At 45.8% G+C, this 72,089-nt stretch overlaps 1 protein-coding gene and 1 long non-coding RNA gene across 3 annotated transcripts; one reads left to right on the top strand and one right to left on the bottom strand.

Moving 5' to 3' along the window:
• The first annotated feature begins 20,141 nt into the window (after positions 1 to 20,141).
• On the top strand, positions 20,142 to 22,267 carry LOC140396649 (probable G-protein coupled receptor 139). The gene is made up of 2 exons (XM_072485444.1): positions 20,142 to 20,211; positions 21,396 to 22,267. The coding sequence occupies exons 1-2, from the start codon at positions 20,142 to 20,144 to the stop codon at positions 22,265 to 22,267; spliced, it is 942 nt and encodes a 313-aa protein (XP_072341545.1).
• Positions 22,268 to 48,721: 26,454 nt separating this feature from the next.
• On the bottom strand, positions 48,722 to 56,412 carry LOC140395890 (uncharacterized). 2 transcript variants are annotated; one of them, XR_011936362.1, is made up of 3 exons: positions 56,264 to 56,412; positions 53,904 to 54,020; positions 48,722 to 48,839 (listed from the first exon to the last, which is right to left on the bottom strand). It is a non-coding gene; the product is annotated as an uncharacterized lncRNA (long non-coding RNA). The 2 variants fall into 2 exon arrangements; XR_011936363.1 differs by lacking the exon at positions 56,264 to 56,412 and adding an exon at positions 55,285 to 55,328.
• Positions 56,413 to 72,089: the final 15,677 nt, after the last annotated feature.

The raw sequence follows: 72,089 nt of genomic DNA, 5'->3' as shown, positions 1-72,089 counted from the left end.
GACTGCATACATATATATTGGATATTGTTTCAAGGAATGCAATGTGAACTCATTGGAATGGATAGAGTTTCTGTGGGTCGCGGCACGACACATGCTATGGGAATGTTTTGACTGAATTGGATGAAGGTCTCTTCACTATAATAATGGTTCATAGTTGCAATCATATTCCCGAAAGTGCATAAAATGCTTGATACACATTGAATGTGTACCAAAAGCAATCTCGGAAGAGATTAAAACTTCACGCGAATGAAAGGATAAGCAGATAGTTCCGGAAAGACGAGTTGACGTGAATCATCAGCCAGAATTCTGCCGAAGGGCTAACCTAGATCAGGAGGCCGAATGACCTTCTACAGTTCCTATTTATTATGCTGTTGTGGCAATGCAGGATCGATGGCGGTTAATACAAAATGAAGACTGACGCAGACCTTTCATTTTTATGATGTAATTATTGTTTTCGCCAAATGTACTCATTTACATAATATCTTCCTAATTCTATATTATTCTATGAATGATTGTCAACAGATATATTGAGAATGCATATTACCTAAGATATTGAAGACCACTATTGAGCTGAGTATTCGGATTGTGAGCGAAATAAGTTACATGGAGCCAACACATTACTCGCCCTCCCAGTGTGACCTAACCAATGGAAGCTGAAATCAAAACTGTGCAGCAACATCGTGTTTTATGAAGCGCCAGTAACCAATCAAAGCGACCCGGTGATCCTCAACGTAATAATAGAGAGCACAAATTCAAACTAATGTTGCACAATAAAAATTATACACAAGGTGAAAAAAACTGCTGAAATTCTCAATTATTTACCTGTAAGCAGTGACCGTCAGCAATTGGTTTTGGCCACATTTGGTTACATGTGTACTGGATGTGCCTTTGTTTCATTGCCCCATCTGGACAGAATTGTTCCAAAGGTAGAAAACATCAACATTCGCTTTGCACGGTTCAATACTTTGCTTGTTGAGGCCATATTTCTGAAATTATATTGCATAATTCCTGGGAATATTGGTTTCTGGAATGACAGGCATTGCACACAAAAAAAAATTGAAAACTGTGGAGATTTATTAATGAAACGATTGAACAAAGAACAACGAGCAGTGCAGCACTGGAACAGGCCATTCGGCCCTGCAAGCCTATGTAGATCATGCTGTTTGTCTAAGCTAAAACCATGTACACTTCCACGGTCTCTCCCAATTCATTCCCATTCTATTCATGTATTCTTCAGGATGTCTCTTAAACTGAACTAATGTATCTGCTCCAACCACCTCCCACGGCAGCCCGTTACACTCTCTGTGTAAATAATTGCATCGCACATCTCCTCTAAACCTTACCCTTCGCACATTACACCTCTGTCCACAGTAATTATGATTCTGTCCATGCAACTCATTATTTTGTAAACCTCTATCTGGTCGCTCCTCAGACTCCTTCTATCCAGTAAAAACAATCCGAGTTGATCCAACATCTCCTCAAAGCCAGTAAGCTCCAGACCAGACATCATCCTGGGAACGCTCTTCTTTACCCGTTCCAAAGCAGCCATCCCTTTTGGTTGTGTGGCGACCAAAATTAAACACAATATTCCAAATGTGGCCCAGCTAACTACAGCTGCAGCATAACGCACTGATATTTAGACTCGGTACCCCGACTACTGAAGGCAAGCATGCCGGATGCCTTCTTAACTACCTGATCCACCTGCGTTGCCACTTTCAGGGAGATGTGGACCTCTGTGCCCTGATAACGCAGCGTGTCAATACTCTTAAAGATTATGTCATTTAAGGTTTAACTTTCACCTGTTTCGCCCTTCCAAAATGCATTACCTCACAATTGTATTTTGTCCAGATTGCACTCCATCTGCAATTTCTCCGTCCGTGCGCAGCGTGCCTATCTCCATTTTCATGCTCTGACGAATCTACAACTCTACAAATATTTGCGTTGTCCAAAAACTAACTAATCAGACCAGCTACATATTCCTCCAAATCATTTGCAATACACAGCGAACAACAAACGTCCCAGCACTGATCCCGGTGGAACACCATCATTCACAGCTTTCCATTCAGAAAAGCACGTTTCCAACGCTTCCCTCTGTCTTCTATGACCGAGCCAGTGATGTATCCCTCTTGCCAGCTCACCTCTGACCCCTTGTGACTTCACCTTTAATACAAATCTGCCATGAGACACCTTGTTAAAGTCCATGTACACAACATCCACTGCCCTTCTTACATCACTCATCTTCGGCACTTCCTCAAAACAATCGATCAAGGCCAGATGGTAGCGTAGTTGTATTGTCATTGTAGAAGTGATCCAGGTGTCCCAGGATCAAATCCCGCCACTGCAGAAGGTGAAATTAAAATTTAATAAAAATCTGGAATTTAAAAATCAAGCGATAGCCATGAACCCCTGTTGATTGTCTTCAAAACACGTTCTGGTTCACGAATGTCCTTCTGGGAAAGAAATCTGCGGTCCACGCCCGGTCTGTCTTACATCTGAGTTCAGACCCACCGCAATGTGGTTGACCCTTAACTGCCCCCCGCAAGGTCAATAAGGATGGGCAAGAACTTTTGGCACAGCCAGCAATGCCCACGTCCCATGAAATAATTATTTAGAAGTTAGTTGACACGACCTCCCCTTCACAAAACCAGGCTGCCTACTACGAAAGGTGAACTTGTTTCCCAATGTGAATAAACCCTGTCCCTAATTTTTTTTTACAATGATTTCCCTACCACTGACGTAATTACCTGGATTATCCCTGCCGCACATTTTAAACAAAGGAACAATATTGGTTATTGTCCAGTACTCTGGCACGTCGCCTGTAGACAACAAGGATACCAAGATTTCATTTAGGACCCCACCAATTTCCTCCCTTGCCTCCTTCAGTAGTCTGGGGTAGATCCCATCAGGTCCGATGGGCCTTATCTACTATACTGCTTTTTAAGACGCAAAACACCTCCTCCTGTTTGATATCGGCATAATCCAGAATTTCTACACACCTTTCCCTAGAGTCCCCTAGATTCTCTTTGATGAATACTAATGTGAAGTACACAGTTAGTACCACATCCATTTCCTCTCACCCTCGCATAGATTCCCGCCTCTGTTCTTGAGTGGACCAACCCTTCTTCTGGCTACCCTGTTGCTATTCTCATAAGTATAAAATACCTTGGGATTCTCTTCAATACTCGCCATTTAGCCCGCCTAACTGTTTTTTGATGTCCCTTCTTATTTTATTTATATTCTTCAAGTGCTTTGTCTACTCTCAGTTAACTAGACCTCAGGAATGCTTCCTTATTTTTAACTCGGCTCACATTATTCGTTGTTATTCTATGTTTCCGGAACTTGCCATACTTATCATTAATTTTCACTGAAAAATGTTCGTTCTGAATTCTAATCAACTGGCGTTTGAAAGACTCCCACATGTCAGATGCTGATCTACCCTCCTCATCGACATTCCTCAAATCTACCGTAGGATTGGTGCACATGATCTTCCCCCAATTTAGCGCCTTCACACAGGGACTACTCGTATCCTTCTCTACGTGTACCTTGAAAGTTTCGGAATTATTGTCGCTGCTCCCGAAATGTTCATCTTCTGAACTTCGGTCACCAAGCCGGACTCATTCCCCAATAATAGTTCCAGTACAGCCCCTTCCCCAGTTATACTAATTGCATACGGTTTCAAGAAACTGACCTGCATGATACTTTTAACTTCCGCCCATCCAAAGCTCCAGAATTAAGTGAATCCCAGGCACTATAGGGGAAGTTGAAATCACCGACCACAACAAAGCTGTTGTTTTTACATCTTTCCAAAATCTGTCCAGATATCTGTTCCTCTATCTCTTGCATACTGTTGGGAGGCCTACATAGAACATAGAACATTACAGCGCAGTACAGGCCCTTCGGCCCTCGATGTTGCACCGACATGTGAAACCACTCTAAAGCCCATCTACACTATTCCCTTCTTGTCCATATGTCTATCCAATGACCATTTGAATGTTCTTAGTGTTGGCGAGTCCACTACTGTTGCAGGGAGGGCATTCCACGCCCTTACTACTCTCTGAGTAAATAACCTACCTCTGACATCTGTCTTATATCTATCTCCCCTCAATTTAAAGGTATGTCCCCTCGTGCTAGACATCACTATCCGAGGAAAATGGCTCTCACTGTCCACCCTATCCAATCCTCTGATCATCTTGTATGCCTTAATTAAGCCACCTCTTAACCTTCTTCTCTCTAACGAAAACAGCCGCAAGTCCTGGAGATTCTGGTAAATCTCCTCTGCACCATTTCCAATGCTTCCACATCCTTCCTACAATGCGGCGACCAGAATTGCAAGCAATACTCCAAATGCGGCCGCACCAGGGTGTTGTATAGCAGCAACATGACCTCATGGCTCCTAAACTCAACCCCTCTACCAATAAAAGCTAACACACCGTACGCCTTATTAACAACCCTCTCAACCTGGGTGGCAACTTTCAGGGATCTATGTACATGGACACCGAGATCTCTTTGCTCATCCACACTGCCAAGAATCTTACCATTAGCCCAGTATTCAGTCTTCCTGTTATTCCTTCCAAAATGAATCACCTCGCACTTTTCTGCATTAAACTCCATTTCCCACCTCTCAGTCCAGCGCTGCAGCTTATCTATGTCCCTCTGTAACTTGTGACATCCTTCCACACTGTCCACAACTCCACCGACCTTAGTGTCATCTGCAAATTTACTCACCCATCCTTCTACGCCCTCCTCCAGGTCATTTATAAAAATGACAAGCAGCAGTGGCCCCAAAACAGATTCTTGTGGTACACCACTAGTAACTGGACTCCAGTCTAAACATTTCCCATTAACCACGACCCTTTGTCTTCTTCCAGCTAGCCAGTTTCTGATCCAAACTGCTAATTCACCCTGAACCCCATGCCTCCGTATTTTCTGCAGTAGCCTACCATGGGGAACCTTATCAAACGCTTTACTGAAATCCATATACACCACATCAACTGCTTTACCCTCATCCAACTGTTTGGTCACCTTCTCAAAGAACTCTATAAGGTTTGTGAGGCACGACCTACCCTTCACAAAAACGTGTTGACTATCTCTAATCAAATTATTCCTTTCCAGATGATTATACATCCTATCTCTTACAACCTTTTCCAAGATTTTGCCCACAACAGAAGTATGGCTCACTGATCTATAGTTACCGGGCTTATCTCTACTCCCCTTCTTGAACAAGGGGACAGCATTTGCTATCCTCCAGTCATCTGGCACTATTCCTGTAGACAAAGATGACTTAAAGATCAAGGCCAAAGGCTCAGCAATCTCCTCCCTAGCTTCCCAGAAAATCCTAGGATAAATCCCATCCGGCCCAGGTGACTTATTTATTTTCACACTTTCCTGAATTGCTAACACCTCCTCCTTCTGAACCTCAAGCACTTCTAGTCTAGTAGCCTGAATCTCAGTATTCTCCTCGACAACATTGTCTTTTTCCTGTGTGAATACTGACGAAAAATATTCATTTAGCACCTCTCCTATCTCCTCGGACTCCAAGCACAACTTCCCATACTGTCCTTGACTGGCCCTACTCTTACCCTAGAGATTATTTTATTCCTGACATATGTATAGAATGCTTGAGGGTTATCTTTGATCCTACCTGCCAAAGACTTCTCATGTCCCCTCCTGGCTCTTCTTAGCTCTCTCTTTAGGTCCTTCCTAGCTGACTTGCAACTCTCTAGCGCCCTAACTGAACCTTCATGTCTCATCTATTAATCTATGATTAATCTAGGACAAAGGTTCGGCACAACATCGTGGGCCGAAGGGCCTGTTCTGTGCTGTATTTTCTATGTTCTATGTTCATCGTTACATAAGTCTTCTTCTTCCTCTTGACAAGTGTTTCGATTGCTTTAATAAACCATGGTAACCTCACTCGACCACTTCCTCCCTGCCTGACAGGTACATACTTATCAAGGACACGCAGTAGCTGTTTCCATTGTGCCCATCCCTGTAGTTTTCCTCTCAATCCGATGTATCCTAAGTCTTGCCTCATCCCTTTCCATCACTAAAGTAAACGTAATTGAATTGTGGTCACTATCACCAAAGTGCTCACCTACCTCCAAATCTAACACCTGTCCTGGTTCATTACCTAGTACCAAATCCAATATGGCCTCGCCTCTCGTTGGCCTATCTACATACTGTGTCAGGAAGCCCTCCTGCACACATTGGACAAAAACGGACCCATCTAATGTACTCGAACTATAGCGTTTCCAGTCAATATTTTGAATGTTAAAGTCCCCCATAACAACTACCCTGTTGCTTTCGCTCCTATCCAGAATCATCTTTGCAATCCTCTCCTCTACATCTCTGGATCTTTTCGGTGGCCTATAGAAAACCCCTAAAAGGGTGAATTCTCCTTTCCTGTCTCTAACGTCAGCCCATACTACCTCAGTAGACGAGTCCTCATCAAACGTCCTTTCTGCTACATTTCTGCCACGTCCTTGGCTAGCAATGCCACCCCTCCCCCTCTTTTACCACCTTCCCTGAGCTTGCTGAAATATCTAAACCCCGGCACCTGTAACAACCATTCCTGTCCCTGCTCTATCCGTGTCTCCGAAATGGCCACAATATCGAAGCCCCGGGTACCAACCCATGCCGCAAGTTCACCCACCTTATACCGGATGCTCCTGGCATTGAAGAAGACACACTTAAACCACCTTCCTGCCTGCCAGTATACTCCTGAACCTTTGAAACCCTACTCATGACCTCACTACTCTCAAACTCCTGTATACTGGAGCTACAATTCAGGTTCCCAAGCCCCTGCTGAAGTAGTTTAAACCCTCCCGAAGAGCATTAGCAAATCCCCCCCTCCCCAGAATATTGGTACCCCTCTGGTCCAGGTGCAGACCATCCCGTTTGTAGAGGTCCCACCGACCCCAGAATGAGCCCAATTATCCAGAAATCTGAAACCCTCCCTCCTGCACCAACCCTGTAGCCACGTGTTCAACTCCTCTCTCTCCCTATTCCTCGTCTCGCTATCATGTGGCACGGGTAACAACCCAGAGATAATAACGCTGTTTGTCCTAGGTCTAGGTTTCCACGCTAGCTCCCTGAATTCCTGCCTTACATCCCCACCCCTTTTCCTACCTATGTCGTTGGTACCTATGTGGACCACGACTTGGGGCTGCTCCCCCTCCCCTTAAGGATCCCGAAAACACGATCCGAGACATCAGGCACCCTGGCACCTGGGAGGCAACACACCAACCGTAAGTCTCTCTCGTTCCCACATAATCTCCTATCTATCCCCCTAACTATGGAGCCTCCAATGACTAATACTCTACTCCTCTCCCCCTTCCCTTCTGAGCAACAGGGACAGACACTGTGCCAGAGACCTGTACCCTATGGCTTAACCCTGGTAAATCTCCCCCCCCCCCAACAGTATCCAAAGCGGTATACTTGTTACTAAGGGGAACGGCCACAGGGGATCCCTGTACTGACTGCTTCCTCCCAGCCCCTCTCACCGTCACCCATCTATCTATAGTCAACATCAACATTGTGATTACACCCTTCCTGTTCCTGTGCTCGACCCATAATCTCATTGCATGAACCCTCCCAGGTGTCCTCCCTCAGGACAGCTGTGATATTCTCCTTAACCAGAAATGCAAAACTCCGAACTCTTTTACATCCTCATCTGTCCCGCCTGAAGCATCTAAATACTGGAAAGTTAAGATATCAATCCTGTCCCGCCCGCAATCAAGCCTTTGCAATGGCAGCATTATAGTTTTGTGTTCTAATTGAAGTTCTAAATTCATCTGCCTAGCCTTTTATTCTTCTCGCATTGAAACAAATGCACTTCAGGCCACCAGTCCCGCTGTATTCAGCAGCTTCTCCTTGCCTTCCTCTTCGTCTAACTGGCTCGAGTCTCCAGATCTCCCTCAGTTACCTCAAATGCTGACCTTCTGGTCTGTTTCCCACTCCGACACATTTAGTTTAAACCTCCCGAGTGACAGTAGCAACCTCCCCACCAGGATATTTGTGCCCCTCCAGATAACGTGCAACTCTCCTTCTTGTCCAGGTCCCACCTGCCCCGGAAGAGATCCCAATGATCAAGATGTCTGAAACCCTACTACTACATCAACCCTTTAGCAGCCTATTTAACTGCATTGTCTCTCTATTCCTAGCCTCGACGGCTCTGAGGTGATCGTTTGCATTCCATGCCTCCGTTCTACACACGAGTTGGTTCGATACAGCGAATGCCTGAGGTCAGTTTATTTAATTCATTTGACTTGGGCGTCGCTGGCTGGGACGGAATTTATTTCCCATTTCTAATTGCCTTTGAATTGAATGCCATTTAATGCGGCATTGAAAAATGAACCACATTACTGTGAGATGTTCGTTATCAATAGGTCACACCTGGTCGGGACGGCAGGTTTCCTTTCCTGACGGACATGAGTGAAGCAGACGGGTTTTACGACAATCGACGATAGTTTCATGGACATCATTCGACTATTAATTCCAGATTCCATCTTCATTCAATGCAAATTGTTCCATATGCCATGGAGGGATTAGAACCGGGGTCGCCAGAGCATTGGACTGGGTCTTTGGATTTCCAGTTCAGAGACTATTCCACCGCATCATCTCCAGTCGGTGCCACTTTCGTTTTGGGACATGTGGATATTTATACGTGCTCGGCAATCACAGAGCAATCATTTGCTCCTTAACAATAAAAGCCGTTCAGTCCACCCATCATATTGCTGAAAGCAGGCAATTGACGAGTAGAACCTGAAATGCACTGCAATTAATCATTTGAGAGCCGCAAACATAATTCATTTTAAAAATTTTATAAATTTAGAATAGCCAATTCGTTTTTTCAAATAAGGGGCAAATTAGCGTTGTCAATCGACCCTCGCTGCACATATTTGGGTTGAGGGAGTGAGACCCTCACAGAAACGGGGAGAATGTGCAAACTCCCACGGACAGTGACCTGGAGCCGGGATCGAACCCAGACCTCGGCGCCGTGAGGCAGTAGTGCTAACCACTGCGCCACCGTGCCGCCCAATATAACTCATTTTAACAAACTCGTCAGGTGCATCTTCGTAGCCTTTCCCGCCAAAAAGTCAAAGCCCTGCCCAATGCCCGAGTTGGCCCGCAACATGCTAAGCCCTTTGACGAAACGAGTGCCAAATTTCCACTAGCCTTATTCTTTGTAACTACATGCTTATTTTGTTATTTATTTCATTTGATACAGGTGTTTTTGCAAAGGTTACATTTAGTCCCCATCAATATTTTCCTTGGAACTTTGTGCCTTGCCCAAACATTCCAAATTGCTCTTGGTTCTGGAGCGACATTTTGGCCAGACCACGTAAAGGGGGCAGATTTCTACCCATGAAGACTTAACCGTCAATAACCGTCATGATCGCCATTACTGCGACTGGTCTGTAAACTCCAGTGTTATGATTTGAGTTAGAATTTCAGCAGCTGTCGAGCTGGGATTAGGTCCCATTATCCCAGACCTTCTGGGCACCCTGATGTGTGGACGATTACAGTGAAGGTACCGTTTTTCTACCATTTCCTAATACTCCCTGAAAATTGCCCGGAATTCTCCAGCTGTAATCTTAGAACTGGCTAATCCCCATTCGGGGAAATGAATGCAATTATGGAATCGGTAAAATCCTTGCAATGACAATGAGTCTATTCGGCCCATCGAGTCTGCAAAGAGTGTTGTACCTTAATACACCATGCAGCAGCATGAATAGAGGATTGATTAACAGAAAGCAGAGAGTGGGTGGTTTTCTGATTGGAGATCAGTGGCTAGTTGGGTGCTTCAGGGATCAGTGTTGGGACTGCAATTGGTTACAATTTTCATAGATGATTTGGAGTTGGGGACCAAGTGTAATGTGTCAACGTTGGCACATTCCGAGGGTCCGTACTATGGGAGTGGTGCACTGCCACGAGATCAGCACATGGACATACTGTTAAATTAGAGTGTGAATCATTAAGGAGTGATGCACGATGAGTGTGTCTATTGAGGTATTACTGCACTGTCTAACCGTCAGGACTGAGGGTCTCATTGTAGAAATAATGCTTTGATCTCCGAGGCTGGAACTGAGGATACACACCAGGCCTGGCGCGTCGCAAGTGGGGAAGCACTTCACGGTCAAAGGGTTAGCAACGAGGAACTGCTGCCCTGTCGTGCACTCAGCACTGATGGAGTGCTGCCCTGTCAGGGGGTCCGTACTGAGGTAATGCTATATTTTCAGATGGTCAGAAATGAGGGACCGCTATCCGAGAGTACGTCCTGAGCGAGTGTTGCACTGCAAGACGGTCAGTACAGAGTGAGTTCTGCAATGTCAGAGGGTTAACACTGCTGTCAGTTCTTCGAGAGCGCCACAGTGTCGGAGGGTCCATACTGAGGGACCGACATCCGGCAGAGCAAATGTAACCCCTCTTCTAGATTTTCAAGTAATCGAACCTCTCGACCTGCATGGACTGCAGGAGTCATTGCGTATAACCACCGACTTAACTTTACATCCCAAATCTGGCCCACAGATCTGCTCTGAGCTAATATCAGCTTCTGTGTGATTCAGCCCAGAATGTTGCAAGCTCGACCAAACAACACCTTCAATAAGCAAAGAGCAAAACTTCAATAGCGAGGTCCATCAGCACCTCATCGAGTGGAATTAGTGATGTGCCTTAACTGGTGTTTTTTCCGGTAATACCCACACTCCCAGGTGGATTTACTTTCAAAAATCTACACACTGGTCAATCCATATCAATCACACACCATTTGGAGCATTCCAAGGGTTAATTCCGGGAGTAAATATAATTATTTTACTTGCTTCACTGCATTCTGTTGACAAACTTAAATTTCTCCACAGAAAATATGGAACATCGAGTCACTGGAAACTTCCAAAAACGAACGGTCAGATGTCATCGAGTGAAATGTTCCCAAAACCAACAAGGAAAGTCCCTTCCGATTTGTGTTCAATCGGTTTGGAATGGCAAGGTCGGGTGACTGTACATTCGCTGACAGAGTCTCTGTGGGATTGCACCTGGAGTAAACTGCATTTGGACCATTGTGTTTCTATGGGAACACGCCAACTCTCTGAGGGAAATATTGATCATGGGACTGGGGGTAAACAGCTCGGACCTGCCAGGATAATATCTAGGACTGGGCTAGCACGTTATTTCCACGCCAAATTACCTTGAATGGACTGATGTACTAGGCCATCCAGAAGATATTTCCGTGTTAACCACGTTGCGAATGGCTCGAGTATTACATATGGACCAGGTATGGACGGCAGATGTTCTTCCACAATGGCCATTTTACAACAAATAGACCCCAAGTTTAGACTCTTAGTTCCAGATTTTGCATTGAATTAAAGTTTCACAATCTTTCCTGGTGGGATTCCAACCCAGAGCGTTATCCGCGTGACTAATAAATACAGTGACAATGTCACCACGTGATCACGTTTCGTCAATTACATGACGGGTAATTGCTGCAATGACCACGTTAAATCTGGAGTAAAATGATTTGATTGGCGATCACATGGATAGGTCATGTTATATTGTCCCTCAGTGTTTAAAGATGTGCAGGCAAGGTGGATTAGTCATGTTAAAGTTTGCCTTAGTGCTGTAGATGTGCAGGTTAGATGGATTGGCCATGATCAATGCACGGGTCAACTGCTACCCTCCAGTCTTCTGGCACTATTCCTGTAATTCACTATTCCTGAATTCAGGGTAAACCATTTCGGACAGAGATAAGGAGACATTTCTTCAGACAAAAGTGGTAAGCCTGTGGAATTCATTACCACAGGAAGTAGTTGATGCTAAAACTTAGAATATATTCAAGAGGTGGCTGGATATAGCACTTGGGGAGAATGGAATCAAAGGCTATGGAGAAAGCAGGATGCGGCTATTGAGTTAGATGATAAGCCATGATCGTTATGAATGGCGGAGCAGGCTCGAAGGGCCAAAAGGCCTCCTCCTGCTCCTATCCTATCTATGTGTATGTAAGTCATGCTTGATAAATCTGTTGGAATTCTTTGAAGATGTAACCAGTGCAATTGACCGGGGTGGGGGGGGGGGGGGAAGGTGGGGGGGGGGGGCAGTTGACGTGGTATATTTCGACTTTCAGAAAGTTTTGACAAAGTCCCGCAGAAGGTATTATTGCAGAGTATAGCATATGAGATTGGGGGAAGTATATTGATGTCGATAGAAAACTGGTTGGCAGAGAGGGAACAAAGAGTAGGAATCAATGTGTCCTTTTCAAAATGGCAGGCAGTAACTAGTGGGGTACCACAGGGATATGTACCACAGGGATAGGTGCTATTCACAGTCTATATTAATGATTTGGATGAGGGAACAAAACGTAACATCAGATAGTTTGCACATGGTACCAAGTTGGGTGGGAGGGTGAACTGTGACGAGGGTGCAGAGATCCTTCAGCATGATCTGGACAGGTTGGGCGAGTGAACAAATCAAAGGCAGATGTAGAATAATTGGATATGTGTGAGGTTATTCACTTTGGAAGCAAAAACAGGAAGGCAGATTGCTACCTGAACGGTTGTAAATTGGAGAGGGAAGTTTTCAGATGGACTGGGGTACCCTTGTGCACCAGTCGCTGAAGGTAAGCATGCAGATGCAGCAGGTGGTAAAGAAGGTTAATGCTATAGAACATACAGTGCAGTAGGAGGCCATTCTGCAAATCATGTCTGCACCGACCCACTTCCAATTTACCCCCGTAATACAATAACCCCTCCTAAGCTTTATTTTTGGACACTGAGGGCAATTTAGCATGGCCAATCCAGCTCCACATCTTTGGCCTGTGGAGGAAACCGGAGAACCCGCCGGAAAGTCACGCAAACACGGGGAGAACGTGCAGACTCCGTACAGACAGTGACAATGCGGGGAATGGAACCTGGGAACCTGGCGCTATGAGGCCTCAGTGCTAACCACTGTGCTACCGAGCTGCCCATGTTGGCCTTCATTGCGAGAGGTATCGAATAAAGAAGCAGGGATGTGCTGTTACAATACTCTAAAGATGTTGACAATGGGGGCTTCAGTGATACATAGAAACAATAGGGACTTGGTGAGACCACACCTGGAATATTGTGTGCAGTTTTGGTCTCCTTTTCAGAGGAAGGCTGTTGTTGTTCTAGAGGGAGTGCAGAGAAGATTTACAAGACTAATTCCAGGAATGGGTGACTTACTTATGAGGAGAGATTGACAAGGTCCCGATTGTTCTTGCTCGTGTTCAGAAGAATGAGGGTTGATCTAATAGATAAAGTTCTAACTAGACTAGACAAGGTAGTTACAGGTAGGATGTTCCTGATGGTGTGTGTGTCCAGAACCAGGGGTCACAGTCTGAGATTTCAGGGCGAACCATTTCGGACAGTATGAGAAGGAATGTCTTCGCCCAGAGAGTGGTGAGCTTTTGGAATTCATTACCACAAGAAGTAGTTGATGCCAAAAAGTTGAATATATTCAAGAGGCGGCTAGATCTAAAGCACTTGAGGCGAATGGGATCAAAGTCATGGGGAGAAAGCAGAATTGGGCTACTGAGTTAGATGATCAGCCATGATCGTAGTAAAAGGCGGAACAGGCTCGAAAGGCCAAAAGGCCACCTTCTGCTCCGATCTTCTATGTCTCTGTCAACATCCTGGAGTATCATTGAGCACAAACCGAACTCGACTAGCCATATACACGTTGTGGCTACAAGATCTGGTCAGAGGCTAGGATTGCAGTGGGGCATAACTCACCTTGTGAGTCTGTAAAGTAAGTCCGCCACATAGAAGGCACAAATCAGGAATGTGATGGAATACTCGCCACTGGCCTGGACGCATTCAGCTCTGACAACCCTCAAGAAGCTCGGCACTTTCCAAGACAGCTTGATTGGTACCATTTCCACAATCATCCACTGACCCCGCCCCCCACCCCACCCCACAACCAACGCACAATAGCAGCAGTGTGGATCGTCTACCAGTTGCACTGCAGGAACTCATCAATGCTCCATAGACATAGCCTTCCAGAACCCACGACCGCTACCACCCAGAAGGCAGCAGTTACATGGGAACACCACCACGTGCATGTTCTCCCCCAAGTTACTCAATACCTGACTTGGAAATATATCGCCGTACATTCACTGTCAGTGGCTCAAATGCCTGGAAATCCCTCAATAAGGGCACTGTGGGTGTAACCACCTTACATGCAATGTAAAGGATTAATAAGGCAGTTCACCACCACGTTCTGAGGGGTAATTAATGAATCTGAAAAAATATATATTGAGAGTTCAATGAGGTATCCACGTTCTAATTTCCAGATTCAAGAAAACTGATGGCAGGCAACTAAATACAAAGAAGGCATAATAAAAGTGGAAATAATGTGTAATTTTATATCTTATTGCCTCAGAAGCAGGGACGCCAGCTTTTCGTCTCCCAGCCTTAGAAGCAGAAAAGCCAGTTTTACATCCACCAGCTCATAAGCAGAAAGAGCAGTATTAGATTTTCCAGCCTCAGATGCAGAATGACCAGTTTTACATCCGAACGCCTCAGAAGCAGAAAGACCAGTTTTACACCTCCCAGCCTCAGAAGCAGATGCCTATGCTTCACAAATAACAACTTAAAGTTTTACATCCAAAGTGGCACTGGTATCCTTGTAAATGGAGTTTAGATATCTTTGGTAGACGACGACAAGATGTTTCCTGAACTTAATTATCATCCTTGTAATGGGTGGTAACAATAAATTGGTTTTAATTTATAGATTAAATGAATTCTGATGTTGTTTTGAGAAACAGGGGCGTTATAAGGAGTAATGGGGTCGTAAATATATTTTGGAACAAAGGGCACATTCAGTGAGACTGTGTGCATTTAGTAATTCGTATAACTAATTGTCATGGAGTTGAGTATTCCTGTTTGTGAGCATTTGTCTTTTATTTACTTTAATACATCGAATTTCAGAATTGTTACACGACGAGTGTGCTTCTTATTCCCACTGGTATTTCACTTGCCTGGGCAAGACATTCCAAAATCTATATTATACCAGCCACCACCACCATACCCCGCCCCTCAAACCGGTGTTGCAAGTCGGTATATCCCCGCAGATGACATCAGCGTGTTCCGTGACACTTGTGAGACAGACGAATAATAGGGTATCGTATTAAAATAATACTTCTTCCTTTCAAGAAGAAAGAGATGAGGAGAAACTTTCATCTCTTAAAGGGTCTCTGCAATGTGGAAATCCTTCTACATTATGTAGCGTGAGCTGAACATTAGAATTCAAACAAGTCAAATTTAGCCGCATGTTTTACAGTCAGGTAAGTAACACATTATTGAAGACTGATCGGAAAGTAAGGTTTACGGAAGAACAGACCAGCCATGATCCAATTAAGCCGTCCACAGGAGACAAATGCCTTGTCCCTATACAAAGATGTTCTAATATTCCTATGTTTGATTCGTCACGAGAAAATTGTACTTCTGGAACCTTAAATATGGGCATTGGAGGAAGTCGATTCACATTCGCGCCACGCATCTGCCAGGAAATGACCATGAGCAACCGCAGAGGACATTGTTATCGCCTCTAAGCATTAATCATAGATTATCATAGAATTTACAGTGCAGCAGGAGGCCATTCGGCCCATCGAGTCTGCACCAGCTCTTGGAAAGATCACCCTACCCAAGGTCTACACCTCCACCCTATCCCCAGAACCCAGTAACCTCACCCAACACTAAGGGCAATTTTGGACACTAAGGGCAATGTATCGTGGCCAATCCACCTAACCTGCACATCTTTGGACTGTGGGAGGAAACCGGAGCACCCGGAGGAAACCCACGCACACACGGGGAGGATGTGCAGACTCCACACAGACAGTGACCCAAGCCGGAATCGAACCTGGGACCCTGGAGCTGTGAAGCAATTGTGCTATCCACAATGCTACCGTGCTGCCCCATTAAATGGCATTACCATCGTGGAATACCACAATATCGATAAGCTGGTTGCTAACATTGTCCTGAAACGTACTGAACGAGACACGAAATGAAATGTAATGAAAATCGCTTATTGTCACAAGTAGGCTTCAAATGAAGTTACTGTGAAAAGCCCCTAGTTGCCACATTCCGGCGCCTGAAAGATAAATACTGGACACAAAAGTCTGAGAACACGCTCGAACAGATTCAGAAACAGCTTCTTCCCTGATGTTTTCAAACTCGTAAACGACCCTCTTATGGACTGACCTGATTAATACTACACTCCTGGAATGTTTCACGCGATGCCACTGTCGATGAATTTACATTGTGTACCTTGTGCTGCCCTATTATGCATTTTCTTTTCTTTTCATGTACTAAATTATCTGTTTGAGCTGCTCGCAGAAACATATTTTTCACTGTACCTCTGTATACGTGAAAATAAACAAATCCAATCGAAAAGCAGACCAGAGGCTGCAAAATTGGGTAGGGTGGGTAGTAACTGACATCCTGATCACCCAAAGCGTGTCTACCATCTGCAGGTCAACTGTCAGGAGCGTGGTCACATTCTCTCGCTGTTCCTGGATTTGGGCAGAACACAGGTTCAAAACTGAACGCTGGTCCATCACTATATTGTATCCGGAATGCCCGTGCTATGCTGACTGACTCAGCCACTGTGTCTCTGAGACTGAAGAAAACAACGTTCCAGAAAACAAAACAAATTCTTACAATAACATTGCCCGGTGTCACAAATAAAGTTAAATAGTTCATTCTACCAGACATAAACATCACCACTGAGCTGGCTCTGTCCTAGCTGTCAAAAAATACATTTTAGATTGCTAATCGCAATGTATTGCCGAGAGTATGTATGAACATAATTACGATTTGGTTGGACCGGCTTGTTCAGTTCAAAACACTCGGTAGAAACCCCGTTTGCTTGGAATCAGAGAAAAGCACAGAACAAGCGCTGGACAGTCTCTGACCATTTATGCTACATGCGATGCATCTTTCTATTTTATTCATTCTTTAATTTCTTCAAATATATTCCCACTCCGAAACGCCTATTTGTTTTCTAACAGCATTATCTTTGCATTCGATTTACAAAACAATTTTGTCAAAACTACCAAAACATCAGAAATAAAGGCTGAATCAAATCCAGGAGCGGTACCCTCATTCTCCGCGTCTCAGGTTCTCTATCGCTATTCAATTCCACAACAGTTTTGAAAATGATTGATCCGGTGCTTCAGGTTTGAACAATGAAAACGGAGTATTCGACACTCAGCTTAATGCTTCCTGTTCGAAGGTCGGCTGAAGCACAAAATAGGCACAATTCGTAGAGTAGAACAGAGAGTATGATGTAAATATTCTGACTTTTTACTTTAAGGTAGTGTACAGGATTTAGGGAATCAGTCATGAGGTTTTCCGGAATTATGGTGCGATATAATTACAAGGGGCAAAACGTAGAATAACTCTCGTTGTTGTTGGGCATTACCCAACTCTTGAGTGGAGATAATATTACTTACGACTTGTAACCCAGAGCTTCGATATTATTGAGGACTTGCTGAGTTTTGACATGTAATGTTTCAATATCTCATGAGTTGCGAATTATTCTGAACGTTGCGCAATCATCAGCTTACAAGCCTAGATCGGACATTATGGTAGAAGGAAGGCCGTTGAAGAAACAATTGAACACGTTTTGGCTTAAACACTACATTGAGGAACGCTTGCGTTGAGGAACTTATGTGCGGGGAATACGTTTATTGGCATTGAACAGCCACAAATGTTGGTTTGTGCTAGTTATGCCTCCAATCGGCGGAGAATATCCGGCTGATTGTAATTGATGCCAGGTATCACTGGCTCTATGATGCATCCCTCGAGCAAGTGCTTCAGGGGATTAAGGGAATGCATGCCAAACTCATCCCCGCATCTTAGCTCATGGGTTTATGCTTAAAATAACGCTGTAATTAAGTCAGAAGCTGAGTGACCTCGGCGCAAATTAAATAGAGCTTCACTGTGCAGGTTGTAGATAAGGAAGTGCCACTTATCAACATTGTTGACGATCTCTTACAGCACTTTACTGGTGGCGGAGTACAGACGTGTGGGGTGCGTATTGTCCGGGCTTCACTTGTTTTGCATTTTTGTGCTGTGCATTCCTGTGCAAATTTCCACTTTTCCACACGTATGTTGGCGCTGTTGCTGCACTTGAGAAGCTTGGTTCGGGCTACAAAAATTTCTTCAGCAGATTTTTAAACACTGTTGCTGGGTTATTGCAGCGAACAGTGCCTTGCCTTTGCACTATCCAATGCTTTCAGCCGTTTTTTGGGCGCACATGAACTGGGTCGATTTGTTTGAATTCTGGCGTCTGTAATGCTGGCGCTGGGTGGGGAGAGGGGTGGGGTGGGGAAGTGACGGTGAAGCCGAGAGGCATCATTCGCTGGGCACTTCTTGTTGAAGTTTATTGTCAGTCCTTCAGCCATAAATCTTGCACTAATGTGCTGGGTTCCTCCATCACTTAGCATGGGAATATTTCTGGAACCCCTGCCTCCAATAATTTGTTTAGTTATCCACCTGGCTGTGACAGGAGTACGGAACATAGCTTTGATCATTCGGTTTTGGACTCGATTAACTATCAAATATTTGCTGTTTGTGTTGTTAGGTGCACTAGTTGCCCATGTGCATTTTCTTCATCTGTTTGGCAACTCTTTTTATGTATGCTTGATGTTCATCTCGGCATGCTCTTGTACACTGGCCGTTGAATCAAGGTTGTTCTCCGTGCTTGGTCGTTATGGTGTAGCGGTGTAATATGAGCTGAATCATTATATGCCAAAGGGAAGATTAGGTGCCCAACCACCCAGTAATGTACCTGTTCTTAGTGAATTAAAAAAAGTCACAGACATTGCCACCTTTCTAGGTGGCGAACTCTCACTCCGCCTTTTGCTAAGTCCTCAAAATTCACTCATTGTTTCACTTTGCAGAACTCATGAACTGAACCATCAATTTGATGCTAAAATGGTGATCTGGCTAATATTGGAGGAAAACCTTTAATGTTACACTGCTTGAACATCTCACATAAAAGGCCTCGATTTGAAAATTGATCGGTATTTCTCTCCGCCCAGGTATTAACAGATCCGCTTCTTTAATTTTTTTATGTCGCTCTCCAAATATACGCAATAGATTTCTTTTAATTCAACGCTCCCTAATATCTTTGTCTTCACCAATCATTCAGCTACATTTTGGTCGCCACAATAATAACATCCATGCTTTGATCAATTGCAGATTGGACATATTGCTGCCCAGACCAACATGTAATATCCATCCCAAATTTCCCTCGAAACGGTGGTGGTGAGTTGCCTTGTAGAAACGCTGTAAGCAAGTTCTGGGTTCGTAGGTAAACCCCACAATCTCCATATGGACATATCATATGGAGAGATTCTTCTGTAAGTCAAGAGACAAAAAGGTTGTGGATTACATTCAACATGTTCTTCAGCATATAAGTCAATGAAACAAATCATAGAAATAAAAGCGTGACTTCAAAATTCCGATGTTAACTTTGTAAATTCCAATACGAACGAAGATTTTTTTCATTGTCCGTACCGCAAAATCTGCCCCAGATTTTTGAGACGTAGTCCAATCAGATTCATTTAAATTTCAGGCAATACAGTTAATCTGTTGAGTCGCAGGCAGAATATATGATTGAATCCAGAAAGATAATTTTGGTTGGCCCGAGGGTATTTTCCATGAAATTACGTCCTTAAACCAATCTGTTTCTCAAATTCACGAAAAGGTCATTGCAAATTAGATTGTTCGTCCAGCTCAACACAGGGAGCAAGTGGCTCGTGTAACACACTCTGTTAATTTCAGTAATCGCCCGGTTTGCCGTAAATACGGCTTCCGATTTATTTTGGTGCAAGGGGTGATATCAAATGAATATTAAAAGGCGTATCAAATTATTTTGTTATGCATAGTCCCTGATGCATCGGCCATAATGCATAGATATGCATTGAGGGAATAAAGTTAATTAATTTTGTTTGTTCAATGGAGTGTAGATAACACGTTTTCCTAAATGATCACAATTATGTAATCGATGTCTCTGTGGAGATTCACCTTGTTCGTCTTAAGTACTCGGCTGCACAGGTCTCCACATTGATGTGTTTCATGCCCGGGTCCTGACAGGGCGCACATTGGTGTTTAATACAGAAAATGGAGTATCCTTCAATTTATCACATAGAACGCATTTACTACCCTGTTCTTGCAGTCATTGGTATTCCTGGTAAGATATGGAAACAAGATATTGAAGGTTAAATATCAATGTGTGAATGCTCATGACGTGTGTCAGTTAAAAAAAAAGTTTTATCAGTTTCAAGGTGTCTTTCGTGTCAATGTGATACCAGATTAAAATATTAATGTCTTCACTTCTGACCACAAAATTCAAACACAATTCGATTACTTTTGCAGCAACGTATCCTTCACAAAGGTGCAAATATCAGAGTAGAACTAATTTCGGATGTGTCAAAGTGTGAATTTTATTTAGTGTTTCCCAGTGACTGTATTCCTCATTGTTTCCTTTGATTTTATTTCTTATTTAAGTGCAGGTTCCCGGCAGAACACGAGCTTGTTGCTTTGACACGTTTACCGTTTACATCATTCTGGTGCTGCTTTAATTGGATATATTTTTTTATGAACTGTGATATCCTTGAGCGTTGTGGATGCACCTGGATTATTTCCCTGTGTTAGTTTGATTTGCAGGGGATTAAACCCCAGTGGCACGTATAAAACTAACCTCATTGAAAGAATTCTACAGCTCAGAACCATCTGCCTCGGGTCGGACGGGTTTTATTTAAGCGTGGAAAACTGATACTCCATGTTAAATCTCAGATGCCGTTTCTGTCAACAACAATCTGTGTTTTAGCGGGATAGTCAATAATAATGGCGAAAAGGTGGCATTGGCGTTATCGTGTACAATGTTTGAAAGTAACTAGGCATCCCCAGTTTATACTTTCCATTATTTTTACGGACTAGAAGAACCTGTCAATGACACTCGTTGCTGCTGGAAGACACAATCCTAACCGATCTGCAAAACAAGACCGACGAGTTACGGTTCAGTATACTGCATCAGAACAACTGAACACTTTGTGTCCTATGCTGAACGTGACAAAATAGGAGAGAAAGGATCACATGTTGTTGATTGTTTTATAACGCTGAATTTCACCGAGAGTGCAGTCTACGTGCTTCATACAACCAAATTAAGGAAAACAATCAGTATTTCTAAGCACAGTGTGATCCAATGTCAATTAAATAATTCCACACATTGTTAATAAACAGTTTTGCAAATTAATTTTAAATTATATTCTGTACTAGATGGTTGATGTTCAAATAGTTTCTGAAAGGGATTATGATCATCCTCCACAAAAGAGTGAACATTTGAAGTAACTAATTTTTCCTGTTTTTCTCCAGTTAACTTGGTGGCGATTGTGATTCTATACCGAGGGAAGTGCGGTCTCTCCAAATGCACAATTCGATATCTGCTGTCAATGGCAGCGGCAGATCTCGCAGTTCTTATTGTCCATGTCGTATTCCAGCGGATTAATGCCATGTATTTGTCAATCAGTTTTCTGTTTATAAATCCAGCATACCAAGTGAACTTTGGTGCATATGTTGTGGCTATAGATTGTTCAGTCTGGTATACCGTCGCATTCACTTTTGATCGTTTTCTAGCAATTTGCTTCCAGAAGATACATTCAAAATACTGTAGCAAGAAATCTTGGGCACTGACAATTACATCCATATTGGTGGCGAGCTGCCTGAAGAGCATTCCATTTTATTACATGTTAGAAATTGAATTTCTTGGTGATTTTCTCAGTTCGCCCTTGTGGAAAGCATTCGAGTGGTTCGACAGTATCACAACCCCTCTATTACCAATCCTTTTAATTCTGTTGTTCAATGTCATAACCGTCAAACATATTTTCCTGGCAAATAAAATCCGCAAGGCACTCCGAGGAAACAGCGAAAAAGTTCGAGATCCAGAGGTTCAGAATCGAAGAAAATCTATGATTTTGCTTTTCTCAATATCTGCCAATTTCATGCTGTTGTGGATGACATATGTCATATATTCGGTTATGTATCCTGTGATAGATTTCCTTTACGGAAACAAATATTTCAGCAGCGATATACATATATTTCAACAGGTTGGGTTTATGTTGCAGCTGCTAAATTGCTGCACAAATACCTGTATTTATGGGCTGACACAGAGAAAATTCAGAGCGGAGCTAAAGACTGGATTTCAATACATAATCACGCTGAATGGGGGCTTATATAAACAGCACTAAATGTCATCTACATGGGCAATACGTTTTTTTTCCGCTGTCTTAAACTTAATGGATGAGGAATACAGAATTAGCAAATTCACTAATTTCAAAGTAAAGTTTGATAAATGGGTCGACTTACGCGCGTAATAACAATCACCACGGGGATAAATGCTGCTCCTCTATGTATTTAAAAACGTTTATGTGCTCTGCAGTTCTGTCCGGAGATCGTGACGAAGTAAATAAGGCTTTGGGCACTTAAATAGGTTTTCATTGCAGGAGCGATCGCGCGTGAGTGAGGTCAGGGGACATTTTGGCTGTACATTATATGTCCGATTTAATGTAGGTTAACGTAGAATTTACAGTGAGAAGGGGGCCATTCGGCCCATCAGGTGCGCCGGCCCTTGGAAAGAGCACCACATTCAAGCCCATACCTCCAACCCATCCCAGTAACGCAGTAACCCCACCCAAACATTTGGCACAAAGGGCAATTTAGCATGGCCAATCCACTTAACCTGCATATCTTTGGACTATGGGAGAAAACCGGAGCACTCGTAGGAAAACCACGCAGACATGGGAGAACGTGCAGACTCCACACAGACGGTGACCGGAGCCAGGAATCGAACCCAGGTCACTGGTCCTGTGAAGCAACTGTGTAAACCGCTGTGCTACCATGCTGTCATTGAAATTAAATTCTAATTATGCTTAGTTGTAATTTTGACCACATAAGCAACAGTCTGGTGAAGTTCCTGGCGGATTTCTTTTTTTTAAATTGTTCCATGAATACAGAATAATTGTTCCATGGCTAGTGCACTATGGCTCTTCGTTTCGGATTAGCTGTGTCCGCCACGTTTCTTTCCTTTCCCTGAAACCTCTGAATCCTTGTGGTCAGCAAGTACGGACTTCAGTTTCAGAATTGCTGCACAACTTGCCATGCGACGGCCACATGACATAGCCCGTTGAATGATGTTACAGAATTCTGATGGTCCTCAATGAAGCGAAGCTATGCCTTAATTGATTTATGATGTGGAGATGCCGGCGTTGGGGTGGGCGGAGCACAGCAAGAAGTCTTGCAACACCAGTTTAAAGTCCTACAGGTCTGTTTAAAATCACTGGCTTTCGGTGCACTGCTCCTTCCTCCGGTGAATGAAGAGGTATGTTCCAGAAACATGTATTTAGCAAAGTCAAAGATGCAAGACAATGCTTTGAATGCGAACATTTGCAGGGAATTAAGTCTTTACAAATCCAGAGATAGGGGTAATCTCAGGTTAAAAAGGCATGAATTGTCTCAATCCAGGACAGTTTGTAGAATTTCGCGAGGCCAGGCCAGATGGTGGGGGATGAATGTAATGCAACATGAATCCCAGGTCCCAGTTCAGGCCTTACTCATGTGGGCGGAACTTAGCTATAAACTAATCAACAGACCCTGAAAGATACCCTTGTACGAACGGGATATGGCGCTCGACTCATCGATCGACAGTTCCAATGCGCCACAGCAAAACACCGCACCGACCTCCTCATAAGCCAAACACATGACAGAGTACCCTTTCTCATCCAGTACTTCCCCGGAGCAGAGAAACTACGGCATCTTCTTCACAGCCTTCAACACGCCATCGATGAAGATGAACAACTTTCCAATGGTCATCCCCAAACCCCCACCACTTGCCTTCGAATAACGGTGCAACCTCAAACAAACCATTGTTTGCAGAAAACTACCCAGTCTTCAGAACAGCGACCACGACACTACACAACCCTGCCATGGCAATCTCTGCAAGACGTGGCAGATCATCGACATGAGTACCACCATTACACGTGAGAATATCACCCACCAGGTACGCGGTACATTCTCGTGTGACTCAGCCAACGTTGTCCACCTCATACGCTGCAGGAAAGGATGTCCCGAAGTGTGGTATATTGGCGAGACCATGCAGATGCTGCGACAAAGGATGAACAGACATTGCACGACAATCGCCAGTCAGGAATGTGCCCTTCCAGTCGGTGAACACTTCAGCTGTGTTATGGGCCAGGGATCAGAGAACCCCAAAGTGCATCATGGAGTTGACCTGGCCAACAACTTTTACTAGATTGCGGTATGGGGAGCACACGGCCCACTCCACAGGCATGGTACAGCCGAAAATGAAAAGTATTTTTTAAAGCAAAACAATGTTTATTCTATGAACTCAACTATCGTTTAAAAAAACTCACACGTAAACAGGCATAATAATGTAGTCCATTTTTTTTCGATCTTCTTCCTCCAGCTGAAATCGTTCTCGATTGACAGTCTCTTTCAACAAGAAGGTCCTTGCACGATCCTTCCATTTCTCTATTCCTCGGCATTTCTCTTTAAAGTCAGATACTTTAGTTCAATCTGACCACAGAGTCCCTTGTAATTCTCCAACACATGGGTATTGCTTATCACAGCTTTCAGGCCGTCAAACTCCTTTTGAAACTCCGCTTGAAACTCCGCTGTCCACTGGAATGTGTTGCGCTTCTTGAGCAAGTCCGGCAGTGGAGCAATCGGGCTACAAAACGTTTTCACCAATGTTCGAACAAATCCACTCATGCCAAGAAATGGCATTATTCCCTTCGTATTGAGGGTATCGGAAACTCCTCAATAACTGTTGGTTTCACATCCCGTGTGACCATTCGACCATGTCCAATTGTATGGCCAAGGAAAGTAACTGGGGCTTTTCAAAATTCACTTTTGGCTAGTTTTATCACCAAACCCGCCTCATGAAGTCGATCGAATAACTCCATCAGATGTTTTAAATGTTCTTTCCATGTCTGGCTGAAAAATACCAGATCGTCGAAGTGTACCACACAATTGGGTAATCGTGAAACAACTTTGTTTGTTAACCGTTGAAATGTGGCTGGGTGTTTTTCATGCCAAATGGCATAACTTTGAATTGGTATATACCATCTGGAGTCACAAAAGCTGTAATCTCCTTCGCACTTTCGGATAAAGGTACCAGTGACCTTTAAGTAAATCCAGTTTGGAAATAAAAGCTGATTGTCCCACTTTCTCAATGCAATCCTTCAAACGTGGGATAGGATAAGAGTCCGTTCTTGTAACTGCATTAACATTTCTATTGTCAACACACAACCGTTGGGTACCATCTGGTTTAAGTGCCATCACCATTGGATGCAACCCATTTCAATTATGCCATTTTTAAGCATACTCACAATCTCTTTGTTAACCTGTGCCAATTTTAAAGGGTTAAGTCTGTATGAATGTTGTTTGATTGGAACAGCATTTCCCACATCTACATCATGTACAGCCAGTTTAGAACTTCCCAATTTATCTCCACAAATAGGCCCATGTGGTATCAATAACTCTTTCAGGTCAGTCCGTTTTTCCTCTGGCAGGTAACTCAACAATTTATCACAATTTTTAAGAACATCCTCGTTTTCCAATTTAATTTGAGGTATATCAAATTCACAGTCATCTGGATTTGATTCGTCACTTTGAGTTAGAATCATTAAAACCTCCTCCTTTTTCTCTCCTTCCCCTTCAAAGTGCCTTTGAAGCATATTCACGGGACGCACTCGGTGAGTTTGCCCCTCTATCTGGTGTTTTTACCACATAATTCACCTCACTTAATTTCCTTTCAATCCGATAAGGTCCACAAAACCTTGCTTTTAAAAGCTCCCCTACCACTGGTAACAACACTAAAACTTTATCCCCACTGGCAAAACTACGAACTTTGGATTTCTTGTCCGCTACCCATTTCATCATATCTTGTGTACCGTTTAAATGTTGTCTAGCCAATTCATCGGCTCTATTTAATCGTTCCCTAAAATTTGACACGTAATCCAATAATGCAATTTCCGATTTCTCCATCACCAGTTTTTCCTTTGTCAATTTAAGTGGTCCTCTTACCTTATGACCAAAAATTTGTTCAAAAGGACTAAATTTGATAGACTCATTAGGTGCATCCCTAATTGCAAACAGTACGAATGGAATTCCTTTATCTTAATCCTCTGGATAATCTTGACAATACGCCTCAACATTGTCTTTAATGTCTGATGCCACCTTTCCAACGCTCCCTGCGATTCTGGATGGTATGCAGTTGATTTAAATTGTTTTATTCCTGAGCTATCCATAACTTCTTTGAGTAACCTTGAGGAAAAATTCGATCCTTGATCCGATTGTACTTCTGTGGGTAGTCTATATCTAGTAAAGAATTTAAGTAACTCCTCCACAATCTTTTTGTACAGACGGAAGGTGATCCAGGCCGGGACTTGTTAAAGCCGATTAACAACGTGCTCTCTCTGACATTTTAACAAATAGACACAATTCGGTTCACTGGGATAATTGAAGGAGGATACTTTTTTCCACAAGTGGGCTGCTGCCCCAAAGAGCACAACCAGCCCGCCCCGAAGGAAAACCCAACAGTTTATATTCTCAATCTATCAAGCGTTTGGGTGAATGTTTGAGGTAGCATTAAACAGAGAAAACGAGACGACATTGGTAGAGTACATTCACAGTTTCCCTTAAACGTCTAACTGTAGGTAACATTTTTAACCCTTGATTAGTTTGATCATTCTACATCCTATCATTTGCACCCATGTGGAGCCGGGAATTATATAAATTGTGGAGAATAATTCATCATCTCATCTGACTCTGCACTTAGACGGACAAACATACGTGCATTCGTACACATATACATACGAATTAGAAGCAGGAATAGGCTACCTACCGAGCCTGCTCCACCATTCCTTAAGATGGTTGGTGCTATAATTGTAACCTCAACCGTACTTTCCCGCCTGCCCACCGATAACCTTTCACCCTCTTGTTAATCAATGCTACCAATTACTATTGTAACTCACAGATGTTCATTCCCAGGCAGATATCCAACTCGGGCAATTTGATTATCGCGCTAAAGAATTTCCAAATAATTCTTCAGGATCACAAATAGTTTTGAACAGGATAACCAAAATAGAAATCATAACACGAAAAACACCGCAAAATTTCCGAACCAAATTACATCATCAATTTGCACATGGGCAAACGCAAGAGGAGCGTGAGTCGGCCATTGATCCCCCAGGCCTACTCTGCTATTCAATACTGTACTGGCTCCATACATACTCTCGAGTCTTCCAATAGTTTTCAAAGGAGTTTACTGATGTCAGACAGAGGACTCAATGAAATGTGTCTTGGCAGTTAGGCTCCGGAACCACGCTGCACTGAATCCTGCTTCCGGGCCGGCGCAAACTACCTATTGCCGGGGTTTCGAGCGCACCCGCGTGATTAGCCCTGAGCAGGTCAAGCTGCCATCAATCCTGTCCCCTTACTAGCCCCACGCCATCTGATACTTGCCCTCTTATGTCCCTAATAACATATCATGCATAATGTTTACAAACACAACAAAAGGAAACGGGAAAGATTGTCCATCAAAAAGCCAATTGGTCCTGAGAAATCTGAGGCCTCCCGGACATATTAACCTGCCCACAGGCTCGGCATCCTATGGGATAGTCAAGTTGTCAGCTGACGGTGAGACTACAGGATTTACCACCTCAACGATAGTAGAGCTGGCTTCACTGGCTTCCATAGGTTCAGCTGGCGGACTTGATTCAGGGACCCTCGACTCCCTTTGTCGGAAGCATTTACAGGAATGTCAATAACACCACTGAAACATGTTGGTTTCGAATTTGGTGTCGTCACTCTCGAATTCCACAAGTGGTCCCCGTGCTTTTTGGCAGCCTTTCCATTTATATTATTACCTGTGAGGCAGACACTGACTGGTCCAAAATCCATCCAACGAGCCAAGGTTGTCCGAGGTGAATTTGCGAACCAATGCCTGGTCCCCAACTGGAACCATTTGTCATAAATCTTTGCAACCTATGGACTTCATTGAGAGGGCTGACGTGGGCTGACGTGCCTCCATCCTCCCCGACAAATTAGGAAACTATAGCTGAAATCGGCTTCTGAAGCGACGGCCCATGAGCAGCTCAGCAGCTGCTCCCATTGGTGGTGTGGGTCTGAGTTATACGACAATAAACATTTGGGCAATCATTGGAGTACTGGTTTGTAAGACTTTTTCCGCGTTGCATTATTAAAGATTTTAGCAGCTCTGTTGGCCAAACCGTTAGACTTCGTAAAGTACAGGGCCGTCCTCGTTTGTTGTACGTCCAAAACGATAGTTCCGGTTATTGTCCAAAACGTTAGTTCCGGTAGTCCATCAATAGCAAACTTTTGTGCAAGGAATCCACTGGCCGCCGAGGTCGCTGCCTTCATCTCCACTATAGTACATAGAACAGTACAGCACAGTACTGGCCCTTCGGCCCACGATACTGTGCCGATCATTGATCCAAATCTAAGATCAACCAAAACTACATCCGGCAATTTATTGCTGTCCAGGTGCCTGTCCAGGAGGTGCTTAAATGTCCCGAATGACTCTGACTACGCCGCCTCCGCTGGCAGTGCATTCCACGTGCCCACCACTCTCTGTGTCAAGGACCGACCTCTGACATCTCCTCTTTACCTTCCTCCAATCAACTTAAAATGATGTGCCCTCGTGACAGCCATTTCCACCCTGGGGAAAAGTCTCTGGCTATCCACTCTATCCATGCCTCTCATCACCTTATGCACATCTATCAAGTCACCTCTCATCCGTCTTCGCCTCAGTGAGAAAAGCACGAGCTCCCTCAACCTTTCTTCATAAGACATGCCCTCTAGTCCAGGCAGCATCGTGGTAAATCTCCTGTGCACCCTCTCCGAAGCATCCACATCCTTCCTATAATGAGGCGACCAGAACTGGACACAATATTCCAAGTGTGGTCTAATCAGGGTTTTATAAAGCTACAGCAAAACCTCGTGGCTCTTAAACTCAATCCCCCTGTTAATGAAAGCCAACACACCATACACCTTATTAACAACCCTATCAACCTGGGTGGCAACTTTGAGGAATCTCTGTACGTGGACCACAAGATCCATCTGTTCCTCCACACTTCCAAGAATCCTGCCTTTAACTCTGAATTCAGCATTCAAATTCGATCTTCCAAAATGAATCACTTCACATGTATCTAGGTTGAACGCCAACTGTCACGTCTCCGTCCAGTTCTGCAACCTGTCAATGTCCTGTTGTAACCTACAACAGTCCTCGATACTATCGACAACTACCAACCTTCGTTTAATCGGAAAACGTACGAGCCCACCCTTCCACTTCCTCATCTAAGTCATTTATAAAACCACAAAGAGCAGAGGTCCCATAACAGGTCCCTGCAGGTCACCACTGGTCACTGACCTCCAGACGGAATACTTTCCATCCACTACCACACGCTGCCTTCTTTTGGCCAGCCAGTTCTGTATCCAGACAGCTAAACTTCCCTGTGTCCCATGCCCCTGACTTTCTGAATGAGGATATCATGGGGAAACATATCAAATGCCTTACTGAAATCCATATATCACACATGCACTGCCCGACTTTCATCAATGTGTTTCGTCACATCCTCAAATAATTAAATGAGCCTTGTGAGGCATAACCTGCCACCCACAAAGCCACACTAGCTATCTTTAATTAAACTATGTTTTTCTAAATAATCAGAAATCTTATCTCTCAGAATCCTTTCCAGTATTTTGCTCACCACAGACGTAAGACTGACTGGTATGTAATTCCCAGGTATTTCCCAATTCCCTTTCTTGAATAGGGGAGAACACTCGTCTCCCTCCAATCATTGTGTAGTGTCAGTGACTCCTGACCCATTGCTTTCTGAATCGTGTGATTAAAACTCGCTGTATGTAACAATGGCCCTGATCTGTTCCTCCTGTCCTCCTCAGAACGTTGTGTTACCCTTTTTGAAATAAAATATTTTTCCAGGCTTTTACGATTTTAACAATTTTAACAGCAAGGTATTTAACAGTAACAAAACACAGAATAACCACGGCCCCGCACCCAACAAACAAACCCCAGCCAAAATGGCTTACACAAATAGGACCTCATTTCCCAACGCCCCTTGCGCCTGCTCTTCCTAACCTCAACCTCCTATGCCTTCCACCGCCCCCTACCCCCGCACCTTGCTGACAGTTTCACTTTTCTCGAGGAAGGCAACAAACGATTGCAACCTCTAGGCATCCCCTGCAACGATCCCGTCAGAGCGAAATTAATTTTGTCAAGTCTGAGAAATCCCGCCCTATTGCGAACCCATACTCCCTGCATTGGGGGTTCCGAGTCCCTCCCACCTAGTAAGATCCGACTCCGGTCCACCAGGGAGCAAAAGGCCAGTTCATCGGCCTCTCTCACCTCCTGGGTTCGCGGATCGTCCAACATGCTACAATTCGCCACCTCTGAAATCGGAACCACAAATACCTTTAATAATTCTGACATGACCTCGGCAAACCCCTGCCAGAAACCCCTCAGCCTTGGACATGCCCAAAACATGTGGTCGTGATTCCCGGGCCCACCCCACATTGCCCATAACTGTCCTCCGCCCCTTCGAAAAACCTACTTATCCGGGCTACAGTCATGGACCACCTTGAATTATACCAGGTTGAGCCTGCCACACGGCGTGGATGCGTTGACTCACCATAGGGCATCCTCCCATAATCCGGCCTCCATCTCCCCACCCAGCTCTGCCCACTTTCTCTTTACCTCCCCTATCGGGGCTTCCTCCCACTCCATCAGCTATTTATAAATCTCCGATACCTTCCACTCCCCAGTCCAGCTCTCGATACCACCTTCTCTTGTGTATCCTGGAGTGGCCGATGCTGGAAGGTCGAAACCTGCCTCCGCACAAAGTCCCTCACCTGCAGATACGGGAACCCATTCCCGACTGGCAGCTCGAACTTCTCCTCCAAGCTTGGGAAGCCCTCATCAATAAAAATATCCCCGAATCTTTTGACCCCCGCCCGCTGTCACCTCCGGAACCACCCGTTCAGCTCCCGCCCTCCCAGCGCCATCTGCTGGTTGCCACATTTTGGTGCCCACACCGATGCCCCAGCGAACCCCATGTGCTGCCGCCACTGACCCCACACCCTCAGGACCGCCACTACAACCGGGCTTGTGGAGTACCTGGCGGACGGGAATGGCACAGTTTCCGTTAACACTGCCCCGAAAGTCATGTCCCTACCTAATGCCGCCTCCACCCGCTCCCATATCGACCCCTCCCCGAAAGCCCACTTCCTGACCAGTGCTATATTCGCTTCCCAGTAATAACTAATAAAGTTCGGAAGGGCCAACACAATCTCGCCCCCGCTCCAGGAATTCCTTCTTCACCCACCGCGGTTTATCCATCCACACAAAGCCCAAAGTCAGTGCGTTAACTTAAAAAAATGCCTTGGGAATAAAAATTGGAAGGCTCTGGAAAACAAATAGAAACCTCGGGAGCACCGTCATCTTCACTGTTTGCACCCTCCCCGCCAATGACAACGGGAGGGCATCCCACCTCCGAAAGTCCCCCCTCATCTGCTCTGTCAACTGCGCCAGATTCAGCTTCTGCAGTTGCACCCACTCCCGTGCCACCTGGATACCCAAATACTGAAAGCATCCCCCACCTCCACCACTTTGAACGGCAGCCCCCCCCCCTCCTGCCCCCCTCCCCCCCCCCCCCCCACACACACACACACAATCTCGTCGCCTGCTCCCTCGCTTGGATTGCATAGACCTCACTCTTTGCCATATTCAGTTCATCTGTGGAACTCTTTGCCGCAGAAGGCTGTGGAGGCGCAATCACCGTGTGTCTTTAATACAGAAATAGATAGGTTTTTGATCAGTAAGGGGATCAGGAGTTATGGGAGAAGGCGGGAGAATGGGGGTGAGAAAAATATCAGCCATGATTGAATGGCGGAGCAGACTCGTTGTGCCGAGTGGCCAAGTTCTTCTCCGATGTCTTCTGGTCTTATACCCATAATCCCTCCAATTCCTCCACAGCGGCTATGAAATATACACACTGAGGTCATCCTTGTATAGCGAGACCCTATGTTCCTCACACCACTGTACTATCTCTCGCCAGCACCTTGATGCGCTCAGTGCCCTCGCCACCAGCTCTATCGTCAGGACAAACAGCAGTGGGAGAGTGGACACCCTTGCCACGTTCCACGATGTAGTCTGAAATATCCCGAACAGACCTAGTTTGTCTGCACACTCGCCGCCGGTGCTTGGTGTAACAATCGGATCCAGTCTACAAACCCGTGCTCAAAGCAAAACCGCCCAGGACCTCCCACAGATAGTCCCACTGCACCCGAGCGAAGGCCTTCTCTACATCCATAGCGACCACTAGCTCCAACCCTCGTCCCTCCAGGGCATTACAATTACTTTAAGTAACCACCTGATGTTGTTCGCCAGGTGCCTCAACCTTTACAAACCCCATCTGGTCCTTCCATAGCACAGCGGGCAGATAATCCTTTGTTCCGAAGGCCGGGATCTTGGCCACTAGTGTGGGCAGCACGGTAGCATAGTCGTCAGCACTGTGGCTTCACAGCGCCAGGGTCCCAGGCTCGATTCCCTGCTGGATCACTGTCTGTGCGGAGTCTGCACATCCTTCCCGCGTGTTTGCGTGGGTTTCCTCCAGGCACTCCGGTTTCCTCCCACAGTCCAAAGACCTGCAGGTTAGGTGGATTGGACATGCGAAATTGCCCTTGGTGCCCCAAAAAAGTTAGGATGGGTAATTGGGTTACGGGGATAGGGTGGAACTGAGGGCTTAAAGTCGGTCAATGCAGATTCGATGGGCCGAAAGACTCTGTATGGTCGATGGCACCTACATTTAGCAGAGAAATCGGTCTCTATGACCCACATTGATCCGGATCTTTTACCTGTTTCAAAATGAGGGAGATCGAAGTCTGCAACAGTGACGGGGCGGGGGGGGGGGGGGGGGGGGGGGGGGGGGGGGGGGGAGAGTACTCCCAGATCCCTTGACTCGTTAAACCACTGACCCTAATGGGGGTTAAGACTCATAAAACGTTCTATAAAATTGCTAAGCGCCCCATTCCAGTCCGGGCCAATACCATGTTCCCTCCTTCACTTTCGTGATCTCCCTCGCCGCCTCCTGCTTTCTCAACTGTGCACTAGCATCCTGCTCGATTTACCTCCGTATTCATCGCCCCTCTCGCCCTTCTCAACTGCCCCACAGATTGCACGTAGATATTAACCCAAACTCAATTTGCAGCCTCTGCCGCTCCTTTTACACCCCGTCTCCTTGGTGTCTGCACATATGCTGTCCACCTGCAGGATTTCCTCCACGAACCTTTCCATGTCCGCTCGCTCCGCCTTCTCCCTGTGTGCCCGAATTGACATTAACTCCCACCTAACCACTGCCTTCAGTGCCTTCCATATCGTATCTGCTGAGACCGGACACATACTATTAATTTCAACGTACCGCTGGATGGTCTTCCTCACCTTCTCACACACCTCATCCTCTGCCAACAGTCCCACGTCCAACCTCCACTAAGGCGCTGCCCTCCCTCCTTTGCTCACCCGCAGATCCACCAAGTGACGAACAATGGTCCAACACCACAATGGGCAAATTCTGGGCATCCACCACTCTCATCAGCAACGTGCTGTCAACACAAAAAAGTCAATCCGGGAGTAGTGCTAGTGCACATGGGAGAAGAATGAAAACTCTTTCGCACTCGGTCTCCCAAATCTCCATGGATATCCCCCGCCAAGTGCTCCGTGAACCCCCTTTGTTCCTTTGCTACCGCTGACACCCTCCCTGATCTCGAACTCGGCCGGTCTAGTCTCAGATCTAGAACTGCAATAAAATCCACACACCCCACCACCCCCATAACCAGCCGATGCGGGTCCGTATCAGTGATCACCATCTGCAGCCTCTGCATAAAATCTACATCATCCCAGTTCGGAGCATATTTACCAATATCACCCGCAACCCTTCCAGTTTCCTACTTACCATTACAAATAGTCCCCCAGAGAGAGCGACTATAAATGCCACTTCAAACGCAACTCGCTTGTTAATGAAAATCTCCATCCCCTCGTTTTAGAGTCCAATCTCGAGTGAAATAATTGACCTACCCGCCCTTTCTTCAATTTAGTCTGGCGCCCCGCCTACAGATGCGTATCCTTTAACGTTCACGTCCACGTTCAAGGTTTTCAAATGTTTGAACATGCGGGCCCTTTTGAATGGCCCACTCAACCGTAGCATATTCCACATGATCAGTCTGGGCGGGGGGCACCCAGCCGCACCCCTGCCATTCAATCATAAGCCCTCTTCGACCAGCCGCCAGCACGCGCCCTGCACCCCCTCAAGTCCGCCCTCGGACGCCCACCATCAGCGATGCTGCTCCTACCACTTTTTAGAAACCCCTCTCTATCAGCACTTCATCGCCCTTCCTCACCTCCCCCCCCCCCCCCCCCCCCACACACACACCAGTCTCCCAGAGCAACATGCCCAACTGCAAACCCCACAGTAACCACCTGCTCACTCCTACTGCGAGCCCAGCTAGCCTGGGTAGCCCCGCCCATGGGGTTTAGCATTCTACCCCCCACGGATCGCCCCCCCCCCACCCCCGCGAATGCAAACAAAATAACCCTGCCCAAGCCCAATCAAGAAGAACAACCGACCATCCCCCAGCAAACAACAGAAACAAATCCAGAACAAAACAATTGTCCCAAACACAAACAAAGTATAACAATAAACCAACCCAACCCACGGATCACAGCACAGAGGTCTCTCCACCAAAGTTCAATTCCTCCTTCTCCTGACAGGTCATTGTCTCTGACAAATTCCGCCGCCTCCTCCGACGTCCCAAAATACAGTTTCCCGCCTTCATAGGTCACCCAGAAATGCGCCGGGTACAACATGCCAAACTTCACCGCCTTCTTAAACAGGGCTACCTTCACCTTATTATAAGTCGCCCTCTTCTTGGCCAGCTCTCCACCCAGGCCCTGGTATACTCAAGTTCACTGCCCTCCCAGGTACATCTGGCCCATCTCAAAATCTGCTCCTTGTCCAGGAATCGGCGCAGTCTCCCGACCATCTTCCTCGATGGCTTGTTCGCCTGTGGCTTTCCCATTAGCGCCCAATGTACTCGGTCCACTTCCAGAGGTTGTGTGAATATTGCCTCTTCCAGCAGCTTCTGCAGCATTTTCCACACATATGCGCCGTCGTCTGGTCCCTCGCTTCCCTCCTGCAGGCTCACGATTCTCAGGTTCTTCCAGCCGACCGGTTCTCCGGGTACTATAGCTTCTCCTGTAGCCGCCTCTGCTGGTCCCGCATCTGCCCCATCTCCGCGGCCATCGAGGCGTGCTGCTCCTCATGTTTCCCCACCGTCTCCTCCATCTTCTCAATCGCCTGGACCTGGACGTCCAGCCTCGTTTCCACGTAGTCGATCCAGGCCTTTGACGGGCCCAGCGCCCTGGCCAGATCCTCCAGGTTCTCCTTTCGTTGCTGAGTGAAACTCCTATTCAGGAAGTCTACCAGCTGCTCCGTTGACCACTGAGGTGGCAGGGCCGATCCCTGACCCTCCGTCATCCCCACCTGTGTCGCCGACACCACACCAGATTTTGCTATCTGTTCCAAACTCTTACAGCCGCTTCTGGTCCGCAACTACATTCACTGATGGGTCAGTCTCTCCTAGTAACTCTCCTGCACCTTTCATCCCGCAAACCTCAACCGATTAACCGGGTAAAAGGGTCAGAAACACCACCTTGAGCGGGAGCTACCAAATGTGCGACCACTCACACCATGGCCGCCACCCGAAGTCGTCGTTGTGTTACCCTTTTAGCATGAAGGGCGAGAGGTCAGACAAAACGTGAGCCACATCTACTTCTTGCAGCTACACAATTGTCAAAATACCTGAATCGTGAATAAAAGGTAATGGGGTAGGCTCTTTAACAGTACCTGTGTATGTCATCGCTCACTGAAAGAGCAAGCCTATCAGGAGTAACAAAACGGTAGCATACCAATTTCTGGCGCTGAAAGCGTTGAAAATTGTCCCCACTCTCGCTGATATCAGTAAATAATGGAGAAAACGTGATAAATGGACCGAGTGCTGATAACCAGAAATGTCCCTCCCTATTCTGGTAATTCACCCACTTATGTTACACATGACGACAACATGCACTGACTCTAGTAATAGCACACAATTTCTCCCGTGGGGAATCTGAGTTTCCATCAACATGAGTGGTTCATCATCACCAATACTGGCCGAGGTAGCCTAGGTCTGAAAGTCAGAATTAGCCGAGGGCAAGAGAACGAGCAAGGGATTAAAATGAAGCAACTTGTCTTCATCCTTCAACAAGTTCCACGACACAGATGTATCTCTTCCTCAGAGTGCTGACGATAATGACCGCCGCATAGTCGTTGTGCCGACCAAGCCCTGTCTTCACTCCGAGAGCACTGTTCAACATGTTATTTTGCACTATTTCTTTTATTTTTGGGAGAGATTAAGAACAGGTCTCGCAGCATCACTCTCGGCATCCATGATGTTCGGTGGACCACCAATAGCTGCAAGAATAAGTTCACGTGCAATAAGAAGATCATGGTAAGATGGAGACAGCGATGGTCGAATCTGTTTTTTGCGATTGCAAGCTTGCATCCAGGGGTTTTGCACAGTATTAGTGCTGGGTCCCTTGCTGTTTGTAGTGTGCATTAATGGCATAGATGTGAATCTGGGGTATGATTATTACGATCGTCGATGACACGAAAATTATTGGCGTGGTTGACAACGGGGAAAAAAGTCTTCTATTGCTATATAAAGGGGTTCGTGAGATTTCAGAAGTCTGCAAAATGGCATTTCGTCCTGAAAAGTAAAGTGATACATTTTGGGAGGGCTACCAAGGCAAACGAAAGATACATAATGAACGGTAGGAAGTTAGGAAGTACAGAGGTAACTTGGAGGCAGCAGGGCAGGTAGATAAAGTGGATAAGAAGGCTTATGAGATACTTGTGTTTAATAACTGAGACATAGAACAGGGAGGTTAACAGGCAGCTGCATCAAACGCTGCTTACCCCACAGTAGGAGTGCCAGTTTTGGGCTCCGCACTATAGGAAAGATATGAATGCACTTGTGAGGGTGCAGATGAGTTTTGCTATGATGTTGCTTGGTTTGGAGTGTTTCAGCGATGATGAGGTTGGTTAGGCTTTGATTGAGCTCCCAGAGCACAGAAGGCTGATTGAGGATACAAAATTACGAGAGACATAGATTGGGTATACAGGAAGATACGTCCCACTCCCCACCGCCGTTATTAGATGGGTCAATAACCAGCGGCATAACTTTACAGTAAGGGGAAGAGATTTGAAAAATAACTTTTTCACCCAGAGGGTGGTGTGAGTCTGGAACTCACTGACAGAAATTATGTCATGGCGGGATGCCTCACAACATGTAATACGTATTTAGATGAAGGACACGAATCACGTGCTGGAAAATGAGGTTGGAATTGATAGGTGAATTGAGCGGCGTAGGCATGAAGGGCCGAAAGACTATGTTCGATGTGTTGTGAAACTCAATCACTCCAATGAAGTACGTTCCTTGTGCTTAAGTCCTATTAGGCCAATTGATCAAACAGTATTCTTTGAAGAGTTCAGGAGAGGGTGTCAAGAGCAAGACTTGCCTTACTAATAAAAAATGGCCAACCCACTTATGCATCGCTTAATTGACAATCTTAGACAAATATCCAGGCTTAGATTATCATGTCATTGACACAAAGCTGAGTAAAAACAAATCTCAGTTTGTGTTTGTTCTCGAAAACTTCTCCAGCTTCATTTTACATGGCATTCTTTCCATCTTGCAAAGTACTTTGCTGCAGCTTTGCGAAATAAAAACACAATTGTGAACTGAAGTTGTTCTTGGGACATTTTTGTATTTCACATTCAGTGAGTCTATTATTGGAATGGTGAAGAATCTAAAGCGTGATGCTGATTGGCGAGTACAGCGTGACGGCTGGCATTGTAAAGCAAGGCAGAAGTTCATGGTATTTAATTGTAGATAGCGAGAGGTTGCCTTAGTATTAGCAAATGTGCGGATAGAATAGCGAGAAGGGAGGTATGTAGAAGCTATTTACGTTGTTCGATCATCACCACATCAAGTGCTGGGTGGTAGAATTGTAACCAAAAAAACAGGAGTGAAATGGAAACATTTCAACGCAGAAAGAAGACTAGAAATGTGTAACTCTCTTCCACAAATGACAATTATTGTTGGTAAGCTGTTTCCTGCAAGGTTCAGATTAATTGATTGATTGATTGCTTGATTGATGAAGAGAGTTTTCTGTCTAATTGTGTTTTGGATCTCGGAGATAATGCAGAAATGTGGCAAGACATCTTACATTACCGACAAGCTCTTGTAGCATTGAAACCTATTTGTGAGGCTGAATAATCGTGTGCTGCTCCTGTGGTCCTCACTGAAATCAGAATATTCGCACCCTCATTGTCTCTATCGTTCACAAATTTCTCTGCTTCAGCCACTGCTGTGCAATGAATGCAGCTCTTCTTCCCCTGCATCTGTGCACCAGTGCATCCGTGCATCTGTGCATTTGTGTTTTGTCCCTTGCATCACCTGCAATGGGATACACACAGTTACAGGTGCAGAACATTTCGCTCATGTCTTCAGGAGCTGGCAATTCGCAATTTTTGGCGCAATTGAGCAGAATATCCACTTTAGAGCATGGTTAGCGTGAGCCACATTTTGAGGTACAGGGTTTAACTCCTGTACCACAACGGATATTTATATAGAAAACATAGTTGTGCCCTGCCACTGTAAAGGACATATTTGAGGATTCCAAAGAGACAATGTGAGTTATGGGGCTGGACTCTCCGTAGATCGGTGTCGAAATTGTGTTGGGCGATCGGGCGGAGAATGGACTCCGATTCTGAAATCAGCGCCGGCGCCGGTTTAACATCCATCCGCCATGCTCTACCGCCTCCAAACTGGCGTCATCATGACGCGCGCCATGTGCCTTTTCAATGGCATTGTCACGTCATCGGCCGGCCCACCCGCAATGCTCCGCCCTCGATTGGCTGATTTCTCAATGGCGCGGGACACGTGTGGTCTCAGCCGTGTGGGAACCCGGCGTACGGCTACGAACTGTGTCCAGAGCCCTCACACTCGGGGCTAGAGGGGCTGGTGGTGGTTGGCCAGCAGGTGCGGTTGGTAGGTTGGGGTCGCTCACGGCCGGCGCCACGTTGTACGGCGTGACCGGTGCAGGTCGTCAGCAGTTCACTTCTGCGGCCTGGGACCCGACATTCTCCAGCCGTTTCGCGGCGGGCAGCGGGAGTTTCAGTCAGCACCAGCGTCGGAATCGGTGAGGGTTTCACACCGATATTTTGATCGTAAAATTCCACACATGCTCCACTGGTGATCGCACTTAGCCGCTGAAATGGAGAATCGAGCCCATTGTGTTTTTCATCCTGCGCTATGTCGTTATGTCCTCTCCGTTTGATGGGACGATGTATGCGTGAGTGTGGGTGTGGCTGGAGGGCGTGTCGGTCCCGATAGTGAATGAACAGCTGTTAAAGAAGGAGGGGACGAAAGGGTAAAGTGACTTCCTTTACACCTGCGGGCAATATGCATACCTTATTCCCTTCAACTCCTCTGCCAGTTGCAAGAGAATATACCAGCTTCACTATTGTAGCTGAAACATTTGGCGTTGACTGATATGTGCCAACCTGTTCATTGCAGATATCCAGTTAAAGCGAATGCGCGGAGTCCACACATACTGCCACATGATAACTGCTGTGTTGTTTATGCAACTGAGTGTTAACCGTGCAGCTCGTTCTGCTTTAACCTCTCTAGGTATATTCACGTTATGGTCAACATGAATTACCACAAGATTAGATCATCAATTTAGCATCCGCTTTCACCTCCACTCTGAAACGCAGCCATCGATGCTTACCTATGTATACAATAATACATTCGACTTTAATTTTGGAGGCATCTTATAATTTATATTCCAAACACCATTGCGATCCAACAGAACTGGGGACCAAATTACGCTTGGAGGGGATAAGGTCAGTACATAGAAGCCAATTCTGTCTGACGACCCTTGTTTGAAGCCAAGATGGAATATTGAACTGAAAAAGGAAGGTTGGGTCTCCTTTAGCATGATACAATTTTGTGTAAAGCAGTTGAACCCAGTGCCTCAAACGGATATCATTCAAAACGTCTCCATGTTGACATTCAACCATATTTTCAATCCAGAACAAAGGAACATAGGAACAGGAGTAGGCCATTCAACCCCTCGAGCCTATCCATCCATTCAATAAGATCATGGCTGATCTGTGGCCGAACTCCATATGCCTGCCATTGTTCCATATCTCTTCATATTTTGGCTCACTAAAAATGTATCTATCTCAGATTTAAAATTAACAACTGATCGATCTTCAATTGTTGTTCATGAGAGAGGTACAAACGTCTACCCCTCGTTGTGTGAAGAAATGTTTTCTAACAAATTTCCTGAATGGTCTAGCCCTAATTTTAGACGACCCCACCCCCCCCCCCCCCCCCCACCCCGTCTTAGAATACCCAACAGTGGAAATCTGTAATCGTTATATGCCCTGTCCCTCCCTGTTAATATGTTGAATACTTCGATTAGATCACCCTTAGCATTCTAAATTCTCGCGAAATCAAATTGGAGTAATCGCTCCTTGTAACCCAAACCCTGTAATCTACGTCCCATTTCTGTCAACCGACGTTGGACTCCCTCCAATGTCACAATATCCTTCATAAGGTGTGGTTCCCAGAACAGCTCATAATATTACAAGTGGGGTCTAACAATGGTTTTTAAAACTGCAGAAGAACCCCTGAATATTTTCCTTCTAGTTCCCTAAACATAGAGTTTCGCATTACGTAGCCTTTTTGATTATTTTCTGTACTTGCTCCTGGCATTTTATTGATCAGTGCCCTGAACCCTAAGTCTATTTGGACATCCACTGCAACTAACCTCCGTTAGAACACGTGGCAGCTGCAGTATAACGTGATGAATATGAAGTCCAGTTCTGTCAGAGAGACAGAGTATTATGTAAATTATAAATGATTGGGAAATTATGTTGTACAAGGGAACTGGGTTTCTTTTCTTCCAGTCATTGAAAGCAGGTACAGCAGTCAGCTAGGAAAGCAAATTTTCTGGGGCCATTCATTGAAAAAGGTCTTGAGTACACGAGCAAGAGTGACATTTTGCAGATGTTCAGGGACGTGGTGCGACCTCACTTGGAGTATTGTGTGCAACTTGCTCTCATTATCTAACTGAAGACATACTTTCCATCGATGGATTCCTGGGTTGGCAGAATTATCGTATGAGGAAAAATTAAGTAGACTGGCCCTGTATTGATTGTAGTTTCGAAGAATGCGAGGGAATCTCATTTTATGTATATCATTCTGACAGAGCTGGACAGATGCGATGCAGGTATGCTGCTTCCTTTGGCTGAGTAGGGGTGGGTTGGTCCAGGACAAGGGGTTTCTGCCTCATCGAGGCAGGGAAGGTAGTGCAATGTTTCTCCTGCAGAATGTTTGAGGTGAGGAACGCCGTCAGTGTCCCTGCTTATTTCATCTGTGGGAAGTGCACCCATCTCCAGCCCCTCAGAAACCGCGTTAGGGAACTCGAGCTGGAGCTGCATGAACTTCGGATCATTCGGAAGGCAGAGGTGCTTATAGATAGAAGCTTCAGGGATGTAGTTACTCCAAAGAATAAAGATAGATGGGTGACCGTGGGAGGGGCTGGGAGGAAGCAGTCAGTGCAGGGATCCCCTGTGGTCATTCCGCTTAGTAACAAGTATATCGCTTTGGATACTGGTGGGGGGGAGGGGGGACTTGCCAGGGTTAGGCCATGGGGTATAGGTCTCTGGCACAGAGACTGTCCCTGTTGCTCAGAAGGGAAGGGGGTAGAGGAATAGATCATTAGTCATTGGAGACTTCATAGGTAGGGGGATAGATAGGAGAATCTGTGGGCACGAGAGAGACTCGCTGTTGGTGTGTTGCCTCCCAGGTGCCAGGGTCCGGGATGTCTCGAATCGTGTTTCCCGGATCCTTAAGGGAGAGGGGGAGCAGCCCCAAGTCGTGGTCGACATAGGTCCCAACGACATAGGTAGCAAAAGGGATAGGGATGTAAGGCAGGAACTCAGGGGGTGTTGGTGGAAACGTAGATCTAGGACAAACAGAGTTATTGTCTCTGGGTTGCTACCTGTGCCACGTGCTAGTGCGACGATGAATAGGGAGAGAGAGGAGTTGAACACGTGGCTATAGGGATGGTGCAGGAGGGATGGTTTCAGATTTCTGGATAATTGCGGCTCATTCTGGGGTCGGTGGGACCTCTACAAACGGGATGGTCTACACATGGACCAGAGGGGGACCAATATACTGGGGGAGTGGGGGGGGGGGGGGGGGGGGGCGGGGGTTTATTTGCTAATGCTCTTCGGGAGGGTTTATACTAGTTCAGCAGGGGATTGGGAACCTGAATTGTAACTCCAGTATTCAGGAGGTTGAGAGTAGTGAGGTCATGAGTAAGGTTTCAAAGTTGCAGGAATGTACCGGCAGGCAGGAAGGTGGTTTAAAGTGTGTCTTCTTCAATGCCAGGAGCATCCGGAATAAGGTGGGCGAACTTACGGCATGGGGTGGTACCTGAGACTTTGATGTTGCGGCCATTTCGGAGACATGGATAGAGCGGGAACAGGAATGGTTGTTGCAGGTGTCGGGGTTTGGATATTTTAGTAAGCTCAGGGAAGGTGGTAAAAGAGGGGGAGTGGTGGCATTGTTAGTCAAGGACAGCATTACGGTGGCAGAAAGGACGTGTTGTGATGACTCGTCTATTGAGGTAATATTGGCTGAGGTTATAAGCAGGAAAGGACAGGTCACCCTGTTAGGGGTTATCTATAGGCCTCCGAAAAGTTTCAGAGATGTAGAGGAAAAGATTGCAAAGTTGATTCTGGATAGGACCGAAGGCAACAGGGTTGTTGTTATGGGGAACTTTACAAATATTGATTGGAAACGCTATAGTTCGAGTACATTAGATGGATCGGTTTTTGTCCAATGTGTGCAGGAGGGTTTCCTGAGACAGTATGTAGATAGGCCAACGAGAAGCGAGGCCATATTGGATTTGGTACTGGGTAATGAACCAGGACAGGTGTTAGATTTGGAGGTAGGTGAACACTTTGTGATAGTGACCACAATCCGATTACGTTTATTGTAGTTATGGAAAGGGATAGGTATATGTCGCCGGGCAAGAGTTATATCTGGGGGAAAGGCAATTATGATGCGACGAGGCAAGACTTAGGATGCATCGGATGGAGAGGAAAAATGCAGGGGATGGGCACAATGGAAGTGTGGAACTTGTTCAAGGAGCAGCTACTGCGTGTCCTTGATAAGTATGTACCTGTCAGGCAGGGAGGAAGTGGTCGAGCGAGGTAACCGTGGTTTACTAAAGCAGTCGAAACACTTGTCAAGATGAAGAAGGAGGCTTATGTAAAGATGAGACATGAAGGTTCAGTTAGGGCGCTCGAGTTACAAGTTACCTAGGAAGGACTTAAAGAGAGAGCTAAGAAGAGCCACGAGGGGACATGAGAAGTCTTTGGCAGGTAGGACCAAGGATAAACCTAAAGCTTTCTATAGATATGTCAGGAATAAAAGAATGACTAGAGTAAGAGTAGGGCCAGTCAAGGACAGTAGTGGGAAGATGTGCTTGGGGTCCGAGGGGGTAGGCGAGGTGCTAAATGAATATTTTTCGTCAGTATTCACACAGAAAACGATAATGTTGTCGAGGAGAATATTGAGATTCAGGCTAATAGACTAGAAGGGCTCGAGGTTCATAAGGAGGAGGTGTTAGCAATTCTGTAAAGTGTGAAAATAGATAAGTCCCCTGGGCCGGATGGGATTTATCCTAGGATTCTCTAGGAAGCTAGGGAGGAGATTGCTGAGCCTTTGGCTTTGATCTTTTAGTCATCTTTGTCTACAGGAATAGTGCCAGAAGACTGGAGGATAGCAAATGTTGTCCACTTGTTCAAGAAGCGGAGTAGAGACAACCCTGGTAACTATAGGCCAGTGAGCCTTACTTCTGTTGTGGGAAAAGTCTTGGAAAGATTTATAAGAGATAGGATTTATAATCATCTGGACAGGAATAATTTGATTAGAGGTAGTCAACACGGTTTTGTGAAGGGTAGGTCGTGCCTCACAAACCTTATTGAGTTCTTTGAGAAGGTGACCAAACAGGTTGATCATAGAACAGTACAGCGCAGAACAGACCCTTCGGCCCTCGATGTTGTGCCGAGCATTGTCTGAAACCAAGATCAAGTTATCCCACTCCCTGTCATTCTGGTGTCTCCATGTGCCTATCGAATAACCGCTTGAAAGTTCCTAAAGTGCCCGACTCCACTATCACCGCAGGCAGTCCATTCCACACCCTAACCATTCTCCCAGTAAAGAATCTACCTCGGACATCCCTCCTATATCTGCCACCCTGAATCTTATAGTTATGCCCCCTTGTAACAGCTACGTCCACCCGAGGAAATAGTCTCTGAACGTCCACTCTATCTATCCCCCTCATTATCTTATAAACCTCTATTAAGTCGCCTCTCATCCTCCTCCCCTCCAAAGAGAAAGGACCTAGCTCCCTCAACCTTTCCTCATATGATCTATCCTGCAAACCAGGCAGAATCCTGGTAAATCTCCTCTGCACCCTCTCCATAGCTTCCACACCCTTCCTATAATGAGGTTACGAGAGCTGCACACAATACTCCAAATTTGGTCTCACCAGGGTAATTTTTATAAATGACCTGGAGGAGGGCGTAGAAGGATGGGTGTGTAAATTTGTCACTAAAGTCGGTGGAGTTGTGGACAGTGCAGAAGGATGTTACAAGTTACAGAGTGACATGGATAAGCTGCAGCGCTGGGCTGAGAGGTGGCAAATGGCGTTTAATGCAGAAAAGTGTGAGGTGATTCATTTTGCAAGGAATGACAGGAAGACAGCGTACTGGGCTAATGGTAATATTCTTGGCAGTGTGGATGAGCAGAGAGGTGTCGGTGCCCATGTTCATAGATCCCTGAAAGATGCCACCCAGGCTGAGAGGGTTGTTAAGAAGGCGTACGTTGTGTTAGCTTTTATTGGTAGAGGGATTGAGTTTCGGAGCCATGAGGTCATGTTGCAGCTGTACAAAACTCTGGTGCGGACGCATTTGGAGTATTGCATGCAATTCTGGTTGCCGCATTATAGGAAGGATGTGGAAGCACTGGAAAGGGTGCCGGGGAGATTTACCAGAATGTTGCCTGGTGTGGAGGGAAGATCTTATGAGGCAAAGCTGAGGGACTTGAGGCTGTTTTTGTTAGAGAGAAGAAGGTTAAGAGCTCACTGAACTGAGGCATACAAGATGATCAGAGGATTGGATAGGGTGGACAGTGAGAGACTTCTTCCTCGGATGGTGATGTCTAGCACGAGGAGACATATCTTTAAATTGAGGGGAGATAGATATAGGACAGATGTCAGAGATAGGTTCTTTACTCAGGGAGTAGTAAGGGCGTTGAATGCCCTGCCTGCAACATTAGTGGACTCGCCATCACTAAGGGCATTCAAATGGTCATTGGATAGACATATGGACGATAAGGGAATAGTGTAAATGGGCTTTAGAGTAGTTTCACAGGTCGGCGCAACATCGAGGTCCGAAGGGCCTGTACTGCGCTGTAATGTTCTATGTTCTATGTTCTAAATGGCGTCAACCACTTGGGACAGTGTTGAGAAATCTCATTCAGAGGCTGGGGAACCTGTTACTGAAAACTATGAACGTGAAGTCACTCACTGTATTTTAGAAGAAAGCAGATAGATTTCTTGACTTTAAAAATTCCACGACGTACGTGAAGTGCGGCCAGCATTATGTTGAGAAATGTATCAGCCATGACAATGTTGAATAGCGGAGTAGGCAAGAAATGGTGAATGGCTTACATCTGCTGGTATTTTCTCTGTTTCCGAATGACTCTAATACAGCGAAATACGTCACCTTCAATACATACTAGTGGTGAGCAAACAATTTTAGTCACGGAACAGATTTTGATGCTGTACTAAAAACGTCCAATGTTTAATTGGAGCAATCATCTGAATATTTAGTGTTAATGATGTATAAACAATCTGATTATTTTTATAGCGGAGGTGTCGATAGATGTGGGAGCGAGGCACTGTTGGTTCCGCATTTGTCGCACTAACATTGTATTGTCGCTAGATATCGCCGATGATCTTCACAACTGAGGAGTGGAAAGTGCAGGCCTTCGTGGAAAACATGACGCTGAAGAAAGGAAGATAAATGAAAACATGTGCACAATCTAAACGTTTATAAGAGCACAACAGAAATTGATGGATGTGTGTATAAAACGGTGTTATCAATAACAAACGGTAATAAGTAGATTACTAACGACAAGGTCAAGATTATATATTTTTCCGCTCTTATTGGTTATCTCGGCTGTTGCCGCAAGCCAAATCTGACAGACATACGCATCCGGCTTGAAATGCAGGGTGAGCGGTGGTGTAACTGACCCAGTGTTGTGAAGGACACACGGGTCACCCAGTCACATTATCAGCTGAGTCCCGCCACGGTCAGTGGGATTTTCAATTGTTGTTTACATTGAGGAAATACAGATTCACCTGCTGAGGGTGATTAAGGATGCAGATCAACGCGACCTTTGCTCGCCTGTGGTTGACATTATGACTTCCGGAATCTTAGAATCAGCTGACAATCGTGAACATTGCCAGTCAGCCATCGCTGGCTGCAGTACAACGCGGTGACCTCTGGGTGGTCATTTCTGCCAGAGGCATGGGCTTTTCCCACGGATCAGCCTGAGACGCTGCCTGTAAGTACTTATTCAATTAATATGACTATGTTAGAGCCACAGAATATCGATGTTCTGTCATTCAGCGATGTTCGCACCTGCCTACCGCCTCCTAGGCAAAAGGTTAATAGAGCTCTCAGAATGAGAAATGCGACAGAGACGAGAGGAAATGATCAATGAAGCTATTTAAGAAAGCAATGGTTCAGAGGGTCAGGTCACACGTGGCCTCACAATCAGTCAAATGATTAATAAAAAATAGCTCCTGTCAGACCCTCGGATGTGGTCACATAAATCCCACGTACTGTGGACCACCTATACCTGCAGCAGTGATGGCCTGCATTTCAGTCAGGTAAGAAGCTGATCCCCAGCTGTTATGACCTGCAGCTGCAATTTTGTCAGACCCCACCAACTGTGGCAAATCCGAACACTCCACCTGAAAGCCAGTAAGGGACATTTCATTGGTCAACTTTTCCTGGTGCCGTGTGGGAAGGGGAAAAAAGTGAGAATGGCAGGACATTAACAGCTTATGCGTGACACTGTTATCCCGAAGTGTTGGGAGCAAGCTGCCGGGACAAGGGTGAGAAGGAGTATGAGATTTCATGGAATTACAGTTTTGTGTGTCCTGCCTCGCTAATTTGAATTTGGATTTCGATTTATTGCTACGCGAAGCGAGGTGCAGTGAAAAATATTGCTCTGCGTACAATCCAGTTAGATTGTTGTGCATTTGAAAATCATAGGACATACGAAAATATGAAATGCAAATACATAGGTGCGCGCATCAGGTGACGTATATGGAGATTGGCTGCTTAGTCGGGAAGATGTGTGGAGAGGTAAATTCAGTCCATAAGAGGGTCATTCAGGAGTCTGGTAACAGCAAAGAAGAAACTCTTTTTGAACCTGTTAGTGCGTGTTCTCGGACTTTTGGATCTCCTGCCAGACACAAGAGGTTGGAAGAGACAATAACCCGGGGAGAATTTTTGATTATGCTGCTCGCTATCCCAAGTCCGCGGGCGGTGTAGATGGAGTCAATGGATGGGAGGCAATTTCGTGTGATGCACTGGACTGTGTTCAGGACTCTGGGTATTTGCTTACGGTCTTGGGCCGAGCGGTTGCCATTCCAGGCTGTGATGCAGCCCGATAGGATGCTTTCTATCGTGCATCTGTAAAAATTGGTCGGAGTCAATGTGGACATGCTAAATTGCTTTAATTTCCTGAGGAAGTATACAGAGTATAAGTATTGTTGCTCCGGAATGATTGAGGCATGGGCGTCAGTGTGTTGAACCAAATCTATGCTGTGTGAACAAACCAATCCAGTTTCCAATTCGGATTCAGCGTCCAATTTTCGTCCTAACCGGTGAATGCCGGTAAATTAAACTGGCTTGGTGCCGCTAAATTTGAAACAGCGCTGTGCGACCATTTTCGTTCTCCGTTCTGGTTGAATTTCCCCAGAGGTCGATGCTCCTGTCCTCCACTAATCTCTAGTTCTACCCACCCTGACGCAAATAGATGGCAAATGCCTCCTAACTCCAGTATCTCCTGCCTATCTAAACAAACCCTCTTTTTTCTCAATGTCCTTTGTTAACTTTTCTCCCTTCCTCAGGGTTTATTGAAGACCATGAACCCCGCCTGCCCCATACGAAACTTTATGTACTAGCTACGCTCATTAATTCCTCTATTTGATGCTTAACATAGGTGAGTGCACATTGATCAGATAGCGAAGAGGTGGTAGGTGGGCATCAGCAGCAACCTTCGTTCCAATGTCGTTGGGCATCAACTTGGAGGTGGCAATAATGTGGTAACACGGGTCCAATTCCTCCCGATGGATTGTTTCCGTGCTCTCACTTGGAGGCCTAGTTCTGTCAGAAGAAGGGTTCGTTCTCGGGTATGATTAGAGACCATGCTCGAACACTGTGAATAAGAAATGTATCTGTCAGTAGAATGAAAGCCCCTGCTTGATTTCTCATCCACCCCACGTCTCTCTACTATCCTTCTTTCCCACTGGGGCTGTCTAATCCCACAGAGACACAACCAAGAGTGATTTTGGGAATTTGAATCTAAGTGGGAATTCGAAGCTTGTGGGGGCGGTGGGGGGGGGGGGGGCTTTTTATCCCTGGTTAGTGACTGGTAAGTAGTTTTTCTTTTCATTATCTAATTTTTTTTTCTATCATTTTTTGGAATTGAATTTGTATAAGTTTACCTGAGGTTTAAGACATGGCAGGAGATCCCAGACCCCTGTCAAGCTCCTCGTGTGCGATGTGGGAGCTCAGGGACACGTCCACTGTCCCTGGCTCCTTCACGTGCAAGAAGTGTGTCCAGTTGCAGCTCCTGTTAGACCGCTTCACGGCTCTGGAGCTGCGAATTGACTCACTTTGGAGCATCCGCGATGCTGAGGATGTCGTGGGTAGCACGTTCAGCGAGTTGGTCACACCACAGGTGAAAGTTATTGAGGGAGATAGAAAATGGATGACCAAAAGGCAGAGCAAGAGTAGGAAGGCAGTGCAGCTGTCCCCTATGGTCATCTCCCTGCCAAATAGATATACCGCTTTGGATACTGTTGAGGGAGATGGCTCACCAGGGGAAGGCAGCAGCAGCCAGGTTCATGGCACCGTGGCTGGCGCTGCTGCGCAGCTGTGCAGGAAGAAGAATGGCATGGCTATAGTTGTAGGGGACTCAATTGTAAGGGGAATAGACAGGCGGTTCTGCGGACGCAATCGAGACTCCAGTGCAGCATGTTGCCTCCATGGTGCAAGGGTCAAGGATATCTCGGAGCGGCTGCAGGACATTTTTGTTTGGGGGGGGGGGGGGGGGGGAGTGGGGGGGGGGGGGTGAACAGCCAGCTGTCGTGGTGCACATAGGCACCAGCGATATAGGTAAAAAAACGGGACGAGGTCCTACAGGCTGAATTCAGGGAATTATGAGTTAAAGTAAAAAGTAGGCCATCAAATGTGTTAATGTCAGGATTGCTACCAGTGCCACGAGCCAGTAGGAGTAGGAATGGCAGGATAGATAGGATGAATGCGTGGCTCGAGAGATGGTGCAAGAGGGAGGAATTCAATTTGCTGGGGCATTGGAACCGGTTCTGGGGGAAGTGGAACCAGTACAAACCGGACGGTATGCTCCTGGGCAGGACAGGAACCGATGTCCTGCGGAGGGGGGGGGGGGGGGGGTTCTAGAGCTGTTGGGCAAGGTTGAAACTAATGTGGCACGGGGATGGGAACCGATGCAGGAAGTGGAAGGTAGTAAAACAGGGACAGAAACAAAAGGCAGTAAGGGGGAAAGTGTAAGGCAGAGAAGCCATCGTCAAAAATCAAGAAGGGCGACAGTACAAGGTACAGTGACTGAGGGGAGCTCAGTGAGTAGGCCCAGTAATAGTTAAAGGAATAAAACGGGAGGGAAAACATTAATGGGAAGCGAGGCGGCAGGTTGTCGCATAAAGATATGGGTTAAACGACAAGCAAAATTAGGAGAAAGGTTAAGAGGAAATATAACTTAGGAGAGGTTACTGATCGAGGTGTTAAGATTCAAAACAGAGGTTAAAAAAAGCCAACATAAGTGCACTTTACCTGAATGCTCGTAGTATTCGGAATATGGTAAATGAGTTGATGGTGCAAATCATCGTGAATGACTATGATTTAGTGGCTATTACTGAAAAATGGTTAAAGGGTGGTCACGACTGGGAGTTAAATATCCGAGGATGTCAAACTATTCGGAAGGACAGAGTGTGTGGTAAGGGAGGTGGTGTAGCTCTGTTATTTAAGGATGACATCCGGGCAATCGTAATCGGTGCTATGGAGGATAAGGTTGAATCCATTTGGGTGGAAATCAGGAATAGTAAAACTCACTTATAGGAGTAGTCTATAGGCCACCAAATAGTAACATTATGGTGGGGCAGGCAATAAACAAAGAAATAACGGATGCATGTAGAAATGGTACAACAGTTACCATGGGGGATTTTCATCTACATGTCGATTGGTTTAACCAGGTCGGTGAAGGCAGCCTTGAGGAGGAGTTTATAGAATGTATCCGCGATAGTTTCCTTGAACAGTATGTAGTGGAACCTACCTAGGAACAAGCGGTCCTAGATATGGTCCTGTGTAATGATACAGGATTGATTCATGATTTCATAGTTAGGGATCCTCTCGGAAGGAGCGATCACAATATGGTGGAATTTAAAATACAGATGGAGGATGAGAAGGTGAAATCAAACATTAATGTTTTGTGCTTAAACAAAGGAGATTACAATGGGTTGAGAGAAGAACTAGCTCAGGTAGACTGGGTGCAAAGACTTTATAGTGAAACAGTTGAGGAACATTGGATAACCTTCCAAGCGATTTTTTACAGGTTTATACCAACAAAAAGGAACGACGGTAGAAAGAGGGAAAATCGACCATGGATATCTAAGGAAATAAGGGAGAGTATCAAATTGAAGGAAAAAGCATACAAAGTGGCAAAGATTAGTGGGAGAATAGAGGACTGGGAAATCATTAGGGGGCAACAGAAAGCTACTAAAAAAGCTATAAAGAAGAGTAAGATAGATTATGAGAGTAAACTTGCTCAGAGTATAAAAACAGATAGTAAACGTTTCTACAAATATATAAAACAAAAAAGAGTTGCTAAGGTAAATATTGCTCCTTTACAGGACGAGAAGAGAGATTTAATAATGGAAGATCAGGAAATCGCTGAGGAACTGAACAGGTGTTTTGGGTCGGTTTTCACAGTGGAAGACAGAAATAAGATGCCAGTGACTGATAGAAATGAGGATATGACAGATGAGGACCTTGAGAGGATTGTTATCACTAAGCAGGTCGTGATGGGCAAGCTAATGGGGCTAAAGGTAGGCAAGTCTCCTGTCCCTGATGAAATGCATCCCAGAGTGCTAAAAGAGATTGCTAGGGAAATTGCAAATGCAATCGTGATAATTTACCAGAATTCCCTAGACTCTGGAGTGATCCCTGTGGATTGGAAATATAGCAAACGTGACACCACTGTTTAAAAAGTGAGGTAGGCAGAAAACGGATAATTATAGGCCAGTGAGCTTAACTTCAGTAGTATAGAATATGGTGGAATCGATAATCAAGGAAGAAATAGCGAGGCACCTGGATGTAAACTGTTCCATTGGGCAGACGTAGCATGGGTTCATAAAGGGCAGGTCTTGCCTAACTAATTTAGTCGAATTTTTTGAGGACATTACCTGTGCGCTAAATAACGGGTAGCCAATGGATGTGGTATATCATGATTTCCAGAAAGCCTTTGACAAGGTTACACACAAAAGGTTTCTGCATAAGATAAAGATGCATGCCATTAAGGGTGAAGTAGTAGCATGGATGGAGGATTGGTTAATGAATAGATAGCAAAGAGTGGGGAGTAATGGGTGTTTCTCTGGTTGTCAATCAGTAGCTAGTGGTGTCACTCAGTGATCAGTGTTGGGCCCACAATTGTTCACAATTTACATAGATGATTTGGGGTTTGGGACCAAGGGCAATGTGTCCAAGTTTGCAGACGACTCTAAGATGTGTGGTGAAGCACAAAGTGCAAAGGATACTGGAAGTTTGCAGTGGGATTTGGATAGGCTAAGTGAATGGGCTAGGGTCTGGCAGATGGAATATAATGTTGACAAATGTGAAGTTATCCATTTTGGTAGGAATAACAGCAATATGGATTATTATTTAAATGATTAAAATATTAAAACATGCTGCTGTGCAGAGAGACCTGGGTGTGCGAGTGCATGAGTCGCAAAACGTTGGTTTACAGGTGATTAAGAAGGCAAATGGAAATGTGTCCTTCATTGCTAGAGGGATGGAGTTTAACACTAGAGAGGTTATGCTGCAATTGTATCAGGTGTTAGTGACTCTACACCTGGAGTATTGTGTTCAGTTTTGGTCTCCTTACTTGAGAAAGGACGTACTGGCACAGGAGGGTGTGCAGAGGAGATTCACTAGGTTCGTCCCAGAGCTGAAGGGGTTGGATTACGAGGAGATGTTGAGTAGACTGCGACTCTACTCGTTGGTATTTAGAAGGATGAGGGGGGGGGGGGGGGGGGGTCTTAAAGAAACATATAAAATTACGAAGGGAATAGATAAGATAGATTGTTTCCACTGGCGGGTGAAAGCAGAACTAGGGGGCATAGCCTATATATAAGGGGAATCAGATTTAGGACTGAGTTTAGGAGGAACTTCTTCACCCAAAGGGTTGTGAATCTATGGAATTCCTTGCCCAGTGAAGCAGTAGAGGCACCTTCATTAAATGTTTTTAAGATAAATATAGATAGTTTTTTGAAGAATAAAGGGATTAAGGGTTATGGTGTTCGGGCCGGAAAGTGGAGCTGAGTCCACAAAAGAGCAGCCATAATCTCATTGAATGGCGGAGCAGGCTCGAGGGGCCAGATGGCCTACACCTGCCCCTAGTTCTTATGTTCTTATGTTGAAGGACAATCAGGGTGTACTGGCTGTAACTTACGATTTTACGTGTATCATAGATTATCATAGAATTTACAGTGCAGAAGGAGGCCATTCGGCCCATCGAGTCGGCACCGGCTCTTGGAAAGAGCACCCTACCGAAGGTCAACACCTCCACCCTATCGCCATAACCCAGTAGCCCCACCCAACACTAAGGGCAATTTTGGACACTAAGGACAATTTATCATGGCCAATCCACCTAACCTGCACATCTTTGGACTGTGGGAGGAAACCGGAGTACCCGGAGGAAACGTGTGTGACCCTATTGGAACTAATAGTTATTTATGTGGACCAGGAATTTCGGACCTCCCCTCCTTTTACCCAGCAACCTCTCACCTCATCCACCACCGTCCTCCACCAGCACCGCACACTCACCAACACACACACACACACATACACACGCACACACACACACACACACCACATCAGGGCCACCACAGTCAGTCAAAGCCTGAACTAAATGTAGCTCCTCTCCATGTCTCATGTACTACCCACCCCCGTATTGTAGAAAGCTTACCCTTGCAGCAGTACTGGTGCGGCTCGCAATATGTCATTATCGTGACCTCACACATATCTGCTGAGCATGGTTCATCTTGACAGGTTCCATCATAGTTAGTACATCCGAATGTTCTACCTGAAACTCAGGAAAGAGGAATTCATTGGTCAATATTTCCGGGAGGAGGGAAAAGTGGGAACATCAGAACAGAATCAGGTCATTTCTGGTAGTGTTATCCTAACGTCAGTGTAATAGGAACATGGAATTGCATAGAAATAATATTCCTCTCATGATTTTACTTATTTTGCCCTCCAAAGTATCTACACTATTGACCTTATTGTCCCATGTTGTAGCGCATTCCACATTCCCACCATTTTTCAAAAGTATTCTAACTTCCCTTTTGAACATATTGAATATCGTACATTCATTGACCCTTGTACAACGGAAACTCGCGTTTTCACTTAGCCATGTAAACAGGCAAGATGATTAAAGTAGCATGATATATTTCAATCTTTCAGTGATCCAGCCGTGGAATATCAGAAAATGTAACCAACGGCTTGGCACAAGATTTAAAACACCTTCAGGAGTAGATGCGGTGCAAGTGTTTCTGTCAAATAATTCTAAAGTTCATGGCCAAGGCGGAACAAGACAGGCCCCCAATGGAGGAGGTATTCAAATCGCTAATGCTCTGTGGCCCTTTATTGGAACAATACAGAGATCACGGAGAAGTGCCAGAATAGAGATCATTACAGAGGTAAGGACGAGGGACGTCCATGTGGAGATTCAAAACAAAAGATCGAGGTTTTTTTTTGAGGAATGAGTTTTAGATGTTTCCGATCAAGTTACGAACAAGAATGAGATGATTCAATTGTTAAAAAGAAGTAGCATTCATGTTGTAAGCTGCTGAATGACTGAATGTTTCCATTATATGGCGGCCGGGGAGCGGGGGTGGGGGGTGGGGGTGGGGGGCGGGGCGGCGGAGGGGTGGGGGGGGGGGGGTTAGGGTAGCAGGTTTCATTGTATCCCAATTACTTACATAGAATATAGAAGCATGAAAAGGTCATTCACCCTTTGAGCCTGTTTCGCATATCATTATGATCATGGCTGATTATCGAGTTAATGCCCTTATCCCATCTTCCCAGAGATCACTTGATCCCTTTAGCCCGAAGCACTGTGTAGAATTCCTTCTTGAAATTGCAAAATGTTCTCGCTTCAGCTACTTCTTGACGTTGCGAATTCCATAGATTCACCACTCTCTGGGTGAAGACATTTCTCCTCACCTCAGTCCGAAACGGTTTCCTCTTGATCCACAAGAGGACCCGTAGATCTGGACTCCTCCGCCATTGGAAACCGTTGTTACAGTGCATGGACCGACAAATTCGATACCCAAAAATATACTTACGACTGGAATCACGAACAAAACTGTTGGTTTGGGCACGGATGGTCTGCACCATTATCAGGACAACAAGAACCGAGAGCATTTTAAAATCCCCGTCAGCTGAGTCACACCGAGATACAATGAGACGACTGGAGTGCCGATGGTCTTTATATGAACTCATAAACAACTATCTAGTTAATATCATACACTCCAGGTGGGGATTGTTAAAACTTGGCGTTGTAAATGGGCAGTTCAGTAACTGGCAAAGACAGCAAGTCGAATAAACTATTAAATGTGTCTCGGAGGTAGGTTATTCATTGGTGCATGATTTTTAAGTAGACATAAAGATTATAATATGGTTGATTGATGGAAACACCCGGTTGTGATTAAATTAAAGACATAGAGAACAGTCCATTGATAAAATGTACCGTCAGTGCCTCTTGTTAAGTGGCATTCAATTAGACTCCTTTACAGACTGAAAAACCTGCAATGCGCCTTTGTTGCTTTTGACAGGACTAACGTTTGGAAAATGAAAATGCAATCATCTTCCGGCAATCTTTCATGCAGTGCACTGTAGGTCATAATAATTTGCTGCATCATTATAAATTAACTTCTATAAATCTAGATCTTGATCAATTATTATAAAACTGTTTTCATTGAATTCCAATTTTCCAGTCTCACAACTACCCATCGCAAATGCTTGATGGAGAGATGGAATGTTTTCCCTGGTGTCAATGTCTATCCATCTTCCAACATTGCCAACACAGAAAAGGTCACGATTTCATTTCTGTTTGCGGGACTTTTCTGTGTGCAACTTGTTTGTCTCCGTTCCTACAGTATAATAGCGATAACAAGTCAGCAGTATTTAATTGGTTGTGGGCTGTGAAATGTTGTCTGCAGTAGTGAACGGTGCGATACAAATTCAAGTATTTCTCTTTTCTACATAGTGACTACAACAATAGAATGAAACAAATAAATCTGTTGGTTATCAGCAAATCCTTACCTCGGCTGACGAACAAAATCTTGGTCATTTCTAGCTAGCTCCATCCGTGAGCTGAGGAACAATCTCCTGCTGAATCCCACCTAGGTCCATCCCTCAGATGATATTAAAGGCTGTAACTAATTCTCAGTTAGCACCATATCCTGAAAGAAGAAACAATTACCGAAGATTTCCTGCCAGTATCATCCCTCAGTTGATGAATCCAAGATGTACAATTCTTTTTTTTTAAATTTAGTGTACCCAATTCATTTTTTTCCAATTAAGGGGCAATTTAGCGTGTTCAATTCACCTACCTTGGAGCTCTTTTGGTTTGGGGTGCGAACCCCACTCAAACACGGGGAAAATGTGCAAAATCCACACAGACAGTGACCCAGAGCCGGATCGAACCTCGGAGCTCAGCGCCGTGAGGCAGCAGGGCTAACCCACTGTGCCACCGTGCTGCCCCAGATTTACAATTATTAGCCGAAGCACTGACAGTATCTAGGGCACAGAATTTCCTCTGCATGAGGAACATCTCTGCCCTACCAGCAACAAGAGTTCTGTGGCAACATTGCTGACTGACCTGGCTGAGTTCTGAAGGAGAAATCTTGCAGGCGGTGACAGAAAAAAATAAGAGACAGAAACTTACATTGTCTTGTTCACACCTACCTAAATTATGCAGACCAATGTTTCCGTGACAATATGGATAGAGAGATCAAGTACAACTGTTTCGGGAGCCACAGTTATCTCTTTGAACTATGTAGATCTTCTGCCTGCTCTTTCTGTCTAGCTTTGTACATATCAGCACAGCATTCGGCAGACTTGAGGCATTGTGGTCCATCTGCCTTATCAGTCGTGTGTGGAAATGTTGTCTGTAACCTCATGTCCTGGAATATCTCTCACTCTCTAACTGCACTTTTGGTGCATACAAAATAGATAGCAATTGTACAGGAAAGCGGCTCACAAGCAACTTTCCAAGGACAGTTATGGGTGGCATTGCAAAAGACAATCAAATGCAAAATAAAGGAAAAGGAAAACACACATGAAAAGTGTTGAGTGTTTGGTAGTTGCACTGGGTTTCACATTCCATAAGATTTTAATACGTATTTCTGGGGGGTTTTCTGTTTCCCAGTCTGTTAAGTATTTGCCTCTATCACGGAACTGGCCAACCAACAGTTGCCATTCTGTCTGAAGGGCTTGAACTTGGTGTGAGAATCTAGTAGTAATGATTAACGCCAGGATAGATTCAGCTACATTTGTTATCTTCTGTGTGGGAAATGCACAAGCTGTTATTCAACAAGCTTACAAAAAACACACCGTCTGAAGCTAAAATGTCTCCGGAACCATTATACGCTTGGGTAACATCAACCTGCCAAATTAATATATTGAAAAATAGTAATTTATCTAGAAGCGATTGTTGTTTGCAGAACAAAGTCAAAGAGAGTTTCTCACACTTTTTTTTTTCAGTAACACTGTGTTCTCAATGAACTGATGAGTGAGATGGATCCACTTTTCCCTCTATATCTAATCTTCAACCAACGAAAATTGCTTCTCTAAATCGCTCGTATCTGGTGCACTTATCATACTGAATACTTCAATCAATGCACTCTTGATCAGACTAAATTACAGTCTCTGCTACCCGTATTTGCATTTGAATGATAATCCTTGCAGGCCTGAAAGTCAACATACGGTGCCTCCTTTATAGTTGATAAGTTTTAGGCTCTCACCATAATGGAATGACATGCAGAATTTCCAACCGAAAATTTCATTCACGAATGAAAAGAACGTTCGAAATGTATAAATCGTAGAACTGCACGTGTGCTGCTATTACCTTCCATCTCTGGGAGATAGGAGAATGTGAGATGGCGGATTTGATCCTCTTAAGTCCCTTTACTTTTTCAATTTATTTGCTGATTCCATACCTTTTATATTACATATTTATAATGCACTTTACATTTCGGCTAAGTATAGTTAAACTTATATTCATCACCCGAGGCTCTGTGCTGGCAGTGAATCTCCAGTAGCTGTTTCATCATCCAGGGCATGGAGCAACCTAACAATTAACAGGCGCTTTTTGCATATAATTTCATGGGATGACATTGAAGAAAGAACAAAGAACAAAGAAATGTACAGCACAGGAACAGGCCCTTCGGCCCTCCAAGCCTGTGCCGACCATGCTGCCCGACTAAACTACAATCTTCTACACTTCCTGGGTCCGTATCCCTCTATTCCCATCCTATTCATGTATTTGTCAAGATGCCCCTTAAATGTCACTATCGTCCCTGCTTCCACCATCTCCGGTAGCGAGTTCCAGGCACCCACTACCCTCTGCATAAAAAACTTGCCTCGTACATCTACTCTAAACCTTGCCCCTCTCACCTTAAACCTATGCCCCCTAGTAATTGACCCCTCTACCCCGGGGAAAAGCCTCTGACTATCCACTCTGTCTATGCCCCTCATAATTTTGTAGACCTCTATCAGGTCGCCCCTCAACCTCCTTCGTTCCAGTGAGAACAAACCGAGTTTATTCAACCGCTCCTCATAGCTAGTGCCCTCCATACCAGGCAACATTCTGGTAAATCTCTTCTGCACCCTCTCTAAAGCCTCCACATCCTTCTGGTAGTGTGGCGACCAGAATTGAACACCATACTCCAAGTGTGGCCTAACTAAGGTTCTATACAGCTGCAACATGACTTGCCAATTCTTATACTCAATGCCCCGGCCAAAGAAGGCAAGCATGCTGTATGCCTTCTTGACTACCTTCTCCACCTGAGTTGCCCCTTTCAGTGACCTGTGGACCTGTACTCCTAGATCTCTTTGACTTTCAATACTCTTGAGGGTTCTACCATTCACTGTATATTCCCTACCTGCATTAGACCTTCCAAAATGCATTACTTCACATTTGTCCGGATTGAACTCCATCTGCCATCTCTCCGCCCAAGTCTCCAAACAATCTAAATCCTGCTGTATCCTCTGACAGTCCTCGTCGCTATCCGCAATTCCACCAACCTTTGTGTCGTCTGCAAACTTACTAATCAGACCAGTTACATTTTCCTCCAAATCATTTATACATACTACAAACAGCAAAGGTCCCAGCACTGATCCCTGTGGAACACCACTGGTCACAGCCCTCCAATTAGAAAAACATCCTTCCATTGCTACTCTCTGCATTCTATGACCTAGCCAGTTCTGTATCCACCTTGCCAGCTCATCCCTGATCCCGTGTGACTTCACCTTTTGTACTAGTCTACCATGAGGGACCTTGTCAAAGGCCTTACTGAAGTCCATATACACAACATCCACTGCCCTACCTGCATCAATCATCTTAGTGACCTCCTCGAAAAACTCTATCAAGTTAGTGAGACACGACCTCCCCTTCACAAAACCATGTTGCCTCTCACTAATACGTCCATTTGCTTCCAAATGGGAGTAGATCCTGTCTCGAAGAATTCTCTCCAGTAATTTCCCTACCACTGAAGTAAGGCCTGTAGTTCCCTGGATTATCCTTGCTACCCTTCTTAAACAGAGGAACAACATTGGCTATTCTCCAGTCCTCCGGTACATCCCCTGAAGACAGTGAGGATCCAAAGATTTCTGTCACGGCCTCAGGCCAAGGCCATTGGATTGGATTTCTTTATTGTCACGTGTACCGAGGTACAGTGAAACGTATTTTTCTGCGAGCAGTTCAACAGATCATTAATTACATGGGAAGAAAAGGGAAGAAACGAAAATACATAATACGACAACACAAGGTATACAATGTAACTACACAAGCACAGGCATCGGATGAAGCATACAGGGCGTAGTGTTAATGAGGTCAGTACATAAGAGGGTCCTTCAGGAGTCTGGTAACAGCGGGTAAGAAGCTGCTTTTGAGTCTGGTCATGCGTGTTCTCAGACTTCTGTATCTCCTTTCCGATGGAAGAAGTTGGAAGAGTGAGTAAGCCGGGTGGAAGGCGTCTTTGATTATGCTGCCCGCTTTCCCCAGGCAGCGGGAGGTGTAGATGGAGTCAATGGATGGGAGGCAGGTTCGTGTGATGGACTGGGCGGTGTCCACGACTTTCTGAAGTTTCTTCCCGTCCTCCTGGGCCGGGCAGTTCAGTTGCCATACCAGGCTGTAATGCAGCCAAATAGGATACTTTCTATGCTGCATCTGTAAACGTTGGTAAGGGTTAATGTGGACAGTACGAATTTCCTTAGTTTCCGGAGGAAGTATGGGCGCTGTTGTGCTTTCTTGGTGGTAGTGTCGACGTGGGTGGACCAGGACAGATTTTTGGAGATGTGCACCCTTAAGAATTTGAAACTGCTAACCATCTCCACCTCGGCACCGTTATGTTGACAGGGGGGTTGTACAGCACTTTGCTTCCTGAAGTGAATGACCAGCTCTATAGTTTTGCTGGCATTTAGGGAGAGATTTATGTGGTTGCGCCACTCCATTAGGTTCTCCATCTCCCTTCTGCATTCTGACTGTTTGTTATTCGAGATCCGGCCCTCTCTGGTCGTATCGTCAGCAAGCGTGCAGATGGAGTTGGAACCAAATTTTTCCACACAGTCGTGTGTGTTCAGGGAGTAAAGTAGCGGGCTAAGTACGTATATATACGTATATATTTCACTTCTTCTATGGGTTGTCAGCTTCGCATGGAAAGCCAACATGTGTTGTCAATCTAATAATTCATTTCTGCTTCAACTGAAGGGCTCACTGGATATTTTCTGTGGACGGTAAAGAGTCACCCAGGTCGCAGTTGGTCGGGAATAATTATGGACCTGCCCAGATAAGGATGGCTGATTACCTTCATCAGTGCAAACCTCTTGTATATGTTCAACATTATTGTCATGCTCAAAATGAAACGATTTTTTCGTTCCAGCTTTAATTGAAATTACTCCAGCTTTCGAGGTGGTGCCTCATCCCTTTTCACCAGATTCTTAGCCCATTCTTACAGATTATTAGTCAGTGAGATTACTACTGTGTCACACACGGCCCGCCCCTTGTTTAACATTTTAATGAAAGATCTGTCCAATTAAATGCCTTCAAAGTCAGTACAATGATGGCCCTGTCGCTAAGCAGTAAACCAGAGGTTCTTCTGGAGAGATTGGGCAACATCCCAACACAGCAGCCTGGGAATTTAAATAAAATCCAACCATGAGATCCAGAATCAACATGATAGCCTCAGCAATGACAACAAGGAAGCTTCCTGAGTGCTGGAGAAACCCTTTGCATGAACAGTTTTTGGGTAGGAAGGAAATGTACCCTCCTTAGCTATTCAGACAATAATTACGGCACAGAATGAGACCACTCGGTCCACCATGTCCTTTGCTGGCTCTCTGTAGATGAAAAAGCTCAGTCCCATTCTATCCCGATGTCACTGCAGCGTTTTTAAATCAAGAGTCCAGGCGATTCTATTTTTGGAATATGTCATCATCTCCTGTTTCAGCATCATTATATCCAGGTCATTGCCACTCTCTACGGTGAAAGAAAATCTCCTCTCAATCCCCATGTATTTCTCATTTGTAATCTTAAAACCGTGTCACCTGTTTGTTTTGCAATCAACTGATCCTAACCGGATGTTGTATGCCTGCTAAGCATATTGCTAATATCGTGTTGTTATGCTCCATCAGATCTTTCTTCAACCTCCATTGTTCCAATGAGAAAGCAACAACACCAACTTCTGAAATCTAAACGTCAGCTGATATCCCTCGCTGGGACTATTCTGTTCAATGTCCTGTGCTCAATCGGAAGGAGACTTAAATCCTTTCGAAAGTGCGATGATCAGAATTGGAGAGGACATTCTCGTTTTGGCCTGAGGAGAGATTTACAAAGTTTGAGTTCAACTTTGAACGCAAGTTCTCCATTACGGAAGACTGACATTTCATGTCGATTGTTAACTAGGATTTCAACATAAACTCCAATGGCCAAAGGCGCATGCAGACGCTCAGCGGGTCAATTTTCTGCCCACATGTTTTCGACTGTCGCATACTCCTCTGTCAAAGTTTATTATCTGACCATGTCGGTCTTGCATTTCATTTGTCACTCGTATGCTCATTCTGCCAGCCTATCCCGATGATTCTGCAACCGGTTACTGTCAAAAGCATTAGGTCAACTTCTCCAGTATTAATCATCGATGGAACAGAGAACATACTACTCATGGAATTCTCCAGAGCACATTCGAAGAAATCCACCGATCCTACCGTCAATATTAACACAGTTTAATTTGATATTCAGTAACAACACTTCCCAATATACCCTCTATATTTATTGCATGCCTCTCTGATATCACTGCACATTTTTCCGCCCGTCCATTCGTCCATCAATCGATCCGTCCACTTTCTATCTATTTATGGAAACATTGGAAATCGGAGCAGGAATATGCCATTCAGCATTTCGAACCTGCCGCACCATTCAATATTATAATGGCGGATCCTTTATCTCAATGTGATTTTCCTGCGCTCTCACCAAACTCTGGGTCATCATTAAGGCCTAGAAAACTCTCTATACCTTTATGATATTTTGTAACTCGGCCTCCACAGCAATCGGTGGTGAAGGATTCCACAACTTCGCGAAGCTGCGAGCAAAATAAATCACTCCATCTCAGTCCTCAATGTCCTAACCGGTATCATGAGTCTGTGACCCTTTGCTCTAGACAACCTCCCCCCCCCCCCCCCCCTCCACCCGACACTCCCCCATCGGGCAAAGCAGGAGGAACAACATCCCTGCATCCAGTCTGTCCAGCTCTCTCAGAAACCTATACGTTTCAATTAGTGCCCCTCTCATTTTTTTGAATTCCAGTGAATACAGGCCCAGTCAACGTTACCTTTCTTCGTCAGACAATCCCACCGTCCGAAATAACAGTCTAGTGAGCATTCACTATACTCGCTCTATGGTAAGCATCTTCTGTGGAGACCAAAGCTGCACTCAAGTGTGTTCTAATAAAAGCCCGGTAGCGGTACAGTAAGGCATCCCTGCTCCTGTGCTCCAATCGCTTTGCAATGAAATCCAACATATCATTTGCCTTCCGAACAACTTGCCGAACCTGCATGTCCACTTTCAGTGACTGGTGTACTAGGACATCCAGATCCTTTTGTAAGCCAATAGTTCCCAATCTATCACTATTTATATAATACTTTGCGATGCTTCTTCTCCGTCGGAAGTGGATAAATTCACATTTCTCCACATTTTACTGCTTCTGCCATATTTTTCCCAATCACGGAATTGTCCAAATCCGCATGAAGCAGTTTAACATCCGGTTTAACGGACCAGTAACATTCCACTCCCACGAAGTTTCTTTCTGTGATAATATAGAAATATTATTTTTAGTTCACTTATCCGAATCATTGATGGACATTGTGACAAACTGGGGTCCAAGCACGCATCTCTACCAGAGCCCACGAATCACAGTCTGTCACTTTGAAAAGGACCCATTGATTCCGACTTTCTGTTGCCTTTCTCCTAACATATTCTCACCCATACCAATATATCATCCCAGATTCCATGTGATTTCATTAAGCACACTAAACTCATGTGTGCCATTTTCAAAAGCTTTCTGTAAATCCAAATACAGCACATCCACTTGTTACGTCCTCTAAAAAGCAATACTAAAAAGTATTGTCAAAAATAGAGTCCGTTTCATAAATCCAGAGTGACGTTTTTTCATCCCGTAGGTATTTTCTGCATGTTCTGTTCGCATGCAGTAAGGTCGATTCTAGCATGTTCCCTATCCATGAAGTTAGGCTAACCAATCTGAAGATCTCAGTTTCCTCCTCCCTCCAATTTTAAAAAATAGCTGGGTTACAACTGATACCCCCGAAACGGCCGGGATGGTTCCAGAATTTCCAGATGTTTGGAACATGAAAAACAACACATTCACTATTATCATGGCAACTACCCTGATAACGTGTGATATCTAGTATGAGGCGCGTAGCATTTATTGCATTTCTGACCCATCAGTGTCGCCAGTACTATATTCCAGCTTCGCAAATCTGGTCCAACTGTCAACTGGATCTATGTCTTGACTCGAGATAACTCCCTGTGCTCTATAATCATCAAAACATGTGGATCACAATTATCCATTCATCACGGCATTCATCTGGAACTGGATTCGAAACATCTACGACACCTTGTGCGCACCTGTCCCTTCGTGAGCCTCAGCAGGCAGTGGAATTATGTTCTAACTGTATACATGGGCTTCATTGAAACAGAAACTCTAGTATTCCTAATCAGCTGGAATTTGTCTCAGCGTTGCCTACTGATAACTGACCTTATGTTGTAACCCATATTTACGATTCTTGGCCAATAAAATCACCACTCTGAATCTCCTATATTAAACGAATCATAACTTGTATTCCATTGTTATGTACCTAGGTGTCAGTACATACGTCTAGCCAATCAGAGTTCAATTTTGTCTTCTGGTTAATGATAATGCTAGACTCACTGGAGTCCAAATGCAAAATATGTCCCAACTCTAATCTGTGTGTTTTTCTTTCTCCTTACTGCTGCTGTTTAGAACATTTAGTAACAAAAAGAGATAGAATAGCATCTCGACAGTGCAGAACGAGCAGATTTGGCCCATCAAGTCTGCACCAGCCCAACAAAAGCGCAGCTCACTAAGCGCTGGACAGTAAGGGGCAATTTGGCATGCCCAGTCCATGTCACCTGCACATCTTTGGACTCTAGGAGGATCCCGAAGCAACCGAAGGAAAGCACACTCCACACGTGCAAACTCCACACAGATATTCGCCTGAGGTCGGATTTGAACCCAGGTCTCTGGCGCTGTGAGACCGGAGTGCTAGCCACTGTTCCAACATGCTATCCCGTCTGCACAACATTTCAATCATGCGTAGAAAGAACTTTGCATTACTAAACTGAAATGCACTATGATTAACATCCCAAACTCTAGTTACGAAAACAACATGTCAATGGGTAGATGTGTATCATGGGTAGCACCTAGTTTTTTGGTATACAGCGTGGTGATGTTGCTGTCCTCATCTGCGTTCTACAGAGTTCCCGTAGCATAATGCCTTAGCTGTATGCAAGTGATGTAGAGAATGCCAGACCGGGATCTTATACTTTGTGCAGGGATCACAGTCCGCTGCTAAAAATCCACTGCACCCATTAGATATCGATATTTGAGCTGCGAGGTCAGTTTCCAGCCCATCAGGAGCAATTAGTTCCACACAACACAACGGAATATGCCGTCAGTGCCTTGTGCGAACAGGAGGTCTTCATTAACAGAACTGTGCAAATTCATCCGATTGGGAGAGGCTGGGGCTTCGGGTGGTACGTGGGAATCAGCAGGAACTTTTCGTCCCATGTTTGCCTTGATGTGTTTGAACACCATAGAGGCCAGAAGCATTGGTTAGGACTACCAGGGAAACTGAGTGTGTACTGTTACCCGTTGGGCAGCACGGTAGCACAAGTGGATAGCACTGTGGCTTCACAGCGCCAGAGACCCAGGTTCAATTCACCGCTGGGTCGCTGTCTGTGCGTAGTCTGCACGTCCTCCCCGTGACTGCGTTGGTTTCCTCCGGGTGCTCCGGTTTACTCCCAGAGTCCAAAGACGTGCAGGTTAGGTGGATTGGCCATCATAAATTGCCCTTAGTGGCCAAAAAGGTAAGGAAGAGTTATTGGGTTACGAGGATAGGGTGAAAGTGAGGGCTTAAGTGGTCGCTGCAGACTTCATGGGCCGAATGGCCTCCTTCTGCACTGTATGTTTTATGTTTTATGTTGTTTCTGCAATCAAGTCTCGTGGATCTCTCCCATCAATGGGAACTGTCACACCCAGTGATGCAGTCGACGAACATAATAATAATCTTCTTTATTTTCACAAGTGGACTTACATTAACACTGCGTTTAAGTTACTGTGAAAAGCATCTAGTCGCCACCTTCCGGTGACTGTTCGGGTACACTGAGTGACAATTCAGAATGTCCAAATTACCTAACTGCACGTCTTTCGGGACATGTGGGAGGAAACTGGACCACTTGGGGGAATCCCACGCAGAAAGGGGAGAACGTGCAGACTCCGCACAGACAGTGACCCAAGCTGGGAATCGAACTCGGGACACTGGAGCTCTGAAGCAACAGTGCTACCCACTGTGCTACCTTGCTGCCCTGGACTTTGTATTTAGTTATGATTCGGAAATAATGACCACTTCTGAAATGCCACATGTTAATGTGTCCCTGTTACTTTCTGACCTGTCGTCCCTCACAGTCGAGATGCTAACACAACGGTTCGGGAGATAAATGAGACATGGACAAGAAACAGAGATCATTGCAAAAAATATTATTCAGAAATCTGTGGAGAGGTTGCATTGGTACTACGTAATGTAGGAGAGCATCATTTATACAAATTGCAGGTAGCTTCACTCGAACCCTTGGAATCTCTCGCATTGGGTCATATTGCAGTAGTAGAACTCATTTTGCCTTGCAACACTTTCTGCTGGCTGAGGTTTCATAGGGCATTTCGATCTCGTCTTTATTGCATCCGTCATTTCAACAGGTACCACCAATATCGCCACATTCCATGATGACACCTGGAAACGAGGGGCGAAATAGGTAATGATGCCACCAGTCAGTACTCTCAGGAATCCAGATTTTGTCTAACTGATGTATATTGAAACATATCCTATGTACGTGCTCAGACGTCCGGTTAACAAAGTTATATGGAGACCAGAACTGTGAAAATTGCTCCAAGTATGGTCTGACTAAGTCATATGCAGTACAGGAGAGTGTGCACAGTGTTCTAAATGTAGTTCAACCAAGGGAGATAATGACTGGAACTGTGCACACAACTCCATAGACACGGATGACGGAGCTGAAAACGGGGCGGGAATCTCCATCGAGCAACGCAGGAGTCGCGAAATGCGATCGGGCAGAGAAAAGTGTATGAGGCAAAAAACATGGCCAGCGACGCGTGCCCAGCGGAATGCTATGCTCCCGTGAATCGACAGCAGCTTAATTGCATTCTACAAGTACAGTAAACACAGTTGTCGTATCATTAATGGGCCCGACCGAGCTGTTCTCCGGCATTCCGTGATGCTCTGCCTCCACCAGCAGGAATTACCGACGGCGAGTTTCACTCGTGGTTTAAAGACTCTGACCGCCATTGCCATGCATTGCAGCAATCCTTCTTCGCGCCCCACTTACCACGCACTTTATCTCGTGGTTGCACAGAGCCTCACCGGCCATATGGAACGTTCCATGTATATCAAGAGCTCCTGTCCTTCACGGACCTGCCGGACCGAGCATGTTGTCGAAATCTCCAGCTGAGCAGGGTGATCATCCAGTATATCTACCGGATCATGGAACCACCGGGATATGGGGTAGGGCATACAATCCTGCTGGCCGTCAAGGTCATGGTCGTCCTGAACAGTTTTGCTTGGAGGTACTTCCAAACGCTAAGAGGATCAAACATATCAAGGATCCTGCAGACGACGACGCGCAGGTACACGCGTGCTGTAACTTAGGGCCTGTATGCAATTCAATCTAGGCCGAGCACATCATGATGCACTTGCAGCGGGATTTGCCGCCATCACCGGACCAGTGAGTGATCGATGGGCAGCATATCCCTCTATTAGATGTGCGTCAGGAGCCTGCACCGCTCTGGGCCGGCCGCCCAGTACAGCGCTCGGAGAGTCTCCTACATCGTGGTCGCCTGCTGCGTCCTCCATAATGACGTGCAGCTGAGGGGTGACTGGTCGAGGGGAATGATGTATGCCAGGCGTCGTCCGAAGAGAAGGGTGCAGCGGATTACCAGTACGTACAGGGAACTGGGACCGGGCAGACACAGGCTCTAATCGACTCCAGTTTCACTGGCAAGGTGCCTGGCCGGTGGCACAAACATTCCGCTCCGCTTCTACTACGTCCCTATCTCCATTCAACTACGCACTCCAATGTACGTCCTCCGTGTCGCAACCCCTCCCCTCCCATACCTGTAACCGACTTTGTGATTCCTACATGCCTCACGATGGTTACGGACCCTGGATGGCAGTATCAGAGTCTGGTCTGTCGATCAAAAGATGATGAGCTCTGCTGCTCCACATCGTTCAACAATACCTGACTCTTGCTCACGGTCGAACTTTTCACCACGAATCTGGGTAGTGCCTGCATGCCAGCTGACCATTCCGTTCAAAGATTCATCGAACCTTTGCGAAGATGGGTGCGGGGTGCGGATGGGGGTGGGGAATGACAGATTTGGGTGGAAAGGGATGGGGTACCGGAATAGTTAGCAGCGGCTGAACTGGGGTTCCTGGCTATCTCCAAAGACCATCCTCCCCCAGCGCACACTGTGCTGCTAGCGCAGCCCAGCCCGGTCTAACTCTCAGAACCTTCTGACAGAGCACTCAGGTAGGTTGAAACATTGTGAACAGGTGTTTATTGTGACAACGTGAACATTTATAAGCAAGTCTGTGCCGTAGCCCCTAACGCTATACTATGCGTTGCACACATACCAAATTATGTGGTGCCTAAATTTTTGGACTTAATTGCCCAATACTATGTCTCGGTGGATGCACATGCGGTACACCAGGGATTCAGGTGGCTAGCTGCGATTCCCACACTGTGACCTGGAGACCCTTTGGCGGCTGTCCTCTGTAGAGAACGGGCTTGGACCGGCCTGGCAGTCGCCGGTTTCCACTTGCGTGGTGCCACTCTCTTCTGCCGTTTCCCATCGGATGCGCAATGGGCAGGATAGGGATGGGAAGTCCGAGGCGCTAGGCTGTTCCTCAATGTCCCCTGCGTTGTTCTGGCATACCGCTATGGTGTTAACCGGAATGGGCCTCATCACCCTCTCCTCCCTCGGAGTGGCCAAACGCACCCCGGGCGCCTCTTTGGGACGGTGGTGCAGCCACAGAAAGCACTGGGGAATCACCGACAGCTGGCGCTGTCACACCTGGAGGCCCGCTCTCGTCTGGACCAGGGTTTCAATTCTCGCGGCCATGGAGCACAGGGACTGGGCCACCTTCTTCTGTGACTAGCTCAGTACAGCCAGTGTCTGTCGAATTTCATCGACTCCGCAGCCATGACCCGACATGGCTGTGCCAATCTCTGGGAGTGCCGCGGAAATGTTCAGGAGGCCCTGCTACATAGCTGCCTGTGCCTCACTGACAACCTGCACAGAGTGTTCCAGGCTTTGAACATCTTGACGCATGGCTGGTACCTTCACTGCCAAGAACTCCACCGTGGACGCCAACTGTTCGCTGTTGACATGGGTCGCACACATGGTCGGTACCGCTTCCTGCCCCTGCAGGCTGGTGGGCTCCATGAACTGCACCTTCAGTCGCTGACAACCCCTCATGTAGTCAACACCTCTGTAGCTACATCTCTAGCAATGATGGGACCACCGTTTCCAGAAGTCCTTGGCCTCACAGAACGGCAGATAGCCCATGGGCTCGGGACGCACTCCGACCATCCGCCCCCTAGGAGGTTCCTACGTCCATCAGATAGTGCCTGAGAGCCTCTTCAGGAAAGTGCCTGACCAAGATTTTGGAAGTTTTTGTCCAAGATAGCTGTGACAGATAGCATCATCCTCGGACTCGCGCTCCAAGGATAATGGGCTGGCGGAAGGAGGCTCACGTCACTGTCCTTTGCTGCCTCGTTGTTGGTATTTTCCTGGGGTTGCGGCCTAGGGCAGCGGACACCAGAGGAGCCTGTCTCGTTATCATTTGATCCTGAAAAACACAAGACGTGATGCACGGTTGCATCACGCGTTGGGCTGGTGTCGCCGTTATGGGGTGGCATGGGAGTGGTGGCGTGGTGCAGAGTTTGTGTAGGGGTGGTGCATCGGCACACCGCCACTCAGTGGGGGCCCACTTGTTTACCAGGTACCGACCACTGCCTCGGCGACTGCCCTCTCTCAGTTTCCACTGACCAGGTCCCTTTCCCGCCGCTCTGTGCCGATGGGGGCCAGCAGACCCGGTGGTCCCCCTCCAGTCTTCTCTCTCTCCCTGCAGTGGTTTGCGTCCCTCGCCTCAGGGGAGGCATTGGTATCAGAAAATGCAGTTTTTGGCAGCACAGAGGTTGGGCAGCTGGTGTCCTTCGTGGCCATTGCAACCGTACATTGCAGACGATATGGGTGCTGGTATACGGTTTAGTATGGCACGTCAACAGACTGCTGGCGGGTAGGATTTGGTTGCACTCACATTGAGAGGTGGAAGAGGCTAGAGATGTGCGGAAGTGGGTTGGTGTCACGGACACAGTGTTGCCTACTCACCCGTGTTGCCCTGAGGAGGTTGTTCAGCTTCCTCCGGCACTGCTGGCCCCCATCATGGTCGCGAGGCCCATGGCAATCATGGTCTCTGCCCCCTGCACTCAGGCGGGGAAACGGCGACAGGTAGAGGTCTTCTTTCCACCCCAAGGAAGCGGGTGGCCTGCTTATCCTCCACGGCGTCTCACAGGGTCTCCAGCTCCACATCCGCGAACTGGGGACCGCTTTTCGTGCTACCATCATGTTGACTTGGATGAGGGTGTGTGGGCTTTGGAGTCAGATATGTGGCTGCAGCCTATTAGCCTGCGATGTGTCAATCCCGACCCCCGCGAAGTGGCAACCGTTTTTCATTGGAATTGCTCGAGTTCCACATACGCGGGTGCTATTCCATTAATGGTTCCTGAATTGCTCGGGACCGGGGTCGATTTCATGGTCATGGAAGTACACTGATTAAGTCACGTTGTCAACAGGTAGTCTGAAGGATGCTTTCTATGGTGCATCAGTAAAAGTTGGTAAGAGTCAATGTGGACCTGCCAAATTTCCTTAGTTTCCTGAGGAAGTAGAGGCGCTGTTGTGCTTTCTTGGTGGTAGCGTCGACGTGGGTGGACCAGGACAGATTTTTGGAGATGTGCACCCCTAGGAATTTGAAACTGCTAACCATCTCCACCTCGGCCCCGTTGATGCCGACAGGGGTGTGTACAGTCCAGCTCTTTAGTTTTGCTGGCATTGAGGGAGAGATTGTTGTCGCTACACCACTCCACTAGGTTCTCAATCTCCCTCCTGTATTCGGACTCATCGTTATTCGAGATCTGGCCCACTATGGTCGTATCGTCAGTAAACTTGTAGATGGAGTTGGAACCAAGTTTTGCCACGCAGTCGTGTGTGTACAGGGAGTAGAGTAGGGGGCTAAGTATGCAGCCTTGAGGGGCGCCGGTGTTGAGGACTATTGAGGAGGAGGTGTTGTTGTTCATTCTTACTGATTGTGGTCTGTTGGTCAGAAAATCGAGGATCCAGTTGCAGAGTGGGGAGCCAAGTCCTAGTTTTTGGAGCTTTGATATGAGTTTGGCTGGGATTATGGTGTTGAAGGCGGAGCTGTAGTCAATAAATAGGAGTCTAATGTAGGAATCCTTGTTTTCGAGATGCTCTAGGGATGAGTGTAGGGCCAGGGAAATGGTGTCTGATGTTGACCGGTTGCATCGGTTGCGAATTGCAATGGATCAAGGCGTTCTGGGAGTATGGAGGTGATGCGCTTCATGATCAACCTCTCGAAGCACTTCAATACGACTGAAGTCTGGGCCACTGGTCGGTAGTCATTGAGGCACGTTGCCTGGTTCTTCTTTGGTACCTGTGTGATGGTGGTCTTCTTGAAGCAGTTGGGGACGTCGGAGTGGAGTAGGGGCAGGTTAAAGATGTCTGTGAATACCTCTGCCAGCTGGTCCATGCAGGTTCTGAGTGCACGACCAGGGATCCGTCGCCCGTCGCCTTCCGAGGGTTCGCTTTGAGGAAGGCCAATCTGACTTCGGAAGCTGTGATGGTGGGTATGGGTGAATTATGGGCTGCTGGGGCACTCGCCAACGGATTGTTGGTTACCTGCTCGAACCGAGCATAGAATGCATTGAGTTCATCGGAGAGGGGTGCGCTGCTGCCAGAGATAC

This window comes from Scyliorhinus torazame, chromosome 19 (assembly GCF_047496885.1).
Source record: "Scyliorhinus torazame isolate Kashiwa2021f chromosome 19, sScyTor2.1, whole genome shotgun sequence".
Classification (NCBI taxonomy): domain Eukaryota; kingdom Metazoa; phylum Chordata; class Chondrichthyes; order Carcharhiniformes; family Scyliorhinidae; genus Scyliorhinus; species Scyliorhinus torazame.
Note: the sequence above shows the minus strand (reverse complement) of the source record. Positions and strands in the feature narration are given on the sequence as shown.

Coding starts and splice junctions, on each gene's coding strand:
- LOC140396649 (XM_072485444.1), top strand. CDS start 20,142: ATGGAGTATCCTTCAATTTATCACATAGAACGCATTTACTACCCTGTT. Junction 20,212..21,395: donor TGCAGTCATTGGTATTCCTG/GTAAGATATGGA, acceptor GTTTTTCTCCAG/TTAACTTGGTGGCGATTGTG.